Raw genomic sequence first — 72,089 nt, 5'->3', positions numbered from 1 at the left:
GCTGCTCAGAGTAACTGGCCATGACCCACCCACCCAGCTGGGTTTTCTGCACCTGTAAGCATTTTTAAAGAATAGGGGATTTTTAGGAGTTGTCCTCACCAGATCTTGATCCTAACTTAAATCATGCCCTAGATTTGCTTGGGTTAGTCACTGTCACCTTTTACAGTTTGTTGAAACTGGAGTAAATATGTTTGTTTCTCTCAAGACTGTTTTGTCTGTCCCTATAGTGAAAAGGATTTGACTACATCTGACGAGGCTGAAAATATGGTATCCAAACCAAAGAAGCCATGGTTTCTATCCACCCTAAAGGAGAGGATACTGAGTGACAGGATCCAGTGGGTGAGCTGCAGTAATGAGGCTCAGTAAGAAGTCACAAAGCCTTCCCAGCCAAGAGTCATGAATAGACTGTTTCAACAGACAGTAGTCTAGTGTCATCATGAAAGAGCGTCTCCCCTCATACATATTAAGTCACGGAGAAAAAGAAAATGGGGAGAGACACAAGATTCACCCAGGAGCACCATTGTACTCACTCACTTGACCTGATTTGACAGCTTTCTTCCTTCCTATTTTTTTTTTTTTTTTTTTTTTTTTTTTTTTTAGTTTTGGTAATTTCTGCATCTCTTGCTCAGTAAGCTGTATGTATTTTGTTCTATGTATTCTACACACAAAAAGCAATAAAAAGATGGATGTATTTTTCTGGTTGAATCTTGCACTGACTGCTAAGATGCCCTGCAGCATAGCTGCCCTGTAAGGAAACACTCCCCAAGACTGAGCTACTTTTCTCCACACTCACGTGAGTGGAAAGTCATTGTGTTTTATTCCCCCGTTTGTCTTTACAATGGCTGCTCCACACTTAACCTTTCCAAATGTTTCTGTGTTTCTGCTCACTCTGGCTGTCCATCTTCATGGCTTTCTAGATTCCATTTAATACTCCCAGATATTTTTAAGAAACTCAGAACTCTCATTTGTCAGGTCCTTAAATCTCTTACATACAGTTTCAAATAAGTTTAAAGATGATGTCACAAAACTCAAAGGATGCAGTCCTCCCTACTTGCAAGTAAATGGTAAGAGTGGGACAAATGAAAGGTGAGTGTTGGGAAAGTAGAAAGAAACCAGAGCTGATTAAAAAGAGAAAGTCAGGGTTGGAATACAACTTGGTGGCAGGATACTTGCCTATGAGGTGTGAGGCCCTGGTTTTCATCCAGCACCACAGTGAATGGATGAGTGACAGGAAAAGCATATTGTGACTTGGAGATGAGCAACCTATTGGTATCTGTGCTGTTGTCTTTCAAGGAATTCAAGGACAGTGCCATTTACTGTAGCAGGAATCTTAGAAGGTCTTATTAATAAAAACAAACCCGAGGCCAGTTATTGGGGTGAGTGCTGGAAGATCAGAGAAGCAGAACAAGCCACAGCTACTTCACCTTGCCAATTCCTCAGCTGATCCTGTTTCCTCAGACTGGATGTTTCTGAGTCCTCATCCAGAATAGATTTCAGCTGAACTGCTGCTCAAAGCCTAAAAGCTTAACCAGCCAAATGTTTCTAGTTCCTGGTCTTCACGCCTTATATATCTTTCTGCTATCTGTCATCACTCCCTGGGATTAAAGGCTCACTTCTTGGGATTAAAGGCATGTGTCACCATGCCTGTCTGTTTCCAATATGGCCTTGAACTCACAGAGATCCAGAGGGATTTCTACCTCTGGAATGCTAGGATTAAAGGTGTGAGTGTCACCATTTTCTAGCCTGTGTATCTAGTGGCTGTTCTGTTCTTTGACCTCAGATAAATTTATTGGGGTACACAATATTTTGGGGAACACAACATCATCACAATTTACTACTCTATTTGTGACTGGCTTCACTTTCATGAGCTGGTGAGCTCTGTTCTGTGTCCTTTCCAGTAAAACCCAGTGGGATCATCAGCCTAGAAAGTTTCTAGAAAGAAAATGCTTATGGAAACTCATTGTGCTCTGAGAGTTATAAAAATAATTGTTAAAAACCCAAACAATCAGTTTATTTACATTACTTAAAATTTGAGGAGGTACCAGGAGGAGATGGTAAATGTGAAGTCCCTGCTTGGAACTGTTTTAGACAATAACACTTCAATGCTTTTTTTGTGGTTAAAGTTGGGAAGCCACTGCTGTAAGTTCAAGATGTCATGATATGGAGGGCCACCATAGATAGGGATAATATTGTTTCAATCTAGCTTGGTGGGATCACTATCATACCAGCTATGACCTCCTGCCCTACACAAGGTCCTTTAACTATTTTCAGTAGGAATCAAAGTTATACTTGTATCATTTAAAATTGTTTGTGACCCTCTACTGTTTCAGAGCATATTGATCTGCTGGTGTCTCATTTTGCTAATTCTTCCCAGCTTCTCTTCACCTTTTAAAATAAACTTTATTATCATGTGAGTTTTGTTTAATTTATTTATATTGTTTCTTAAGATTAGGTCTCTCTGTGTATTCTTGGCTGTTCTTGAACTCACTATGTAGATCAGGCTGTATTTGAACTCACAGAGATCTGCTTTCTTCTGCCTCCTGAGTGCCAATATTAAAGGCATGTGCCACAATACCAGCTCATGTGAGCCTTTTTTTTTTTTTTGAGACAGGGTTTCACTGTTTAGCTCTGGCTGTCCTGGAACTCACTTTGTAGACCAGGCTGGCCTCAGACTTACAAAGGTCTGCCTGCCTCTGCTTCCCGAGTGCTGGTATAAAAGGTGTGTGCCCACGCCACCCGGCTCATGTGAGCTTTAACTCAAGTGACCTTTGAAAATGTTTGGAGGTTTTGTCATCTATTGTCACAATAACAAGTCACTCAGTTATAGCCATGGAAAGCAAGAATCATTTATTGCTAGAAGATGATGTGTATTTAGAAATTTAGATAGGATACCAAGGTTGGGTGGGTTTTCTGTGGTTCATGTTCACTATAGCTAGGAGGACTTGAATTACTAGGATCATGTGGGTGATTTTTCATTCACATGCCTGGGGCTTGGGCTGAGACAGCACAAAGCTGGGCTCAGCTGGGACTGTAGACTGGAGTATTCCCATGGATACTTCTTGCTTGTGACTTCCCTGCTTCCTTGAGAGCAGGTGTTCCAGAGAGCCCAGCATAGTACACCTGATGCCATATTGTTTCACTGAAGAAGTCCTCTTCCTCATATTTGCTACAGTTTGGATCTTGAGTATCCCCTCAAGGCCAATGTGCTCAGTGACCAGCACTATGGGAGGGGTGATGAAACCTTTGACAGGTGGGGCCTAATAGTAAATTTTTAGGCCATTGGAAGTAAGTCTTTGAAGGGGATGGTAGGATTCTCTCTCTCTCCTCACTCTTCCTTGTTCCTGGCTCATGACGTAACTGGGTCTGCTTGCCATGTTCTTCCAGTGGGATGTACTCTCCTGCCACAGACCCAATGCAATAGATAGATCATAGATAGGAACCTCTCCAACTGGAGCTAAAATAACCTTCTTCTCTCTACCCATCCCAGTTCTTCATTATAGTGATAGGAAACAGACCAACAAATCCTTCTAACTTCTAGATTCAGGAAAGGAGACATAGACCTAGTCTCTTAATGGAATGAATGTCAAGGACTTTGTGGGCAACTCTTTGAACCACTACAGTGACATAATTACTTTCCTGAGATACAGTAACTTTGGTTTGTGCAAACAGTGTTGCTCATAGGGTAGTTACAAGGATTAGAAGTAATCTTTGTCTGGAAGCATTTGCAGCTTGTGGGCCACTTAATTCCAAGGGAAATCCTTATGTATGTGACAGAGGCTATGGACATCACACAAATGAATGTCTTTGGCTGTGTTCCAATTGCTTTGTTTATGAACACTAATATTTTGAACCTCATGTAATTTTCAGATGCCCTGAAATATTATTCTCCTCTTGATCTTCTAAAATGTTTTTAAAAAAATCTGTAGCACCTGGGCTGTACAAAAACAGGTACCAGATTTGCCCCTTGGGCCATAGCTTGCTGATCTAAGTCGGTGACTTCTCAGAGGACATGGGGCATGTTAGGGGATGAATAATTACACATACGGTCATTATACTCAGTCATTCTCAGGGGCACATTAGAGAGGCAGCTCGCTTCCTTGATGGATTTATATTTCTCAAGGGCACAACTCTCACATAATTCAATGAAACAAAATAGTAGCAGACATTTTAGAGACAATAGAAGTGTTTTTGCGTGTCATAGCTTAGTGAAAGATGTGCAGGAACTATCAATGGAAGCTGAGCTTGCTGTCTACCTGGGCTTTATGATTTATTGACCTTCACTGGCAGCAAAGGTCTGATCCAAACACACTTCAGGGATGTCTCAGTGTAAACTGTTTGGTGTCTACATCCTTCTATAATTGTGACTGACATGACCATCTTATTTCCCTGTGATAACTCTGTAGTTTTTCCCCTTGAAACTTTCTCTGCTACATCTTAACTTGTGTTCTTAGGACAGAGTTGGGCATGTTTTAGATTCTCATGCTTTGTCTGTTAAGCAAATACAAAAGCTACTAGTGACATGGTTCAGATCTGACTTTTGTAGTCTGAAGTCCTTGGGGTCTATACAGGGGCTCGCCATTTGTCAGCTGTATGACTTTTGGCATTTAGCTTTTGGAACTTTAAAGTTGTCATCTATAAAATCAGGATAAAAATCCTTAGCCTAGGGCTGGAGAGATGGCTCAGAGGTTAAGAGCACCAACTGCTCTTTCAGAGGTCCTGAGTTCAATTCCCAGCACCCACATGGTGGCTCACAGCCATCTGTAATGAGATCTGGCACCCTCTTCTGTATACCTAATAAATAAATAAATCTTAAAGAAAAAAAGAAAGTTACTATTTAAAAAAAAAAAATCCTTAGCCTATAGAGTTATGCTAATGTTCAATAAGATTATGCATGCTAAATTCCTAGTATATAGTAAATGTTTAATAACATTTTCTGCAGCCACAAATATTATAGTGACCCATCTTGAAATTTCCAGGGCTATATATTTGCTGTGAAACTTGAGGGGTATCACTTGCTAACTGTGAGTCTAACTAATTTGTTCAGCAGCAAAATGTGATATTTTGTCTTTAAAATTTTATTTACTATTATATGGAATAACAGGATATCAACCATCTATTTTGCTACTATGAAAATAAAGTAAGCAATTGAAATTATGTATTTATTATGCACTAGCCACTATTTAGTTACCAAAGGCCTTTTCAAGAGGGATTCTAAAAGACAGCAATTGGTAGGCTCAGTAGTCTAGATTTTCTGATGAAGTTCTTGAGCATTATTATTATTATTTGCAGTGCTATGGATCCAAGCCAGGGATGTGCACATGCTAGAGAATGACTCAAACCCGAGTTATATCCCCAGTCCTTTAGAATTTGCATTTCTGATGGGTCCTCAAGTGATGCTGTTGATGGCCTGGATTCACTTGAGAATTATTATTCCTCTAATAGTCTTTCTATTCCGAGCATTAGTACACTTTCACTTTTGTGCATTTCACCTCTCAATTATTATGCCAGTCTGTGCAGTCCTGGCCATTCTACAGCAGTGAACAATATAGACAAGACTTCCTGTTTTCTTGGGCCTCTCGTCCTAGGACTTACAATAGCCAATACATATGAAGGAAGTTGTATGTAGCGGGAATCTCCCAAAGCACTTTATAAACGTTAGCCTATGGCCTGTGAGGGAGATGTTATAATTATCCTCTTTTCAAACAGGGAGGCAGAAGCATGCAGACTCAGCAATGTGCCCTTGGTACTACTATGTGTGGCAGACCTGAGAGTTTAACTCGGGTCGTTTTGTTTTAGAGACATGCATATACACCAACATTCTACATAAGTGATTGTCACATCCCAAGTGTCTTAGTCCATTCTGGCTGTTTAATGATATTCTGTGGCTTCAGAACAAAAGAAATTTAGTTCACCCAGTGATGCACACTGGAAGACCCCGTCAGATTGCCGGCAGACTGAGTGCCTGTGAGAAGCCGGCCTCCTGGCTCACCATCTCCTCCTCACACCGTGGGAAGACAGGGCAGACCCAAGTACTTCTTATGGGAACCAAACCTATCTTATTCAGGAGACTCCGACCTGTATTTCATTCTTTGCTAAAGGGGGTTAGGATTTCAGTGTATGGATTTTTGGGGAGCACAAACATTCAGTGAGATTTGCTGAAGAGACAAGTAAGGGGAAGGGAAGAGTGGGAAGAGTGTTTTTTAACTTAACCCACATAAATCATCATCATTTTGATACAAAGGAGTAAACTAGAATAAAAGATCCATAGGAAGAAAATAAATAAAGAAAACCCTTGGAAGCAACACAGTTGGAGAGTTTTTTTTTTTTTTTTTAAGTTAAAAGCTGTAAACTTCTAGGTCTTTTGTCAACACCCCTAAGAAATAGTTAAAATAAAATTCCATCAACTTTACTTTTAAAAGGGTGGAAAGCCTCTCCAGAAAGCTTGGAGTAGTCCGTGAGAGTGGAGGAACGTTACTGTAACTCCTCCAATGACAACTTGCGTCTGGGAGAGCCTTCTGGAGGAAGCTGCCTTTTCAAGGCTCATTCCATTGAGTTTACAACTTCTGTGTTGCTTTGGGGAAAATTCCCAAGATACATTGTATTTATCCTATATGAGGTCTCCATTCTCTAGCTAGCTGGCTTTACAAACCCTATAAATTACAAAATTCCATCATAAATGAGTGTCTTCCTTCCTTCCTTCCTTCCTTCCTTCCTTCCTTCCTTCCTTCCTTCCTTCCTTCCTTCCTTCCTCCCTCCCTCTCCCCTTTCTTTTTTCCATTTGTCAATTTTTCCAGTTTTTTCTTTTTCTTCATTCTTCTCTCTTAAAATAATCCCGACAGAAGTCTCTCCTCCTTCCTCTCCTTCCCTTCCTTTCAGCCCTCTCACCTCCCATCTCCTCCAGATCTACTGCTCCTCCATTTCTCTTCAGAGAAGAGCAGGCCTCTCAGTGATATCAACTGAATTTGGCGTAACAAGATGCAATAAGACTAGGCATAAACCCTCATTTCAAGACAGGATGAGGCAAACCCTTAGAAGGCAGAAGAGTCAGAGACATCCCCACTCCCATTTTTAGGAGTCCAACAAAAACCCCAAGTTAACCACAGCATGTATGCAGAAAGCCCATTGCAGACCCCGCAGAGTCTATGGTTGCTGTTTCAGTCTGTGTGAGCCCCTAAGAACCCTGCTTAGTTGATTCTGTGGGCTGTGTTCTTCTGGTATCCTTGACCGCTTTGGCTCCTATAATCCTTCCTCCCCGCTTTTGTGGGGTTCCATGAGCTCTGCCTAATGTTTGACTGAGGGTGTGTGTATTTGTTCCCATCAGCTGCTGGAGGAAGCTTCTCCGATGATAACTGGGCTACGCACTGGTCTGTGAATATAGTAGCCCATAAATGAATCATTTTATTGACCTTTTTTTTTCGGGGGGGGGGGTCAGTCTTGTTTAGTTCTACCCTTCGTCTCTGAGCCATCCAGCTTCCGGATTCTGACCATCCAGGCAGTGTGTCAGACATGGGCTCCCTCTCATGGCTTGGGCCTCAAGTTAGACCGGTCACTGGTTGGTCACTTTTATAAGCTCTGAGCCACCATTACTCCGGTTCATCTTGTAAGCAGGACAGGTTGTGGATCAAAGGTTTTATGTCTGAATTGATGTCCCAATCACTCCATCCTGGTTACAGAAGACTGCTGATTCAGGCTCCATCCACATCCTCCATTACTAGGAGTCCTCACTAGGGTCACCCTCATAGGATCCAGGAAATTTACACTGCACTAAGTTTCCACATTGCCCCTAAATGCCCACCTATTTCACTCATCTCTCCCTCCGCCCCTCCCTTCTACACCTGATCCCTCCTGTTCTCATTCCCATAGCCTCGAGCCCACTCACAAAATCTATTCTATGTCAACTTGACACAGTTAGCCTCATCAGAGAGAAGGGAGCTTCAGTGGTGAAAATGCCTTCATAATATTGGGCTACAGGTAAGCTTGTAGGGCATTTTTAAAATTAGAGATTGATGTGGGAGGGGCTAGCCAATCGTGGGTGTCACTCCTGATAGTCCTGGGTTCTATAAGAAAAACATAATAATAATATTAATAAATATGATACTAGACCTGTTAGAAAAAAGGAAAGGGCATACATAGAAAACGTTATCTTGATGTGAAAATTATCTCACGCCATTGTCTCAAACAAAAAAAAAAAAGGAAAACAAAAATTCAGAAACTTAAAAAAAGGAAAGAAAGAAAGCAGGCTGAGCAAGCTATGAGGAGCAAGCCAACAAGCAGCTTCCCTCCAGCTCTGCTTGAGTTCCTGTCCTGACTTCCTTCAATGATGGACTATAGTGTGGAAGTATAAGCCAAATAAACCCTTTCCTCCCCAAGTTGCTTTTTGTCATGGTGTTTCATCACAGCATTATGAACACTGACTAAGACAATAAATATACGGCAAAATGCTGGGACAGAGGTTGTGCCTGACATAAGCATATCTTTTATTTTTAAAACTTAAGCAAAAATCACATTTTCTGAAAGATAATGCAATGGGACTGTGAGGTGTTCGTATCTTTAACTCCTCCTCCACTATGGAATGCTGTATTTTCTTCTTTTCCTAATAATTCCATTTATTTTTGTATTTTTATGCTCAAGCTTTGCTTAGTCAAGGAAAGCCTTTCTAACAAGTATAGGCACAAGCTTTCTCTCTGTATTGATATTTTTCTTTAAATATTTGTTTTTATTTTATGTTTGTGAATGCTTGCCTTCACAAGTGATATGGACCACATGCATGTTTGATGCCTACAGAAGCCAGAAGAGGGCACCAGAATTCCATTGGAACTGTAGTTATGAATGGTTATGAGTCATGGTGATGTGGGTGATGGGAACTGAACCCAGGTCCTCTGCAAGAACAGCAGATGCTCTTAACTGCTGAGCCATCTCTCTAGACCTTTTTTGTAGTATTGTTGATTTGGTTTCTTAACAAACAGATATGTTACTGATAGTTTTTCCTTTTTGGGGAAGGGGGTTAGTTATTGATTCTTACTTTTCTTTATTTCAAGAGTTATCTTGAACCCAGACTTCAATTCTTATTGAGCATCTTTGTTGAGACCATGTTTACCACACAATGAGTGAAAAGTCTGATTCTAAATTGAGAGGCTCTCCAAAAAACATGGCTGTGTTATGTGATGAACAAATCACCTTACCTATCCCACAAATGAAGAAAATTAATTTGACTGCTTTGATATTAAAATAATGTCTGCTTTGGGTTTTGGAATGTTGGATTGGTTATCTTACACTCAGATTGTTTATTCCTTGTTTTTGCAATGCCAGATCTTTTGTAGCAATGTACATGTAAATTAATAACTGTGCCATCATTTCATGTGTTTCACGTATGCTTGCCTTACCCTTAAAGAAGCTGCCAAAGCTCTCGAGGTAGGAATTCAATGCCAATCCATTGCTCAGCTCAGGATTTGTTTTGTACACTATGGGTACTCAGTATGTATTGTGAGGGTTGTTGATAAGGACAAATTCAATTGTAGTGCTTTACTCTCATAAAAAATGCTTGCTCCTGCTCAGTTTCTATACCCGTCACCTGTCTTCTCCATTCTGTTGTCTGCATAGAGGCTAAGATTTAAACAGCCATCTATTCTTCACTCATGTGCCATGTTTGATTTCTTTGTTGTAACAGGATGAGTTAGGAGTGTGGAATAAGGACGAAATTCTTCTTTTGATGCTTTTTTTTTATGTCCTTATTTATCACTAAGGAGCTGAGATGGATCTTGGTGTCCTGATGACTTCATTCATGTTTTTAGTTTAGCTTAATGGTTACTCAGTATTATGCATTAGCATCCACTGTAGTTTGGTTGTGTCTCCCAAAAGTTCATATTTGAAACTTGGGTCCAAATATAGCAATATCTTAAAAACTAGAAGGACCTTTTACAGGTAGGATTTAATGGAAGGGGGTTAGAGTATTGGAGGCACAATACTCAGAAGGGATTAATTAGCTCTTTCAATGCCCTGGTTGGTTCTCAGTGAGTAGATAATTATATATATATGAAACAGCAAGCATGGCTCCTGAATCCCCCTGGGTTCCTGGCTCAGCATGTGCTCTATCCATTTAGCATGTGGCCCGTTCCATTTTTGTTTCTCTGCCTTGCAGTAGTTAAGTCAAGAGCCCTTGCCTAGATGATGGTGTCACTTGGATTAGTTAGAATCATAACTAATCCAAGTTATCATATTTGGATTAGTTAGAATCATAAATGAAGACACATCTTACCTTATAAAGGATGTTGCCTTAGCTGTCTTATTATAGCAGCAGAATTGACACCTGCCTTATAATCTCATTTTCACTTTACTGTAGTCTTGATAGGATCAACCAATCTATCCAACTGCTAAAGGAAAGGTGACTTAAAAACTGTGTGCTTTCTCTACCAAAATTTCACATCTTAAACAATGGGAAAGATGAGACACACCCCCTAGGACTATAATTGGACAAGTGTTAAAGGACCATGCACTAAAGGCTTGGCCTATAGCCTTGGAAATGCTGCAATCACTAAGAGGTAAGTCCTAGTGGGAAGGCCTTAGGTCACTGGGGACATGGTTTCAAAGAAGACAGTGGAATGCTGCCCCTGTCCTGTCTCTCCTTTGCTCTGTGACTATGAGGTCAGTGGTTTTGTCCCACCATTTCTTCCTTACCATTTTGTGCCACCTTACTACAGACCCAAAGAAATAGTGCCATTTGATCATGGTCAGTCTGAAGCCTCCAAAACTCTGAGCCCAAGGAGACTCTTTCTAATTATAAGTTGATTGCCTTAGTTGTTTGTCATAGCAATGGAAAGGGGCTAATACATCCATGTTAGGCACGTAAGTCCAACACCTTGCTTGATTATTTGCTAGCTGCATGTCTAAATTATTATGGCCTCAACTTTTCATGTCTTAAAACAACTGTTTTATTTTTCTCTTGCTCTCATAGTGTTAATTTTTTTATTTTATTAGTTTTAATTGAGAATTTGATGTTAAATTTTTTAAAGGCTAAGCTGGGAAGTCTTTGCTGGGGGGATATCAGGTGGCTGCAGTCAGATGTCACCCAGAATGGGAACCATTTAAAGGGCCAACTGGTCTGGATGTCCAAGACACTACCCCCACATAAATGGCAGCTTATATTGGCTATCAGCTGGAAGTTCAGTGAGAGTTTCTGACTGAAGCACTTGTGTGTGATCTCTGAGTAATTGGGCTTCTCACACGGTACCAGCTCCTACTAGACTGAGTATAACAAAGAAGGAACTGTTGGGTCTTTTTGTGACCCAGCCTGTGGAGTCAGAGTATAACTTTGGCCTCATTATGTTCATTAAAGTAGTCACAAGACTACCTGAAATTAAGGGAGAAGGAGTTAGCATCACCACTTTGGGGAGCTTTTAGGGTTGCATGTGTGGTGGCTACCTTTAGAAAATCATCATGTGAGTTTTAGCCAGTTACTGATATCATTTGACTTCAACCTCTATCCTTAAGATAGTGATAGCACAATAAATCTGAAGAGAATTTCAGGACCGTGACATAGATGAGACGTATCTGCTGAACTTTTTTTTTCTATTTAAAGCTTATTTTCTTAGAGAATTATTTGAAATCAATAACCCCAGCTTATTTGCAGCACTCTGGATCTCCAGACAAGTCCATGAATTCATGTCTCTGAAAGGATAATTCCGAGATTGTGTCCATATTTCCTGTAGGTTGAAATGCTTCAGTTCTCAAATAAAAAATTCTCTAACAGACTGTCATATCTAGTGTAACTGACCAGCCAAATTTAATTATTATTCATGCCACAAAGCCTAATACTCATTTTCTTGCAGAGAACTTGGCTTTGGTACCTACTGGTAGATGCCAGGCAATAGGTTATTATTGAAATAGGAAAGGAGTTGTGACTCCCATCCTGGCTTCAGGCTCCAGGATGGAACATTTAGAGTACAGGATCATGATTGCTGGATTCATTTTCAGTGTTGGGGTCCACACTGAGCTGTGCTTACAAAATGAGCTCCCCATGTTCATCTCTATCCCAACAAATAATACACAGGGCCAACTCTCTCCAGTTATAATTGAAGGAAAGCAAACAGAACAAAATTGCAATTACCTTTTGTGTCACATTTATTTTCTTGTGAATTATTAAATGATTGATCACCCAAATGTAGTTAGCATATCTGTTAATTTGAGGGTGGAGAGGATGGAAATTCTCATATTCATTTACTTAATAGGCATCACTAATAGAAAATAAAAGGCTCTTTCTGCAGAACACTGGCTTTCCAATCAGTTGTTTGGTGGAAAGTTTTAAAATTAACATCAAGTGAAAGGCACATTAGATAAAAGACTAACTGTAATCCTGTGTGTGTGTGTGTGTGTGTGTGTGTGTGTGTGTGTGTGTATGTATGCATGTGCGTATATGGTGTGTATGTATATTTGTGTATGTGTGTGTATGTGTATATGTGTATATGTGCATGTGTATGTGTGGTGTGTGAGAGAGACAGAGACAGAGAGACAAAGAGACAGTGAGAGAGAATGAGGAGAGAGAATGAGAGGGAGGGAGGAAGGGAGAGAGAGGGAGGGATGGAGGGAGGGAGGGAGGGAGGGAGGGAGAGAGAGAGAGAGAGAGAGAGAGAGAGAGAGAGAGAGAGAGAGAGAGAGAGATATTGACTGACTCATACTCGGTGATTGTGGTTAAAACGTTACCATCATCTGGACTTCAAATAAGGTATATTGGGCTTCCTTTCTTTGTTGTATTTCATGACCCTTGGAAACACTCCAAACGGAAAACTTAGGAACATTTTCTAGACAAAACATTGCTTTTTGTTGCCCCTACCATATTTACAAGCGGGCCTATGTGTGGTGGAATGCATCTCATCCAGACAGTCTGAGTCCAGGGGAGGAAACAAGCCTTAAGGTCAGCTTGCTTTAGTCCCCCTGGAATCAAACATCTTTATTTAAATCAGCTAGAATGAGTGCTTGGGAATATATCATTACTGTTTAGTTTCAAGACAGAAAGCAAATTCAGTTTATGGGAAAAAAGGAAGAAGGTGTTTAAAATTCTGCTTCACTATGAATAGGCTCTCTGTGCTTTGCATGCATAAGGAAATGTTACATCTTCAACACCCCTGGTGTATAACGTTAGGCTAAAACAGTATATGTCGATCCGAATTGTCTTGTGTCATGTTACAAAAAGAAAAGTAGCACAAATTCATGTTCTCCTTTTGCTGAGAAGTTGCCCTGCTTCCTTCAGGTCTTTGTGTGCCAGCTGTACTAAGTGATTTAATTACACTATCTCATTTAGTATTTTGAAGAGTATAATAGTGTGATGGTTAGCTTTAACCATCAGCTTGACACAAATTAGAATCAGCTGGTAAAGGAGTCTAAATATAGAAGTATCTAGATCAAATTGGTTCTTGGGCATATCTTTGAGGGATTGTCTTGATTGCTTTAGCTGTTATGGGAAGACAGCCTGACAGAGGAAGCACCATTCCAGGCCCTTGGACTGTGTAATGGTAGAGAAAGCAGCCAAGCACTGAGCACGTATGCATTTATTCTCTCTCTGCTCTTGACCGTGGACATGACTAGTCGCTTCAGGTTCCTGCCTTGGCATCTCTTTGCATGGATGGATTGTAACCTGGACTTATGAGCTGAAACGAGCCACTTCACCCCTAAATTGTTTTGTCAGGATCTTTTATTATAGCAACAGAAATGAAGCCAAACAAAGCTATTGTTGTGGCTTGAAATTTAGTAGAATGAATTATAAAACATAATCCCCAAACTATAATATTATAAAATTTGCTTTTATTCCAAACTTGAGATGTATTACATTCTATTACATTGTTAGGCATATGAAATCATTATTTTTTCCTGCAAAAGCCACTTCACTAATGGAAATAGGCACCTCTAATTCCACCTCAGGAGCTGCCCATTCAAAGTTTTATTTGTTGACTAGATTCAGATTGTGAGCATATGAAAGCCTAGGCTAAAAATTGGTCCTGTGTGAATTGAGAGGAGCACAAGAGCAAAGCCTTCCAAAGAAGAATAATCAATTTCAGAGGCAATTAATAAACCGGACTTGAAATTAGCCTGGGAAGGCTGAGCAATACCTAAACAAAAATTATAACTTTAATCATTCACAATATGCCAGCAGCATTAATTATTTTCTTTCTAATTTTCAAAAAACCCCTGAAAATTGGGAATTATTATTTCCATTATACAGATGAAAAAAATTGGCTCAGAGGGATCAAGAAGTTTTTTTCAAGGTCACACGACCAGTAGTATATTTAATTAGCAGTGTGTTCTTCAAGGATCTTTTATTATCTCTTTGCTCCTTCCCTTTTCCTTGCTTATTAATGGAAGTCTTCGCTTCGAGCATCTAGCATTCTAGGCTTAATATTTGACAGAATACATTTCAAAATGCTGAGATGGACTGGGAATGAGAAAATCAATCCAATTGATCAGAACTCTGTTGATTGTGAAAATGGTAACAAGAAAATACTCTGATGCTACAACGGGCTCCATTAAGGGAGGTTTGAGATTTGAGAGATTAGGGAGGTGATTGGGCAGCTCAGTCATCAACACAGCTAACATCTAGTCCCTGTGTAACTTTACGCCTTATTTTATTTGACTTGCTATCTATTTTGATTAAATTATACCAAACAATCACCAAATCTCTTCTTCAGTCTGTGTTGTGTAGACAGCTCAAGGGATATGACCAGCCTGGAATAGTACTGGAGATAAACGATATTGGATTGGTAGTTTTCCTGTCTCGGAAGCAGTCTGATTAACTGTGTAGAACATTCTTGCTTTTGTGCAAACTGCTTTAGTCCCAGAGCAGCTGCTGCTGATAGAAACACCTACGGAAGGTCTACAGCTAACAGACACACACACGGAAAAACATTGCAATGCAAAGGTGTTAAGCTGCAGGCACAGGGATGAAGTGGCGTAGCTCTGTGGAGGCCTTGCTTTATAAAACAGAACAGCATAGGCACCGAGAACATCCTGAGAAGTGCTAACCCCCAAAGACATCTTACTGTGTATTTCCCTAGAGTCAGAGCTTTGACGAGAAGTCTGTTTCTTCAGATTCTTTATTATCTCTTTACCTATCCCCTGCTCTTTTACCACTTATTAATGGGTATTTTATTATTATTATTTAACAGATTGTAATGTTTGACAGAATACATCTAGTAGTATGCTTGGAAGGTGATTCTAGGAGGCACCAGAAGGGAGTGTAAAAAAAAAAAGAAGGAAGAAAAGGCAGAACACATTTAAGCAGACAATCTGTGTTGTGATCCCCAGGATCAGTCCCCATAGGGAACTCTAGAGGACATCATAGTGGAGTACTCAGAGCTATTCCACCCAAGGTCTGAGGATGCTGAGTCTTCTCCATTAAGTCCAGATCCTATCATTTGAAGACTGTATTTAGCGATAGTAAGTGGTCACATGTGCTTGGGTGATTAGAAAAATTGTTTAGCAGAGAGTTGCCTGAGTTTGCCATTGAATACCACTGGGAAGTACAGGGCTCAAAAATGAAAACCAAGGGCTCCAGAATAAGGTATCAACTATATTTGTCACACAAAGATAACCCTTTTACTTGTTTCATAATTTTTGGTGTTTGAGACAATGTTTCATGTAGATCAAGATGACCTTGAACTCACCATTAGCAGAGACCAGGTTTCAATTTTTGATCTCCCCGCCTCCACCTCCCAAGTGCTGTGATTGCAGGGGTATGCCAGTGTGCATAGCTTTGTTTAATCTTAAAATTTGCTCAATGCCTACTTAATATCTTCTGCCTGCAGGACTGAGTTAGATGCTGAGAGATTCAGAAAAGATAAAGATGTGCTACCTGTCTATGAAGATGTAGCATCTTTAATCCAAATTTCACCAGCAGCCTACCCCATGGACTGACTCAGGCCGAATAAAGAATTGAGAATGTCGAGTTTTAGGCACTGTCTATGCAGCAAGTAAGTAATGAGTCTTTCTTGAGGAGAGGAACTTGGTCTTTCTATATAACCCAGACTGGCCTCCATACGAAGAACCTCCTATATCAGCCCCTGGAGTACCAAGATTATGGTACTCCAGCCCAAGGTGTTCCCATGAAGAGGTATTCCACTCATGGTGCTTATGCCCATTGTTCACACTAAACACTTTATTAAATTTTATCTTCTTTTTTTGAAAAGTGAATAAAATATTTTATTTTACATATATGAGTATTTTTCTTGCATGTATATATGTGCTCCATGTTTGTGCCTGTTGTCTGTGTAGGTCAGAAGAGGGTGTCCGATCCTTTGCGGCTGAAATTCTGTGGGTGCAGGGACTCAAACCCGGGTTCTCTGTAAGAACAAGTGCTCTTAACGACTGAGCCATCTCTCTAACCTGATTCTTTCTTTTTTTTTAAAACTGCATTCAGGAAATATTTTTTTTTCTTGTCTCTAAACTGCTATACAATTATTGCCCCCTTGTTGACATTTCCTAGTTTCATCCACATGCCCCAAAGAGTAATTATGAAAATATAATGTGGAAAAAAAGAGAAACATCATCATTTTAATTGGTAAGGATTAATCAAGTCATAAAACTACTACGTATTAACCCCGGTGAACTGCCTCAGACTCTCACCTCCAAAGTTGATATAAAGGCAATCTAAGCTGTCCTGTGAGGGCTATTCATATCCATTAATTGTTACAATACAAGATACACTGGGTCTCAGCTGGCTGCCATTTCTTCTGTATTTGAAATGTGCTTCTCAGCAGAGATGGGAGGACACCACGGGGACTCATCTGAGTCTGACTTTCACATTAATTTTGCTGTGCTGTGAAGAGCAAAGACAAAATCAATGTCCATCAGTGATTATTCAAGGTAAAATATCTAGTGATATTGAATACCAATGGTAGCCCCAGGCATAAAATTTACTTAAGGCTTGTTGAGTTGACAGCCATTTATTCTAGTCCTGCTTCATTTTCCATGTTGCACTTATTATTTTTTAAGGAAAAATAAAACAAGTATATGGAAAAAAATAAATTCTACTTACCGACTCAATTTTCCAGAATCCAGACCTTTTTCCAAATGGTAGAAAAAAATGTAGTTGTAGAGTTTTTGTGAACTTAACTAAGAATAATGCTTCCAGTTGGTAGAAGCAGAATATTTCACAGTGCACAGTGACAGAAAATCATGTGGCTCAATTAAAGGTTCATAATGAAGGCTTTTGGCAATTCATGACTGGACTTGAAATGAGGAAAGCCTGTGTTTTCAGTTCTGGACAGGCTCGTGGCAGAAGGCTCTGAATACATCTGGTTTTGAAAGTTTGTTTTGCTTCAGTTGTTATCACGATGAGCCTCAAAGATGCTCTCAGTGGTGTGTTACGTACTGGATAGTTTACACAAAGAACAGATAGCCATACCCAGAAATTGTTAAAAACCTCTCTTTCTTATTCCTTAGGTTCCAGTATAGGCTACTTGCCCAACACCTACCTTTGCTGCTCGACTGAGGGCAGAAGGGGTGATGTGGACTTGGAAGAGGGTCTCTAAGCAGTCCATCAGCGCTTCAGAGGCATTTTTGTCCCATCATATCAAGTGAGTGGTGGTGCTAGGGTGCACGTCTATTTCTGTTGTTTGCAGCCAAACTTCGGTCTCCAATGCACCAGAAAAGGGAGACAACAGTTCCCGGGAAATATGGAGTGCTTTCTCTCCAACCAGCTTGCACTACCAGTTTCTACAGTGACGACTTTGTTGTAGTGTAATCACTTCTCTGCATCTCATATGAGATTTATTTTCTGAGGAGAATCCCTTCCAGTTTGCTGTATTTTGTAATTTCACAGAGGACTTCAGAATTTAGCTTTTGGTGTTATTTTTTTGCTGTTTACTCAGGTGATGGTTGCTTCTAGGAGGCCAAGGGCAATGCATTTAATCAGATAAAATTTCATCCTTTCCACATGACTTCCCTCTTTAAAAGGCCTAAGACTTGATCTGGTTTCTAGATTGGATGATGTAGGGCTGATGGTATGCTAGATTAGGTGATTCCCAAGGCCACAAAAGAACATTTAAAGTTTGGACACTCTGGTCTAACTCAAGATCAACATCTTCTGTATCATATATTAGATCTGAGACTCCACTGGGGCCATTATTCTTCCAGAGCAGAAGCTGCACAGGGCCACAGAACTTTATATTAGCTGCTCCAGAGGCACAGGCGTAAGAAACACAGTAGTGTGTGATGGAAATCTCCAAGACTGCCAAACAGGGCATACTGCTCAAATAAAAGGCACAAGGACAACATAGGTGCCACCTAAGGGTTGTGGGTATCACACAAGATGAAGGAGGTAATGGCCTGTCCTCAGGAGTTGACAATATTGTAAAGAAACAAATAGAGGCTAAAAAAAACCCCTATAGCTTAGAGCAAGTGCTTCAACAGAAGAAAATATTTTCAGATTCCCAAGGAAATGGAGCTGGGGAGCAGTGTGGAGATATGGAGATGTGACAGAACATGGCAGCTCCATCCACATGGCTGCATTTAAAGGCAGACCCTCGTGTCCTCCTTAGACAGATGAGTGCAGGTGTGGAGCTTGTAACCAATAAAGTCCTCCTTCTGGATAGGCCAAGGGTAAGGGCTTAAAAGTGGGAACAACCTACAGCCAATTAAGATGTTTCATTCTGTGCATTATCCAATCAACGAGGTTGACTTACCCTTTCTGTGTTTGATAGTCATGTTTGTTGTCGGCTTATTTGATTTTTGTGCTTAGAAATAATAATAGGAGCCTCAACCACGTGTTGACTGAATGTCCATGATGCAGGACAAGGCAGCTTGTATGTGGGAGTTCACAATGGTTTCATTGGTAATTGTTCTTTTTTCTTCTAGATTTACTTCAGTGGCCTCTGTTTTCATCATGGTTTGAACAGCTTTGTCACAGTAAGGATCATTTTCATGATTTTGTTTTTGCATTAGTTTTGTCTGTTCTTAGAATTCAACATAAGAAAAGTCATACAGTACGTATCTCTTTGGTTTTTATTTCTAAAAATAAAGTTTTTGAGATCATCTGAGCTATTTGCTGTGTGTGTGTGTGTGTGTGTAATTCTATTGTATCAATACATAACATATCAAGCTGCATGAATAGGTAACTTCCCAAATATTACTTTCACTTCTGAGCTATTAGGAATACTGTTCTGAATATTCTTACACAAATATTTAAATGCCTGGTGACCTGCTTATGACGATCTTTTAAAAGCCAAAGCTCTCTGTTATGGGACATATTAGGCCCCTCTCCTTATTGCCACACATATTCAGACAGTGCCAATTTCCTTTTTAAAAATGTTTGTCCAGATAAAATTGGAATGTACAAACTCCCATCAATTAAACAGGTAGACACTGCTACTTTTCTCTCCAAAGGCATATTTTACAAGGGGAACACCGCAGGTGTTCAGTGGAGATAAGCTCTTTCCAGTGACAAGTTCCATCGAGTTCTCATCAGATGGTTGTGTTGTCTTGTCACTGCTGCCAGTTATTGATGACTTAGCATCCATCCTGCCTTCTGGGAAGACCCAAAAGTAGGCTCATTGGCTGGTGTCTGATGGTCACATGCAAACTGACATCAAAGCCTGTGATCCTATAAACTCTGAATGTCTTTGTTAAGGCCTTTCTATAGACCAGAAAAAAAATGTGTCACAGAAAATAGCCTCTGTGTCTGTATTCCTAAATCAGTCTAAACACAAAGTAAATTGCTCCTGCAATAGCTATGAAGAGAAAAGGGGGGTGGGAAACAGATTATCAACTAGAATTCAAATGGCTTGTAGGCTCCTGTGCAGCCTACTACCTGAGCTGTTAATTGGTATAAGAAGACAGATAATTGAGATTTGAGGTTAGGTGTTTGCAAGCCATAATAACCACTGCAGATTTTCCCATCTTTGTATTTTTCTCCCCTGAAGTAGTTCTCTACTATGGTCTGCTGTGAGAACCCATTTACAACTGGCTGCAAAAAACCTTATTGAGACAAAGAGTTGTGCTGGATATGCTGTTATTAGTGGTACACATATCCATCTATCCTTCCGTGCAAGCACCCTGTGGTCAGCATTTGCCAAGTCTGTGTTCTACCAAAGTGAAATAAGCATCTGAATGGGCAAGGTCTGTTGCAAGTCTCGAATTCCCTAGCAGAAAGTTTATTTTTGACCTTCATTGTCATTGTTTCCCTCTGTATTTATTGTGTTGTATAAAAGTAAAAGAAAACAACACAGGAAAATCCACATAATTGACTTTTGTTAGAAGGTCTTGATGGGTATGTGTCTTCCCACTAAAATACGGGCTCATGGGAGCAGAAGCCTGAATACGGCAGGCCCTGAGGACCTGTATGCCACGTACACGTATCTTTTTTACCCCTGCCCAACTTCTCTTGTCCACACACATTTCCAAGGTTATGGCATCAGGGCGGTTGCCATCTGTGCAAAGAATAAGTTCCAAGCAGAGCCTTGCAATGCCAAGACAAGCTTCCCGGGCTCCACTTAGAAAAACAGAAAATGACATTGTTAATTGAGGAACGGATATCTGGCGAGTTGTGCCAATATTCTCTTATCTAACTGGCCTTTCAAAATTGAATGCACTCGCTGGAACTGCCGGATCAGATACTGTCACTCTTCACATTCTGGGGAGATAATTTCAGGACTTTTTAGTCAGTTTCTGTTCAGCTCAGATTATATCAAATTTGAAAGAAGGTGAAACCAACCACGTCTGTTTCATTCCACTTCTTGGGGGAGATATGTGAACCCCATTATGACAATTGACTTGATTTTTCATTTAGAAATTTTCCTCCAACTGAGGGCAGAGTTAATCAGCTCATAGACAAAGCAGTTAGTTACCACACGTCTCTAAGATGAAACACGCTGTAAAAATGTATAATGGTAATAATTAGAATCATAATATTAATGATAGTGAAATTAACATTTTGACCTTCATCGTCTTCCACAGGTAAAAAAAAAAAAAAAAGCATCAAAATCTGAACATCATCCCTGAAGGTATAACTGAAAAAGGCTTTTCCACATCCTTTCCTTCTCAAAAGCAATTAATTTCCTCATAAGGAAGTGTTATTAGAATTCACAATTGTTTTAATTTGCAATAACATTATGGGCAATAATTCAGAATAACTCTTGAAACATCCTAATGACATCACCTCATTTATTATTCCATAGACAGAGGTGGCAAAACATTTTTGTTTTCTTGAGGAGTAAATGAACAGTGATACAAGTATCAAATACTACTAAGTGGTAAATCCCCCAAATATTTGCCCTTGGCAAAAACAAGAAAACAAAACAAAGCAAGACGAAAAACAAACTAAACCAAACCAAACAGCAACAAAACCACAAAACTACTTTCACCTTGGAACCAAGAGAAGGAAATTGGCTGGCATTCACTCCTTCCCATGCCTCTGCCTCCACCCCTCAGAATGCAGTTACAAGTGAGCAATTCAGATAAAGGGGATGATACCTCTCCTGCCCCCAATGCTGTCTTGGCTCAGAAGCCCTAGCGTCCCACAATGGTCCACACTTCATGAGCTCTGTGTTTGCACTGGGTCTGTCCACATCTCTGACAGGACTTAACAAGCTGTTCTCTACTCTAAGCTAGTCAGGCTTTCCTATGGCTCCTTAAAGTAACGAATACAAAGCACACTGCAATTTACACATTCTGAAAATTTTTTCCCTTTATTAAGACATTTTTTTAATTCATTTTACATACCAACCACAAATCCCCCTCTCATCTTGCCTCCTGCTACCCTCCTAGCCAAGGTTCCCATGAGGAGTCAGCAAAACCTGGAACATTCAGCTGAGGCAGGTCCAAGCCCTCCTTCTACATCAAGGTGGTGCAAGGTGTCCTACCATAGGTAACAGGCTCCAAAGAGCCAGCTCATGCACCAGGGATAGATCCTGATCCTACTGCCAGTGGACCCTTAAACAGACCAAGCTACACAATTGTCTTGCTTATACAGAGGGCCTAGTCCAGTCCCATGCAGGCTCCACAGCTGTTGGTCTTAAGTTCATGAGTTCCCACTAGCTTGGTTTGGTTGTCTATATAGGTTCCCCATCATGATCTTGATGTCCCTTCCTCATAGAATCCCTCTTCTCTCTCTTCTACTGGACTCCTAGAGCTCGGCCTGGTGTTTGGCTGTGGATCTTTGCATCTGCTTCCATCAGTTATTGGATGAAGGCTCTAATGATGACAGTTAGGGTATTCACCAATCTGATTACTAGGGTAGGCAAGCTCAGGCACCCTCTCCACTATTGCTAGTAGTCTAATCTGGAATCATCCTTGTAGATTCCTGGGAACTTCTTTGGCACCAGGTTTTTCCCTATCCCCATGATATCTCCTTCTATTATGGTATCTCTTTCATTGCTCTCCCACTCCATCCCTGTTCCAGCTCGACCATCCTGTTCCTTTATGTTCTCATCCACCATCCCCTCCCTTCTATTGCCCACCCTCACCATCAGCTTGCTCAGGAGATCTCATCTTTTTCCCCTACCCAGGGCTATGCATGCATCCCTCTTAGGGTCCTCCTTGTTACCTAGCTTCTCTGGAGCTGTGGGTTGTAGTCTGGTTATCCTTTGCTTTACATCTAGTATCCACTTATGAGTAAGTACATACCTTGCTTGTCCTTCTGAGTCTGGGTTACCTCACTCAGGATGATATTTTCTAGTTCCATTCATTTGCCTGCAAATTTCATGATGCCATTGTTTTTTACTGCTGAGTAAAAATACTCCATAGTGTATAAGTACCACATTTTCTTTATCCATTCTTCAGTTGACGGGCATCTGGGTTGTTTCCAGGTTCTGGCTATTACAAATATTGCTGCTATGAACAAAATTGAGCAAGAGTCCTTGTAGTATGATTGAGTATCCTTTGGGGATATGTCCAAGAGTGGTATTCTTGGGTCTTGAGGAAGATTGATTCCCAGTTTTTCTGAGAAACGGCCATATTGATTTCCAAAGTGACTGTATAAGTTTGCACTCTCATCAACAATGGAGGAGTGCTCCCCTTCCTCCACAGCTTCTCCAACACAAGCTGTCATCAGTGTTTTTTTATTTTAGCCATTCTGACAGTTATAAAATAGTATCTCAGAGACATTTTGTTTTGCATTTCCCTGATGACTAAGGATGTTGAGCAATTCTTTAAATGTCTTTCTGTCATTTGAGATTATTCTGTTGAGCATTCCATCTAGTGCTGTAGCCCATTTTAAAATTGGATCATTTGGTATTTTGATGTCTAGTTTCTTGAGTTCTTTATATATTTTGGAGATCAGCCCTCTGTCAAGATGTGGGGTTGGTGAAGATCTTTTCCCATTCTGTAGGCTGTTGTTTTGTCTTATTGACCGTGTCCTTTGCCTTACAGAAGCTTCTCAGTTTCAGGAGGTCACATTTATTAATTGTTGCTCTCAGTGCCTGTGTTACTGGTATATTTTAGAGGTGGTCTCCTGTGCTAATTCATTCAAGACTACTTCCTACTTTCTCTTCTATCAGATTCAGTGTAACTGGATTTATATTAACATCTTTAATCCACTTGGACTTCAGTTTTGTGCATGGTGATAGATATGGATCTATTTGCAATCTTCTACATGTTGACATCCAGGTTTTTTCTTTTAGTTTGTTTATATGGTGTATTACAACAGATTTTCATATGTTGAGTCATCCATGCATCTCTGGGATGAAGCCTATTTGATCATGGTGGATGATTGTAGCTAGAGTTTTCCTTTCTTGCCCACAGGACAAATCTTTGTCACCCGCCAGCCCCACAGCCACTCAGACCCAACCAAGTAAACACAGAGACTTATATTGCTTACAAACTGTATGGCCGTGGCAGGCTTCTTGCTAACTGTTCTTATAGCTTAAATTAATCCATTTCCATAAATCTATACCTTGCCACGTGGCTGGTGGCTTACCGGCGTCTTCACATACTGCTGGTCATGGTGGCAGCTGGCAGTGTCTCTGCCTCAGCCTTCTGCTTCCCAGTATTCTCCTCTCTCCTTGTCCCACCTACTTCCTGCCTGGCCACTGGCCAATCAGTGTTTTATTTATTGACCAATCAGAGCAACAGATTTGACATACAGACCATCCCACAGCACTTCCCCTTTTCTTTTTTTAAAAAGGAAGGTTTTAACTTTTATACATCTCCAAAGCCAGCTTGGTATATTTGGGAATTTGGGCGTAGCTTCTCTTACTACTTCCTGCTGGAGGGGGGCACTGTATCTTATGGGGACACAAAGAAAATTTTAGGATCATGGAGTAGTCCGTGAGACTGTATCGTCTGAGCCAGTTGCCTTGAAACGATTCTGGATGTTGGATCATCTGGGTCATGGTGTCATCGGAGACCTTTCAGGTGGTCTTGGCTGGTCAAACCTGATGTATCTTAATCTGGAACAAATCCATAGCCTTTGGCTTTCTGTAGAAACAAAAACAGAGCCTCTTTTCCAAAGCAACATATCCTTATAGCCAAATTTTGAAGTCAAGGTACCTTTAAAATATGCATTTTGACATAACTCAACAGCTTTTGCAATCAAATGTTTTTCTTCAGTTACGAATATCAAAGAGAACATAATCCAGATTCTCTGTGTGGTAGCCATCTTTATGTGGCTTATGTTTTATATTACCTTGAGCCTATTGCTTTAAACTGCAGCCTTCTTAGCACTGTGGCTGCTGGCTCCGCCCACTTCAGCTTCCCAACATGGCGGTGGTATGCTTTCCGCCAGCTCTGGGAGCCATCAACTCTCAGAAATAGTGGGTCTATGCTTCTTATCAAAGCAGCGTGTAGCCCAGAAACCTCTTTTTTTGTTTTGTGCTAGCAAAGGCTAAATCTACCACGCAGCTTAATGTGCCACTTGCAGAGGCCTCATTCCTGCCATACTGCAGGTCGAGCGCACACGCCAGGAACCCGCCAGGAACTCAAACCCGCAGCTGCTGCTCATTTGAGAGAGACAATTAGGAAGCTGTTTTTAGCTCCGTTTTAGAATCTTTTCTCAGGTTTTAGGTGGAAACTCTTGCCCTCTCATTGGGCGCCATTTGTAGCTAGAGTTTTCCTTTCTTGCCCACAGGACAAATCTTTGTCACCCGCCAGCCCCACAGCCACTCAGACCCAACCAAGTAAACACAGAGACTTATATTGCTTACAAACTGTATGGCCGTGGCAGGCTTCTTGCTAACTGTTCTTATAGCTTAAATTAATCCATTTCCATAAATCTATACCTTGCCACGTGGCTGGTGGCTTACCGGCGTCTTCACATACTGCTGGTCATGGTGGCAGCTGGCAGTGTCTCTGCCTCAGCCTTCTGCTTCCCAGTATTCTCCTCTCTCCTTGTCCCACCTACTTCCTGCCTGGCCACTGGCCAATCAGTGTTTTATTTATTGACCAATCAGAGCAACAGATTTGACATACAGACCATCCCACAGCAGATGATTTTTTTAATGTGTTTTTAGATTTGGTTTGCCAGTATTTTATTGAGTATTTTTGCATCAATGTTCATGAGAGGGATTGGTCTGCAGTTCTCTTTCTTTGTTGCATCTTTGTATGGTTTGGGTATCAGCGTAATTGTGGTGCTTTCTGTAGGGTTGGATTTGTGCATAGGTATTGTTTAAATCTGGTTTTGTCTTGGAATATCTTGTGTACTCTGTCTATGGTGACTGAAAATTTTGCTGTGTATAGTAGTCTGGGCTGGCATCTGTGGTCTCTTTGTGTCTACATAACATCTGTTCAGGATCTTCTTGTTTTCAGAGTCTCCATTAAGAAGCTGGGTATTATTCTGATGGGACTGCCTTTATAAGTCACTTGGCCTTTTTCCTTTGCTGCTTTTAATATTCTTTCTTTATTCTGTATGTTTAGTGGTTTGATTATAATGTGGTGAGGGAAGTTTTTTTTTGGGTCTAGTCTATTTGATGTTCTGTAAGCTTCTTGTATCTTCATAGCCATTTCCTTCTTTAGGTTGGGAAAGTTTTCTTCTATGATTTTGTTGGATCTATTTTCTGTTCCTTTGAGTTGGTATTCTTTTCCTTTTTCTATCCCTATTATTCTTAGGTTTGGCCTTTATATGGTGTCCCAGATTTCCTGGACATTTTGTGTTATGGCTTTTTTGGCTTTAGCATTTTCTTTGGCTGACACATCTATTTCCTTTATCATATCCTCCATGCCAGAGATTCTCTCTTCCATCTCTTGCTGGTTATGCTTGCATCTGTAGTTCCTATTTGTTTACTCATATTTTCTACTTCCAGCATTCCCTCAGTTTGTGACTTCTTTATTGCTTCTATTTCAATTTCCAGGTCTTGAACTGTTTTCTTCACATGTTTGATTGCTTTTTCTTGGTTTTCTTAGCTTTCTTTAAGGGATTTATTGATTTCTTCCAGCTTTTTTTGTCTTTTCCTCAATTTCTTTAAGGGAATTTTTCATTTCCTCTTTAAAGGCATCTATTATCTTTATAAAGTTCTTTTTAAGGTTGCTTTCTTCTGCTTCTTCTACAGGTTGATGTTCAGGTCTTGCTGTTGAAGAACCACTAGGTTCTGGTGGTGCCATATTGTTCTTTGTGTTGTTGTGTGTATTTTTGCACTGGTATCTACCCATCTCTTCTTCCAATGGGTGTAAGAGCTGTCTGTGTCTGAGGGAGCTGCTCTTGGTCCAATCTGTGCTGGTTGTGTCTGTGTTTCAGGAAGCCACTCTTGGTCTAATCAGTAGTACTCTTGGTCCAATCAGATCTCTTGATTCAATCAGAGCTAGTGGATTCTGTGTCTCAGAAACCTGCTGAGGATGTAGGGGGATGGGTTTGTTTGTGGGAGGGAGTGGGCTTTGTAGATTGCAAGGTCCTATGGTGGTTGATGGTGGGGAGGCCTGCCTGCAGGACTCTTCCCTGCTGGCCTGCAACTGGGGCAGTGATGGGTGAGCTTGGGGGAGCATGGGTTGTGCCTGGGGCCTAGATGCTAGAGACAGGACTCTTGGACTGGGAGAAGAGACACTCACCTCTTGGTCCAATTAGAGCTGGCAGATTCTGTGTCTCAGGGAGCCTCTCCTGAAATGTTTTCAATATATAAAAACACATGGGAAATTGATTTCCAAGTAATTAAAAATATTATGTATTTCTTTGGATGGCTTGATTCAGAAAAATAAAAGTAAATAAAGCAAAAGAGAATAATGATAATAATTGTGATGTTATTTAGTGTATAATTTTGTTTTAGTTGACCAATTTTCAACTAAATGTTCAGCAGTTGTTCTAGCTAACCGGTTTCCAGGTGTTAGTTTAGCTCTTTGATTGTTAGGACCAGAAACTGATTTAATCCAAATTTTGGAAACTAATCAACAAAAGCAGCCATCTGATGGAGGGGATTGTTACTGATGACAACTATGGACTGGGCTGGGGGCTGAGAGCTGTAGTTCTGCTTAACTTCTCTCTCACTTTTGACTTTTGTAGTCTTGCTTCCTATCTCTGTGAATCTTCTCCCTTCCATTCATCAAGTGGTCCATCCAGAAAAAGTTCCAGAAGAAAGCCAGTCTGGTGCTGCAATTATTCATTATTGTCCTTGATGAATGAGAGAGAGACCCCTACCTCATTCATGCTTCCACTGGACTCATCTCCATTTCTGCTCAGTCATCCATTGTGGCTCCACTAAGTAGCAATTTTTGACTAAGGTACTTCCTTCTAAAAGAGCAAACTGAAGGAACATATGCAGCATATGCCATCAATCATATTTTTTACACATTCAATATAAACATTTTTTTCACTCACCAGACATTCACTGAGCTTCTACTCTATGCCAATACTATTTCAGGTTCAGAGTGTTCAGCAATAAACAACAAGTTCCCATTCCTTGAGGTCCTGATACTTTGCTAGACAGAGTCAAACAGTAAATAGAACAAATAAATTGCTTGTTGTGTGCAGTGGAATGATGCTAAAGAGACGGGCGTGGTGGGGTGGGGTGGGGTGGGGCGAGACATTCTGGAGAAGGAAACAAGAAGGGAGGTAGAGTACCTATTGCAGGAGATAGGGAGTATGTGGGGAAAGTTGTTTGCCATTTTAAATTGTCTAGAGAGAGCTACAGATGAAATTGGAGTTTAGACTTAAATAAGTCACATAATTTAAATTATGATTTTGTAGAATATCATCAATTGGTTCTGTGAAGTGATAATTGTGGTAATTATTAAACTCTCTAAGTGTTTGCATGTGAGGGTCTGTGGTAAACATTCTGCATCTATTTTCCAAGTGTGAGACCAGTAGTGTGCATCAGCTGCTGTGGATTCCTCCCACTTCTCAGCAGAAGAATCAAAGGGCCAGAAGCATTGGCAACTTACTCACGATGTTTTACATTAATAACTGAAAGGGCCTGGATTTAATAGTTAGACTCTGAAACCTGGTTCTCAAATACCAAGGCTACTCTTTGAATGGCATGCTAGTAAAAAAAAATGTCAAAAGTACAATGCTGCAAAGCAGAGAGATAACTATTACATTGACTTCCCACTCCAGCCATAAATAACTTTGGCTTCTGAGTGCATCTTGTGCAGGCAGTCTCCATGTCTTTTTATGCACATCAATGACTCTGTATGCCACACCTAAGTCAACACAACTATACATGCTGTGCTGTAAATTGTCTACTTAAAATATGTCATGGCTGTTTCTCATGTCAAAAAAAATAGAAGTCTATGTATGGTTTTTTATATTGAATTTCTGATATTTCACTTGTGGACATTGGTATTTAGTCAGGCTGCTTTTCAGTTTTTGGGTTTTTAAAGTCTTTCCCAGTATTCAAGTTGTGGAGCTCAGTATGTGTTCATGTCTCCCCTTTCTCTCTCTAGCTGTTCTTCATAGCCCATGTGGATTGCTAGAGGTTCATTGCAGATGCTGGCAGTTAGCATCATGTGAAAAGATGGCCAAAATAAAAAGAAGTAAACCTTTCAGGCTCTATAGGAACAAGCCCTACTTAGGACTTCCATGATCAGTGACTCTGGTATTTATTCACTCAGGACATAGAAATAAACTTTTCCTTGATTTTCTATTCACAGAACATTGATTCTGGTTTTGGTGTATGTGCAGGTCAGTGTATGGTAAGATATGGAAATGGGGTGCAGTATCACTGACTGCAGAAACCACTCCAGGGTGTCTGAAGGGAAAGGTGCCCATCTCGGCTCACCAGTGGCTTGATAGCCTTATCATATTCTCACACAGGCCATGGTGTATTCCAGCTATTGCTTCACTTAATATTCTCCAGTGTTCTCCAACTAGATAATACGAACATTTAAAGAAAATCCTGAGGTTCTGAGTCTCCAGAAGAAGAAAAGATGACCTCAAGGTGATGTGAAGAACTGCTTAGTAGGATGCTGTGGCTGAAGTTGAAGGATGAAGTAAAGAACAAATATCAGAGAGGAGAAAATATGGAAGACAGTCTTGTGGACTGCAAGAATATATCATAGAGATTCAGCTGTGTATTAAAGATGAATTTTGACCGGCCAAGGGTCTGTCAAAAGGCAAAGCCTTTTATTATGAATATTTGGTGTTACCCAGCCTTTAATATTCCAGCTGTCTTCTGCTATGAAATCCTTGTGTGCCCAGACCTATTGGTAAACAGTTCAGCTCCCCAGACCTGCTGAACCTACAAAGTTACTAATTGCCCTGCTGAGTTTAGGAGACAAGCTGGCAGGAGATGCATAGCTTTGTTTCCTGTGCTAATGAAGCTCAGGCCATCCCCTGGCCTTGAGGAGGCCTAGTGGTTCTCCAGAGCATTTGACTGAGAACAACAGAGGTTTTTACATATCGAGATGAGAGGTAAAACAACATTCCTGAAGAGGCAGGGAACCACATGCCCAGGGAAAAAAAGGACAGGCATTGTCTGTAGACAGGGACAGAACAGGATGGCAAGAGAGAAGAGAGGATGACAGAGGTTCCGTAGAGGGTAAGCAGGTCTCCAGTAGAGTTTTCTGAGTGCCAAGAGCAGAGAGTAGCAGAGATGGAGAAAGAGGATGCAGAGGATGAAGATGAGGCTGACAGCATAAGAGTTAGTTGTTAGTAGGACCATGAGCTGGGAAGCTGGACGGAGCTGCAGTTATGGAGACGGGATTTCATCCCAGAGAAATAAAGTAGATGGATATAGAGCTTGTTATGTCTAGAGTTATTCCTGCCTTGAATGCATGGTGGAATTATAGCTGAATTTATAGAACTTTGTCTTAGAGGAATAAAGTTAACCGACATAAGAACATAGTGTACGTAGATTTTTTTTCCCTGATACCCCACACTGGACATAGCAAAGCCCCCTTGGTCCCCGGGGAATCAGTAAGACAGAGGTGTGCTAAAAGTATTATCACTATTTCTAATGGTACTGTTTCTGTTATGTGCTTTAATATAACTTGAGAAGGATAAAATCTTTACATCAAGATAAATCTTGTAACTTTGGGATTCATTAAATATGTAGGTCTACAAATTTGAAGGGTTTCTCTGTAGTTGAGATCAGTTTAAAAAGAGGCAAGCTGGACCTTGGAAACGTTTTCGGAAGCCATCCATTCTCAAAAGGAGATTATAGTCCGACTAGTCTGGCTTTCCTATAGGACTCTTTACAAAGGGAGCAGGGACTGGGGGGTCTGTGTGGAGGTCAGAGGATAACCTGCGGGAATCAGTTCTCTCATTCCACCACGGGAGTTCTAGGGATCCAGTTCAGGCCATCACTTTGGTCTGCTGACTCATCTTGTCTCCCACTTGTTTTAAAGTAGCCCCTTAGCTGTTTCTAATAGATCAAACCTCAATGTGAGAGTTCTTTTGAATTCAGGAATTCTTATGTGAGACCAAAATGAGCCATCTTAGAAATAAGACCAAAATGCTTTCACCTAAAAACTAAGGCCTAAGATTTCTCCTTTTAGGAATAGGCCATTAGTTACTGAAACTAGTCAGTTCAGATTCCAGAAACCAGGAAGTGTAAATGTACAGAGTCACAAGGTAATGCCTGCCAGACTATGGAATGTCCTCTCCCTGGTTTCCAGGGTAACTGGCCACAGAAATGCCCCCACCTGAGGGCAGCCAATGAGAAATGGTGACGGGCAACCACTCCCTTAGAAGTAATTTCTAGAAGTCCCTAGAAGCAAGCCAATCAGAATTGTACCCATACTAGCACCCCTAAATGATGTAATCTTGTGATTTTTCCCTTTAAAAGCTGAGCTTGTAGATAGTTGGGCACTTCCTCCAGCCTCCACTGCGTTGGATGTATTGGACAAAGTCCCTGCCTAGGCTTGTATTGCTTTTGGATATCCAGAATTAAACCTTGCTTTTGCATTCAGGCATGCTCGTCTTTGGTGGTCTCTCTGGGGGTCACGATCTGGGCACAACACTTACAGTTGAGCCGAAGTCCTGCAGTCTGTTATATAGACCAAATGCCATATTCACTGTTCTATGACGTATTCACCAGCCTTCTTTCCCCCTGAGCCCCACAGCTCATACATATTTCCATGTCTATAATCAGCCATAGCAGTATTGAATGTTTTTGTACTCTCTCTACCCATCTTTCTTCTGTGACCTGACTCTGGTCACATCCTGTTTTAGTGATGTGCTTTTTCAACCGTGGGATCCAAGATTGAAGTTCTCATCATGTTGACGTGGAAGAGATACATATATTCACCCAGAAGCCATAGGAGTTAAGAAGGAAAAATAAACACTACTACATCTGCATGTTAAATACAAATCTGAGGAGAGAGAACCTTTCAGAGGCAATCTTCTGTGCAATATTAGCATTTCTTCAGTTCTGACCTTTGAGCTTCAGGCAGTGAGAGGCAGCTTTTGTTTCTTTCCCCTAATGCTGATTTTCCAGGCATGAAGGTGCCAGCAGGGACTGGTAAATAGACCAGACAAGCTTTCTGCCATTGCCTTTTCATTCTTGACATGTCACAAGGTGCTCTTGTGTTTGATCAATTCTTTTTCACCTAGTATGGACGAAGCCCATGGAGCCTGTCCCAGCAAGAAATTCCCGTTTACGAATGAATGCTGAATAGTTTTCTACAAACTTATGTGTCTGATGCAATGTAACGTGAGTTGAAATGACCTGACCTGAGATGTTTCATCATAACAGGAAGGGAAGGGTCTTAGCAAGCACCTGGGGAGGCTTTCTATTCAAGCCACAGTTTTGAATTATACATATTATATATACAATTTAAAAGGTTTTTTTCTATTTTACTTACCAAGCACAGTTCTCCCTCTCTCCCCTCCTCCTGCTCACCCCTCTTTCCCCCCTCATCTACTCCTCAGTGAGGGTAAGGCCTCCCATGGGGAGTCAACAAAATCTGGCATATCAAATTAAGTAACAAAATCTGGCATATCAAGTCAAGGCAAGACTAAGACCCTCCTTGCTGTACTGAGGCTGAGCAAGTATCCCACCATAGGGAATGGGCTTCAAAAAGCCAGTTCATGCACTAGGGATAAATTCTGGTCTCACTGCCGGTGGCCCACATACTGCCCAAGCCACACAATGGTCATTCACATTCAGAGGGCCCAGTTCGGTTCCATGCAGGTTCTCCAGCTGTAAGTCCAGAGTCAGTGAGCTCCAACTAGCTGGGGTCAGCTGTCTTTGTGAGTTTCCCCATCATGATCTTGACCCCTTTGCTCATATAACCAAGCAAGTGAAAGACTTAAATTATATTTTGATAGGACAAATGCCAAAACTTTTGAATTGCATCTTAGAAAGTGTTCTTGGCACTTTTCACTAGTTTTAGTGTTTTTATGTTTTATTTATTTAAGTATGTGTGCAAGTGTGCATGTGCCATGGTGTGCAGTGCTGAGGTCTTGCAGGAGTCACGTCTCTCCTTCCACCCTGTGAACTCTGGGCATTGAGTTCAGGCCATTAGTCCTGTGCACCAAGCCCTTTGGTCTGCTTAGCCATCCTGTCAGCCCTCACTGGTTTTAAAGTAATTCTGTTTTTATTTTTTAGATTCGTGTTCATTCACTAAATATGTTAATTATTTTAGCAAACACTATGTGCCAGAACTCATGCTAAGGATTTGGAATACCAAAGTAGTCAGGAAGGAGGTTCTTCCTTTACAAACTCGATATTGTTGTGGTTATATACAAGCGCATGTGAGCGTGCATGCACACACACACACACACACACACACACACACACACACATACACTGAGAAGAAGAGATCAAATGTGAGAGATTGAGTAGGTATTAATTGTGTTTAGAATATGGAAGGAAACACAATGATTCAGATATAAGAATAATCCAAGGTCTAGTACAATTTCTACCTACAGTCTAAAACTTACTCTTATACCACAGATGAATGTAGATACCAGTCTTCACCAAACAAGTGTAGCATGAATCTTAAAAGATCTTATTAATAAAAAACTTGAGAGCCATATATCGGGGTGAATGCTGAAAGATCAGAGAAACAGAACAAATCACAGCTAACCTCACCTCACCAACTTCTCAACTGATCCTGTTTCCATGAATCTTCAGACTAAAAGCTTCTGAGTCCTCATCTGAATTGATCTCAGCTGAACTGCTGCTAAAAGCTTAAAAAGGCTCTAGTTCCTGGTCCCCATGCCTTATATACCTTTCTGCTTCCTGCCATCACTTCCTGGGATTAAAGGCGTGTGTCACCATGCCTGGCTATTTCCAGTGTGGCTTTGAACTCACGGAGATCCAGATGGATCTCTGCCTCCGGAATGCTAGGATTAAAGGCGTGTGCTACCACTGCTAAACCTATGTTTAATATAGTGGTTGTTCTGTCTCTGACCCCCAGATAAGTTTATTGGGGTGCACAATATATCAACCACAAAGAAGCTTCTTTTTACAGCAAATATAGATCATCACAGAAAATTATGACTTGGGGACCCAGTGCATGGATCTATAGATTATGGGAAGCCCAGCCCCAATGAGTACATCTACATCACAGCTCCTGTATCTATGGAGAATGTAGCAGAAGAGGGAGTAGAAAGATGTAGGAGCCAGAGTACCAGGAAGTCAGCTGAGGATCAGTCGCTCTTAGAAATGGCTGCATAGATAAGACGAGAGCAATGACAATATCAATAGACATGCTCATCTGGAAGGGGTAATCTCACAGAATCCCACCCATAGATGGCAACTAATAACTACTAAGAAAGAGAAAATTAGTCTCTCCCAGGGTGATGGGATTATCCAATGTAAAATCATCAGCTCTAAAACCCACATACATACAAACAACAAAAATGGACTCAGCAGATTTATGTGTACATTTGTGAATACTTGCACACACACACATACACACATATGTAATAATAATAAAGAGGCTATTTATATGAAGGTGGGGGACACAGAAGGAGTTTGAGGGAGGAACAAGAAGGAGAAAAGAGAAAGAGGAAAGTGGTGTAATTACAATTAAAAAGACAAAGAAAAAGTAAAATAAATGTAGGCAACAATTTTGCCTCTTGATAAAAAGAATATTCAAAGGTAATTTATATAGGAAGGTCAGAGAATGAGACACTAAGGCAAAGATAAAATGAGAATAGGGCTCAGTTTGCGAGACTGTCCTGAAAAAGCACCACAGACTGAGTGTCTTTAGACAATCACTTATTCCTGTAGAGGTCAGAAATCTGAGGGCAAAGGGTCAGGTGGAATACATTCTCTTTGAGGGCACCTGGGAAACGTTTCTGACTGCTGCACTCCTGACTCCCAATAGCCTCACAAAACCCTCAAATGGTCTGTGACTATCTTGTCTCCACATCTCTTCACATCCTCCCTCCTGCTTCCTCCGTGTTTGTGTTTCTGTGCCCATTTCCTTTACACACATATAGCATGTACATGTACACAAACACACACACACACACATATACACATTTGCACATACACATATATGCATAACGTGAATCATAGTAGATTAAGACTATTATTATTATTTTTTTAAATTGAGAATAGATTCTTCTCTCATACAATACATCTTGACCACAGTTTCCCCTCCACTCTTCCCAGCACCCCCACTTCCCCTACTCACCAGATCCATTTCCCCTTTGTTTCCCATCAGAAAAGAGTAGGCCTTCAAGAGACAACAACCAAACACAACAAAACAAGAGACAATGAGACAAGGCAAAAGTCTAAGTTGGAATGGAGCATGGGGACTTGATAACTCAGATGCCAGCTCCTTGAACAAATTAAGTAGTGGGGAGGAAAAGCAGTGTGAATAAGAAAATGGGGCCTCTTAAGCCTAGAGAGATGGCTCAGTGGTTAAGAGCACTAGTTCTTCTAGAGGACCTGGGTTCAATTCCCAGCAAACCCTTGGTGGTTCACAGCCACTTATAATTCCAGGGCATCTGGCACTCTTTTCTGACCTTTGTGGGCACTGAACATGCATGGTGCACCTATGTACTCTCACACATAAAATAAATAAAGCTAATAAACCGTGGGATCTCTGGCAGCTGTGAAAACACCCATATGCACTTATTTTTGCTACTAGAAACAGCAGCAATATCTCTGCAGTGATATAGAGAGATTACTGATAGTTTTATTTTCTTTCTATCCTCAGTTCAGGGAGTGCAGGTGGAGATGGGAGGCCCCCAAGTGGTCATGGTATTTGCCAGCTTAGATAGAAAAATTAAATTTTCTTGCAAGTCAAATTGTCACTTTTGTCTCCCCTGGCTGGATCAGGAGCCCCAAGAGTCATCCTGTGGATCATCTTCAAATGAAACTGTGAAATACAGTGGACGTGGGCTTTACACCACATCAGAATCAGATGCTAAACTGCTTCTTCTGGGGAATCACACCACCCTGCCTGTGCTGGGTTTGCATCTGGAAGGTTGGGCGTTTGGTACAGTGGGACTGGACTCACAAGAGGTGCAAATAGATATTGCGGCATTTTGATCTCATGTCAACTCAACTGCTTTAGGCTGAGTCTATTTAAGAAATTGAACTTTAGGCCATCGTGTCTTTGACTTCACAGTCATTATCCCCAGAGACTTTCAGACAAAGAAAATCCATTTGCATGGATCTGTGTTTATCTTTTTTATGATCTTATTCCTATTCTCTTCACCCTGTCTTAATCTACTGTCAAGCTTGGAGATTTATATTTCTTATTTTATCTCACACTTAAGCCTTGGCCCAGACTATTCTCACTAAAATGATTAAATGATACTTAGATTTTATTTTAAAACTTCATGTATATATTGTACCTTAATCTTTAAAAACCCTTTCAAGGCAGGTATCTTAATTGTATTTTAAAGACAAGGAAGCGAGATGTGGAGAATTTAAGGGGTACTAAGTGGATGCCTACTATTAGCTGTCTAAACTAGGAGCCATATCCTAGCCATGTGATTTTCTGACTACATGACCACAAACTGTTTATTTAAGTTTTAATCTCAGTTTCTTTATCCCTAGAATAATAAATAAGGCAATATTCACATTAATTTAATAATTTATCACATTTGTGATAGAAATATTGAGTTACTGTGGTGATTTTTTTATATCAACTTAACACAAACTAAAAATGCCTCCATAAGATTGGCCTGTAGGCAAGTCTGTTGAGCATTTTCTTGATTAATGATGGATGTGGGAGGATCCAGCCCACTGTGGGTGGTGCCAATCCTAATCAGGTGGCCCTGTATGGTATAAGAAAGCAAATAGCAAGATATCAGGAGCAAGCCAGCAAGAATCATTCTTCCATGGCTTCTGCTTCAGTGCCTGCCTTGAATTCCTGCCCTTAATTCCCTTGTTGATGGATTTTGATGTGGAAATGTAAGATGAAATAAACTCTTTCCTCCCCAAGTTAATTTTGGTCATGGTATTTTATCACAGCAATTGAAACCTAAGACAGTACCTATGTACAAAGGATTTAGTCTTGTGTCTCACACATGACATGTACTAATTTTATTAAAAACAGTGTGACTGTCAATTATAAACTTGCTAGATGTGTTAGGCAAGTTCTCTAAGGTCAATAAATTCTCTCCTTTAGCATTCTCTCCACAAGCCAACCTCTCAAAACATTATTGTGATGGCTGAAGGAAATATTTGTTGTTTGGTATTTGACATTCTATCTCACCAAAATGTCAGATGAAACCAAAGAGGGAAACAAAATGTGTGGTTTTTGTAAATCAAATGAAAGAGTTTGGGTTTAATTTCAAGGGAATAGAAAAGCATTAGACAGCTTTGATTAAAGAAGTGATGTGACATTCTTGAAATTTTAGAAAGATCACTTGACTTCTGTGATAGACTGGAAAGGTTGGAATCAAGAGGTGAAATGCAACAGCCATGGGGCTGGTTCAGTCATGGTATGCAGTAAGTGTGGTACTCATGAAAATGGAAGAGGTGGAGGCCAAGAAGGGTCTGGTGAAGAGTTTGTGCTCTGAAAATTGGAGGAAGAATGGAAGATAATGGAAAGAATGCTAAGTTGCGGTCAGTACTTCTTGCCCATGCCACCAATCTGAGGGCATATATTGAAGGTTTGACTTCAATCCCTTAGCACGTAACCTTATTTGAAGACAAGATACTGATTTCTTGTTGCTGTGACCAAACACTCAACAGGAAGGAACTCAAAGGCAGAAAGAGTTCATTTTGGTTTCTGGTTTAAGGATACAGTCTCTCATGGTGGTGAAGACGACAGCAGAAAAATGACCCATTTGGTTATATTACATCCACAGTCAGGAAACAGAGAGAGATTAATGTCAGTGTTCAGCTGGATCCCTCTGTTTTCCTTTTTTGTACAGCCCAGGACCCTGGCCTGTGGGATGCTGCTGCCCACAGTCAGGGTTGGTTTTCCATCCTCAGTTAAATGTCACTGGAAACAGCCTCACAGACATGCATGTCTCCCAGGTCGTTCCAATTCTAGTCAAGACAATAATGAAGATTAACCACCACAGCAATCAAGCTAAAATGAAGTTATTAGGGTGAACCCTACTTTACTGTGACTGGTGTTTTCATCAAAAGGGGAAGACCATTGGAAGGAATACAAGGATAAGAGAGGCCTGGGATAGATATTGTTTTTTTACAGTCCTCAGAAAGAACCAATCCTGTCAATTCCTTGTATTTGACTACAGCCAACAATGAGAAAATAAACCGTCTAGTCTGAGGAACTCTGTTGGTGAGTAAAGTAATATAGCCACGCCATGGAACTCAGGTATCAATTGTATTTACAGCTCAGTGTCTGAACATCATTAATCTTGATCTTTAGCTATGTCATGTAGACATGTAGTCTAGCACGATACTTCCCACACCCGTAAGAATGAACAAGAGAATTTAATGAACCACAAAACCCTGGGTCACTGCAATGCAAGTTTGAGAATTGTGTAGGTATTAGGTTGACCAAGACATATCAGGTGGGGTAGAAGCTACTTTTTGAAGAACATACCAGTCTAGCCTAGTGCCTCTGACATGGTAGATGTTCAATAAAAACCAAATGAGCTAATGTCAGGAATTCTGGCACAGCTATGAATCAAACAGACAAGTAACTATTCATCTTATTCTCTGCTTCTTAATGGGGAATATGTATGGAGAGTTGTGGTGGCTAATTTTGGTCGTCAATTTCACATAACGGCGAAGAAAGAACCTCAATTGAGGAAATGCCTCCATTGGATTGGACTGTGGGCTTATCTATGGGGACATTTTCTTGACTGTGAATTGATTTAGGATGTGTCAGCATGCTGTGGGAGGTACATTCCTTAGGCAAGTGGGCTTAGGCTATGTAAGAAAGGTTTTATTGTGAGCCCGGGATCAAGCCAATAAGCAGTGTTCCTCTATGGACTCTGCTTCAGTTCCTACCTCCAGACTCCTTCTCTGAATTCTTCTGATGATAGGCTATAACCTATCAGTGTTCCTTCTCAAGTGGTTTTTGGTCAGAGCATCTTTATCGTTACAACAGAAAAGAAACTAGATGTAAGGACTTCATATTTTTGGATATCATGTTAGGATATGTGTATCTGATACAGCCTTTGCATCAGAAAGCTGCTCCGAGCAAGGCGGCATTCGAAGCAGAGCACTTTAACAAAGTTACTCCAATGGTGTTGAGCAGGAAAGGTTTTGAAGGATAGGAGTAATTGCCACAGCCAGATGTCTACCGCTGCATGTGATTGAAAATGGTGGTTGGGTCAAAGGATTCTAATCATCCATGAAGTGGGCTTGCCACGACTCTGACACAATGTCCCCTGGTGCACTCTGCAGTGGGTGCATCTTTGCTGAATAAATACAAAGTGAACTTGACGGGAAAGGAGACCTCAGCAGTCCTACAAAGACAATTTTGCAAGCTGTCTGCCTGTGGAGCTGGTGGAATGTTTGCTCTGGAAGAAACAGCTGACGTCAACTTTGCTCTCTTTGTATCTCAAGGGCAGAGTTAGCCATGCCTCTGGCCTGTGTGACACCCACAGAGAAAAGAATGGCGTCCGGAGGGGAAGGTTAAAGAATGGGTCAGCTGGGTGCCTGTGCTCCCTGCCCCTCCCTCCCTCTGTTTGTCATCTTTCTGGCAAGGTGAGTTCAGTGCACAGTAATTCCTTCTGACTTTCTGAGAGCTGTGGAATACACAAGTGTGAGGAGAGTCATTGCAGCACTAACAGCATTAGCTTGGCTTTGTAACCTGATCACTTTGGCCAGAGAGAATAAAGAGTAAGGCCGTGAGGAGGGGGCAAGTGGTAAAAGATAAATGGGGAATTTTCACTGCTACGCTCAGAAATAAGTGTGGATGTATGTGTACTTTAAGACACAGAAGCTGGCTTCTTTTCCATTGAAGGCCCATCAGATATGAACTGGGGATGCAGTTTTTTCTGTAACACTGAGAAGCAATCTTAAGGTTTTGTATATATGTATTTGTAAACATTGCAGGGATTAAAGATATCCCTGTGATCTTATTATCACATGCAAAGACATGGATTGTATTATTACTGCAAGGACTAGACACAATACTAGACATACGGAACTTCACATTCTCTTATTGGTTATAATAAGGATAATTCAATCAAGAGAAGCATGTTGGTCCAACAGGATGAGGACTGGTGTTGGTAATAGACCCCAGGTTTCATTTAGAATGATTTGCTGGATAGTCCCTAGGGAGCCTCACTTAGATTTGGGTAAAACAAAGAATAGACTAATTGTTATCTCTGATAATGCTATACCTACATAAAAACTTACATCACAAGTCATTGAGTGTGATAGTGAGCTCACTTTTGATTGTGCATGCTGTGTCAGCCAATAAATTACAATTTTAAGATATATGAATATCTCCATGATCATTCAGATCACACAGAGAAAATATTAATGGCTAATTCACGAATCCTGGATTTTTAGCTGGAACTGGGTGTTAGATATACCACACTAGGCAACTTCTCAAAGTTCTCGGGTCTTCCATTTTCTTGTGTAAATATTTGAAGAGACTGATGAGTTACTGAAATTTAGGCATCACTCTTTTCCCATGGGAAATGATGGGAGAGCTAAGCTCCTTTAGAGAAGGTCTGTGCTAGGTCCATGTGCTTTGTCAGTTAACAGACACAAACAGGTTTATATGATTTGCTATGAGGATAAGAGTCATTGCATTCATGAAGCTTACGCTTTCCTCAAGGCAGGTAAACATCGTAGTTATTTCCTTTGGGGAGCAAGGGACATCTTTCAGGACCTTCCCTTGACTACACTCCATTATCACCATATGTAAAGGTAGGGAAGGCACTGCCTGTCTCCCAGACCAGACTCACAGCATGGTCACATCACACAGCTGTTTTCTTTCCCCTTCACTGCTTTTCCTTCCTTGGGTTCACAGACCTTGTCGCCCAATCTCACTGAAGAAGCTAAGTAAAGACAGGCTGAAGCTGCTGAGCCAAAATACAGGTGGTTGTGTGTCTGGGAAAGGAAAAACAGCAATCACCGCTTTTAACCACAAAAAGCACAAAACGTCAGGAGGAATGGGCCCCCCAAGGATGGCAAAATCTAGCTTTCCTAAAGGTGTGCATGGCACCTGTGCATATGACAGGAAAAAGGCGGAATTGTTTTGGTACTGTTGAATCCTTCCAGTTTATTTAATAGTAAAAGATATGAAAAATAGCATGGTTTTAAGCATGGGGAGAAATTATGATTTACACGTTAAATTAAAGAGTGTCCAGTGAATGGTTGGTAAAAGTGATTGACACTGGCTTCTTGATGATTTCTTATTTGAATCTCATGAAGCACTTTTGCTCATTTCTTCATCAAAGTTTTATCTGTTGTGTAAAAAGGAACCAAAGAAAAGGTTAGAGCCAAATTGGTGGTGCACGCCTTTAATCCCAGCACTCGGGAGGCGGAGGCACGCAGATCTCACCCAGCTAAATTTCCAACTTGTGAAAAGGGATTTAAGAGAAGCTTAGAGCCAGATGTGGTGGTGAACACATTTAATCCCAGCACTCAGAAGGCAGAGGCTGACCGATCTCTGAGTTTGAGGCCAGCCTGGTCTACAGAATTCAAAAGTAGCCAAACGTAGGCAGTGAAAATGGAAAATAGAAAGCTGGTGAAGATGTAATTGAACATGGGGGGCCATGTTCCAGCCCCAGCAAGCAGCAGAACTTGGTAGCTTTGCCCATGTGGTTCAGGCTTTAGAGTTAAGGACAGAAGAAATGGGTTATGGAGATATCCTCCATGCCTCAGGATGCCACTGAGGCCAGGTATATGTCAGGAGTGTTCCTGAATGGAGGCCCAGTGGAAAGGCCATGTGAAACTATGAAACTGAAGCCTGGATTTCCTTGGAGAACCCAAGATGCTAGAGATGCCAGAGTCATGGGATACACATGCCAAGGAGGACTGCTAACTGGAAATAGAACCAGGCCAAGAGAAAGAAGTATGTTGCAGTCAACATAGCTGAACAGAGTTGGGGATGGTACTTCTTTGCATAGTTTGGAGTTTGCCCACCTGGTTTTTGGTCTTGCTTTAGTCCTGTATTTCCTCACTATGCTTCTTTCCCTACATTTTGGAATGGCAATGTATATTCTGTGCCTTTATATGTTGGAATGATGTGATCTGCTTTTGATTTTGATTTTACAGGGCATTATAGTTAAGAGATTCTGTGAATCTCAAAAGAGATTTTGAACTTTGGACTTTCAAACATTGATGAAACTGTGATAGACTATGGGAACTTCTGAAGTTGAACTAAACACATTTTACATTAGGATATTGTTGAAATGTTTATGGGGGCCAGGGAGTAGAATGTGGTTGTTTAAATGTATTTGCTCCCTCCCCCCACCCCATAATTTCATAGGAAGTGTCACTATTAGGAGATATAGCTTTGTTGGAATGTGTATAGCCTTGTTGGAGGAAGTTGGTCTTTGTGGGAGTGGGCTTTAAGGTTTCCTATGCTCAGGATACTGCTGAGTGTCTGAGTCAACTTCCTGTTGCCTTCAAGATGTAGGATTCTCAGTTCCAGCACCATGTCTACCTGCATACTGCCATGCTCCCCATTATGACAATAACGAACTTTAGTCTGAAACTGTAAGTGAGCCACCCCCATTAAATATTTTCTATATAAGAAAAAATGTTTCATCTGTTGTCCTTCCTATGTTAGGTACTAATCTGAGTCACAGAAAACAAAAACAAAAACAAACAAAAAGAAATATATCAAAGTGAATTTAGGAAATCATGAAAAAGGACATGGTGGTGTGCAATCAGCATCAGCACTTAGTGATTTAGTTATTAGTAAGTAACTAGTACCTAGGTTACTGCAGTGGAGGCATGCATAGTCACTAAGGGAGGTAGGTATTATGAATGCATGGAGGGAGTAAAGAATACATTTCTCAAAAGATGAAGACACAGGTCTGGGGGTAGCTTGTTATTTATCTTTGTCTCCTTAAGAGATAAGATAATGCTTGGTGTGTACAATCGCTTAAGGAATCACAGATAGAGAGGGACAGAGATGTAGAATAAAAATCCATGGTCAATCATGAATCACTATCTATCTATCTATCTATCTATCTATCTATCTATCTATCTATCTATCTATCTATCTATCTATCTATCTATCTATCTATCTATCTATCTATGTATCTTCGACCTATCATTTCCTTCCTTCATTTCTTTATTTCTTCTTCCCTTCCCCCTCCCTTCCTCCCTCCCCTCCAGTTTTCCTTTACTCTCCCATCCTTCTTTATTTTTTTTCTTTCTCTGATACAGAAGAGACCTTTTCCAGGAATGCTTTTGCAGAATTCAGATCAAATACATTTCATTGAAATACCATCTTTAGGTTAATCTCTTTCAATCTATTTCCCCTGGGACAAGAGCAGGATAATGCATAGCTTTTAGAGCAAACTACGAATGAATCATAGGTTCTGACTTCTGCCAGATTTGTTTTATTATGGACATTTTGTAGCTATTAAAAATGACAAAAGAGAAAACATTGTACTGTCGGAAGGTATAATGAAAGAAAATATAATTTAAGCAAAGCCTGAACTAAAATATTGTAGCCTTATATCTAAGTTTTTCATTACTACGAATGAAATGTAAACTCTTTTTAATTTTTCTTTGGAATAGAAGTTACCAGATGTTCATCTGTTACCATGAAAGTCTGTTTTAATTGGCAGTTGTAGTCTCAGAGTAATTTTAAATTGCTACCAGGCTGTCACTTTTGCTTTTGCTGACTTGCAAGGAGGTTTAATGCCTCCCCCACTGGGCTAGACTTTATCCTTCTATTCGGGACTGTTGGATCACTTCAATTTACGGCAAAGTTAGAGGAGATTTAAATAGTCAACAGAAATGCAGCACACATGCTTTGGAGTGGAGTGTAATGTTTTAAAAGTGCTCTGAGACCCAGAGCTAAAACTCTGTGTGAGAAAATGCACCAAATAGAGAGTGCCAGGTTTAAGAAAAATAGGCCTTCTTCTTAGATTAAATTATTGAATCATTCCCCTAACAACTGTTTGCTAATAAGCAGTCAGTCATTTCCACATAAAAATCTATTGGATTTGATATCTACAGCAGCTCATCACATTAGGACAGCAGTTTTTTGTTTTTATTTTTATTTTTGTCATTGCTTAGACTGTCCTTGTCAAATGCATGGCATTGTGTGATACTCATGGATGACTAGGTTTAATCTGGATGCTGGGAGGAACAAGGTTGGAAGACTGTTCAAGACAAGGCAATAAGTGGGAAGTAGAGGGCCTGAAACATTTCTTAGCTCTTCTATTAGTTGATGCTGTTCTTAGAGGTGCAGCCACAAGTGTCCAGAGGTTTTCTTCAATTAAGAGAACTTAAAAGCTGTATTCTTTTTTCCCCTCTTATCCATTGCAAATAGTGTGGGCTTTACCTTTTCCTAAGCTTGGATTTTAGTTTGTCTTTTTTTCTTCACATACACAGCTCCAAAGTCTCCTGTATTCTTTAAGAAATATCTTGCGCACAGTCCAAGCACTTTGAAGAAAAACAGACTTCAGCATGAATTCTGGACCTAGAATAAACTATTTTAACCTCTCTCTACTCCCTTATAGTCTTTAAGATGGATTCATGAGCCTCAGGGTACTGCAAAGATGGATCAAAGTAATCATTAAAAAATGCTTAACAAATGTCTCTTTGACCACCGTTTTAAGTACTTTCCTTTTTTTCTCCTATTGGGGTGTATCTCTTACTGGTCTATGAAAAACAATCCGTATTTTATTCTCTGTGAGGTATGTATGTGTTGAGTATAAGGCTGTTGCCAGTTGTGTGTTATGTGAGTTTCCCAGGGTTGTTTCTAACAATTTTCTGCAAACTTGGCGGTTTAAAAGACAGAAAGTCAGTCCTTGTCATCGTGCAGGGCAGAAGTCAGGGCCTGCAAACTCTTGAGGCTCCATGGGCAGCTTGGAGGCCAGGGGCTTGAAGCTGCACATGAGCCTTCTCTTTCCACATGTTTCTTTGTCTGAAGCTTTCCTCTACTCTCTTAAGTCCTTGAATATAAGTGAGGTTCCCTGAAGTCCAGGATGCCCTCATCTAAAGAGCTTCTAAATCCATTACAACTTCAGACATTCACATTCTGAATCAAGTCATATTTCCTGGCACCAGGGGATAGAGCTTACCTTTTCCGGATGGCTCCAGTTAAGCCATTTCACTGTATTACGAACATTTTCTTTAGTTTTCAGCTTGTCTTTTCACATGCTTCATGATAAATTGCAGTTCTTAATTTCCATGTTGTAAAATTTATGACTGTTTTCCTTCTTGGTTGGGAGATCTGAGTTTCGTCTATCCTAAAGTAGTAAATTATTTTTTACATGCCTTTGACTCTTATATGCTTTTGACTCAAAGTTTATATATACATGTATACATATGTATATATATATATGTATATATACATATGTGTGTGTGCGCATGCACATACATTGTACACTGAAGTAAAAAATCCTTCTGTAATAAGTTCTCATGCATGACTTGAGGTTCAGGTTAAAGTCAATGATTCTCCTCTTGGGGATATCTAAATGAGCCAGTTCCTTTCTCTACTGTACTACAAAAGCACGCTTGCTCAGGAAGCAAGTGACTCTAACTTGGTGGCCCATACTCTGTTCTGTTGTCAGTTTTTCTGACTTTAGACTAATACCAAACTGTTTTAATTTCTATAAAATTATCTTGCACATCTGTTCTTCCCAAGAAGGTGATGACAGTTTTGATCTTTTACACTTTTTTTTTCCTGTAAATTGTAACTAGTCAGTTTATGTGCACACACAGACACCTTTGCAGGACTTTTGATTGAGATTTGGTGCAATTTATGGCTCTTTTGGGGGGTACAAATGACATCTGGTCATCATTTTCTCACTGCAAACTGCTCACCTGTAAATCTTCTTGTTTCTATTTTAAAAGCCATTTTCAAAGATTAACTTTATTTTTAATTATGTGCATGTGTGTGCACACATGAGTTCCCACAGAGGCTAGAGGTGTCAGATCAGCTAGAGCTGGAGCGCACGTGAGTGTGTGTAGCTGAACTCAGGTTCTCTGCAAGAGTAGCATGTGCTGTTCACTGCTGAATCATCCCTCCAGCCCTCTTCACTGGTTAACATTCCATCATTTTCAGTGTGGTAGATGTGTACATCTTTCACTAAATCTATCTTAAGGTATTGAGTTTTTATGCATCTGGGAATAGCATTGTTATAGAGATTCACCTTTGCATTTTATTGCTGTATAGTTTTTCTGTACCGATTTTGTATCCAGCTGCTTAATTATACTCATGTGTTTGAAGAGTTTGCCTGTTGAGTGTAGTCCTGTCAAGTGTGAAAAGTGGCAGTTTTGCTGCCCCCCCATTCCCAGTCCTTTGCCTTTTGTTTTCTCTTGCCTTATTTAATCTGTGAGATCTCAGACTAAATTTAAATGTTGATGACCCAATTACTAAATTACTAAATTACTAAATTCAGATTTTTCATTTCATTGCACAATGTCCTTCTAGGACTTCTACTCCAAGTGAATTTATTTGCTTTTATTCTGTTTATTTCTGTTTTTTTTTTTTTTTTTTTTTTTTTTTTTTTTTTGTGTGTGTGTGTGTGTATGTGTGTGTATGTATGTGTGTGTGTCTAAGAGAGACTGAGAGAAAGAGACTGTGTGTTTGTATGTGTATGTATTTTGTATGTATGTATGTATGTTTGTATGTATGCATATGTGTACCATTTTTGTATGCATACATGTGTATGTGTGCATGTGAAAATGTATGTGTGTATGATAGTGAGTGCATTTGTGTGTATGGATATGGCATGGGAGAGAGTGAATGTGTATATGTGTGTCTGTGTGCATATACATGTGTATGAATGTGTGAGTGTATATGTGTATATAAGGGTATTTGGGTATATGTGAGTGTATATGTGCATGGAATGGGGCAGCTGTGCCACCTCCTTACATTGGCTTTGACTCAAAGCTTCAAAACTCACTGAAATTTTCTTCTGTGTCTTGACCCTTCAGACCGGTTGATGGATTCTGTTATGTTCCTGTTTCCATCCCACCACTGCCTTGGGCACATGGCTTCTCTTGTCTTTCAATAATTTCCTAAAACAACCCCTGTTCTTTAGTATTTCTGTTTTTGTATGATTTAAATATTATAGTTCTCTTCAAAGTAATTTCTGATGAATTTTTCTTAATTTAGTTTTATTGACCTTCCAAGATCTGGAGAGAATCACAGAACCTGGTGATTAAAACTTGGGTTCAGGAATCCATTATTATGGTTTAGATTGTGATTGTGTGCTTACCGCTTGGATAATCTTGGGCATGTTACTTTACTTATATCCACCTTGCTTTTCTTTTCTGGCATAGTAAGAAAGATCCCATAGCATCTACTTCATGGGATTGTATGTAGATTAGAGGAGTAAATACATATGAAGCCTTCTGTGTGGTCACTTTATTAAGTGACTTTGTAACAGTTAATTTTGTTAATGTGTTACTAAAAACCCTTATTTTCATTAATAGTAATATTGATAGCAAGTTATCACTTAATCACTTATTAAGCACTATGTCCCAAGACCTTTGTAAAATACTTTGCATGTGATGTCTAATTGAATCGTTGATTTCTTTGTGTTTTAAGCAGTATTGTGATGGAGGAGAAATCCACAGCCACTGACATGGTTGTGGACACTTCCCACATGTGCCCTCCTCAGACATGCTTTCTACTCTTCCATTTCCCCAGCCGTGTTCAGTTTTCCCTAACTTCTCTAATACCATTGTGCTTTATTTCCCTGGAGAATCCGACCCTCCCTTCTGTACTCTGTGCAAAGTTTTCCCATTTGAATAAGAAATAAAATGGAATAGACAAAATATTAGATCCAGTATGACTAAGCACAGTTGCTTTAAAATAAAAGCATTAATTCGTTTCCCCTACAGGATCAAACGACAGCTGTACACTGGTGAGTTGGACTTTCCTGGCCCCTTCATTAACCAGGTTGATACGTTACAAAGTGACTACATTGACCCTATGGCACCTTTTGCAGTTTCAAGACAACCTCCACTTGGTTCTTCCAAGTGCCTCATCAGACTGAGCTAAGTCAGTGCAGAGCTTCAAGCCAAGTAAGGCATCTCAGCACGAGGTGTCAAACATAAGACAGCTAATGCTGGGAGCCAGAGGAAGAAGACTCTTCTTGACCTTGCTCTGAGACTAGTGCATTCACAGCGAAGTGGCTGGCAGGCTCCTTTTGATGCAGTGAACAATGAACAGCAGGGATTAAGTTCTACCATATCGACATTAGCCGGTGTGTGTGTGTGTGTGTGTGTGTGTGTGTGTGTGTGTGTGTGTGTGTGTGTGTATGCATATGTGTGTATGCACATGCACACTTCATTCTCAGGAAAATGCAGTGGAAGTCTATATATTACTAAGAAAAGAAAGTCCACCCAGGATCTCAGCTGAAGAGGTGAGTCCATGGGCTGATCAACAACATTAGGGAGGGTTATCCTGAAAGCTCCCCATGGGGAGATTGAGGGCAAATGAGGGTTAATAAGTTGCCCATGTGTTTATATTTGATATGTTTTCTTAGCCTTTCCTAATGTTAGTATTTGCAAGCTACAAAGTTCACTCCTTACAGGTGCATTTCAAGCTTTCATAGACTCTTTTAGAATGCAGTGATGACACTTTTTCCAAGTTGTTTAATGAAATAATACCGTGTATTCAAAACTAGATGGCCAATAAGGACACAAGCTTTCCCTTTGTGGTTTATATATCTTAATGTTAAGATGCCGTCTGCTTGGTTCTTCCATGTACCTCATCAGACTGAACCAAGCCAGTATAGAACAGATAGAAATCACAGATTTCCTCATTTTAGTGATGGGAGATTAAAAAACTCTCTTCAGTTTGTTTTATTTTGTAATTTTCAACTCAATACCTCACTATATAGCTCAGGCTAACCCCAAGCTTGTAATCCTCTTGGGTGTCGGGCTTTGCTAGTATGATCTTAATGAGTCTAAGTTCCCTTAGGGCAGACACATTTAAGTTGTCACAGAATAGCACCAACTCTGTAGTCTCACACCTAATTTATTTCATTTATTTATTTTAAAAAATTTATTGGTCCTTTGGCCCTGGAGAATGCTATATTCGTGATCTCTGCTCTAGACACATTACTACTTACCTTAAATTTAGAATCATTGAGTTTGAAGAAGCTTTAGACTCAGAAACTTACAGCCTTGTGGCTATCAAATTTGACCTTCCAAGTTTATCATTAGAGATTGGAATATTTTCTGTAGAGATGGTCTTAAGCAGGACCACATGCACAACCGACACAAAGAGCTCTCATGTGTGTAGTGGTGTTATAGGGTGGATGAGGATGAGTAGGCTGGGGACACACATCACTGATTTTCTTCTGGTAACTGGGATGTCTCCATGGAAAGGGAAGCATTCAGGCACCAATTTAAAAAACCGCTGAGAGAGCCTGCTTCTTCATTTTGCACGTCAGAAGATGGAGGCCTCGAAGTTGTTTGGATACAGTCTCCAGGGGTGATTTTCCTTCTTGGTCACTGCATCTAAAATTTTGCTCAGTCTAACATTTGAAGGGCACTTTGTTGCTCTCACAAAACCACAGATTTTAAATAATACGATTAATTGGAAACATTCAACACATTTGTGAGGCATGACGGAGCAGCTTGATTCTTTACACAGTAGCTGCAGGGAACTTGATGTCTGTAAGGCCAAAGAAGGAGGATTTCTGTGAGTTCGAGGCCAGCTTGGGCTACAGAATCTTGAAAACTTCTGCCATTCATCATGTATAAATATATAATATATTTGAAAAATAGAACTATTAATTTAAATTGCTCATTTTATTTAAATATTTTTACATTTAGCTCATTAAATCTGGTATCTTGGTTTTGTTCGCTTTTTCTCTGGTGGAACATAATGCATGATGTTTACCCTGGAGGTTGTGGACCTGTGTTGGTCCCGGTGTCCCTTCTGGTAGCTCTCAAGTTGGAACAATTTGGTTATTGTACCAAGAGTAGGAGAATTGTGAGCAAGAACCAGTGTGTTAATTTCTGTCTGTGTGACCTTCAGGAAGTTATTTAATCTTACCAATTCCAATTTATCTCTTTAATAGAATTTTTAATCGACAAGTAACAATTGTGTATATTTATGGAACACAATCTAATGTCTTATTCTGTGTATATGCTGCAAAAAGATTCACTCAAACTAATTAACATACCCATCACCTTGCCAACACATCATATTGGAGGTAAGAACATTAAAAATCTGTTCTTTTGAATGCCAAGTTTATGAATGATGTTCTGATTATTAACTTCTGTAAAGTGAGAGATAGGCAATTAAAGTAATTTTCAGCACACATGTGGCCCAACTGGAAGGGGCAGTTTGCTTCTGCAGCTTGTGACACACCCCTGTCACATATGTGAGGTACTCAGCAATTGTTTGCGAATGATGAGTGCGTGTTACGGAAACAAGCAGAGTGTGGTTTTTCTTCAGACTCAAGCAGTTCCCAAAACTAACAGTTTTCCTCAGCTTGAAATAACAGGTAGTAGTGGGGACAGGGTCTGTGAATTCCTGTCTGCCATACAATAGGCATATTGGAAAAGGTGTCTGTCTCCAAGGAGGGAAACCTTCCTGCTCAGAAAGGAAAAAAAAAAAAAAAGATGAAAGACTTTTCTTCCAACAAAGAACTGTGTGTACTTAACTTGTCAGGACGGTGTTTTGAGAAGCAGCGTTCCCATGCATGCCTTTGTAAAATCCTCAAAAAGAAGCGATGTGAACGTGATACCAACTTGCTTTTTAGTAGTTCTCACTGGTAACGGTGTGGAGAGCCTTATTTTAGTAAATGCAGCACACGACTGTGAACGTGAAGAACAAACACTTTCAGGCAGCTGTTGGTTCATTGGGTAGCTGAAGGCTCTGGGGTGGTCTGGCCGATTAGAGATTCAGGCTATGTTGGTCTGGGACCCAAGTGAGAGTAGAGGATGCAGAGGATTCACCCCAAACATGTGTTGTCTGAAAAAGGAGTTGACTCTCACTTACATAGGAAGCAATCATAAAGCACACAGATGAAACTCTTTTTTAAACATGTGCCACTCCAATGAGGAAGAAGCACATCTGATCAGAATTCTGACATTCCCAAAGATAGTCTGGAAAGATTCTCAAGAACCTCAAAATCAGCAAAAGATGTTTATGTGCTCTAAAAATTGATGGTTATTCTGCAAATGGTCATTAAACAATCGGGTGACAAATAATGCTCGATTTGTAGAGTGAGTGCTTCTATGTAGGTTATACTCCAGCGAGGGCAATTTTAAATTCATTTCTCCGGTTTGGGGAAAAGTGCAGAATTCAATCACGGAAGAGCTTCATTGTAATCTTAGTGCTCGCTCCATGCCAGGTGCTTGCTTGGCATTGGTTGACATTGTTAGCTCTGCCACTCCCTGCCTCTGTGACCTTATAAAAATCAATTAACTTCAAGTTACTTACCATCAGGAAGTATAAAAAGTGGGTTAGCCTATTAGGAAATGCTCCCTTTTAAATCCTGTAACAAAGGAGTTAGGATGGCCTTGTTTTCTAGAATTTGAAACTTTGTTCTGGAGAAATATTCATGAAGCTGGTCACATACGACAGAGCTGTAAGTTCTACGGGAAATGCACAAAGAAGAAGACATAATGTCCATTCACAGGAAGAATTTGTGATCAGTTGAAGATTAACCTTCTGTGGCTATCAGAATCAGTAGTGGGGGAGACTAGAAGTTGGTATAAAAATGGAAGATGCTCAAAAGTGCATCAAAATATGTCATTTCTGTCAAACTTTCTTCATTCATGATCTACATTATTGTTTATGTAAGTACTAATGTCAAGTGATAAATACCATATATTAATTATTATTCCATTACATATTAGAAATGCTTAATCAAAGGGTTTATTTTTAAGAGAGACTGAATTTTATTTCAATTTCCTAAGATTTTTTTTTTTGTCTATTTAGCTGTTTATTTTTTTGGAGCGTCAACTTCTAATCTTCAAATGAGGGATACCTTTGTTTGTCTGAGAGAATCTTCTCTCTGGATTCAGGGGGATTATAGAAACTGATGCCCAGCAAATGATCCATCGTCCTTACTCTGTAATGTTAAGACCTCTTCTCTACCATTAAAATACTTACACAAAAACTTAAATTAATCTATCCTTGTCCTAGCATGATCAGCAAAGAAATAAAATTGCATTTGTTGTACATCTTAAAAGAACTTTCTGTTGAACTTGGTGGTACATTGCTATCATCCCCAAGACTCATGAGAATGAGGCAGGAGGATTGTGAGTTCAAGGCTAACCTGAGCTAGAAAGCGAGACTTTGAGTTTTTTAAGCTTATTTTTAAACTTCTATTGTTTGAGTGCCATTACTAACTACCCCGTTTTTATTTAATTTAACACTTTTTGATTACAATATGCAGCTAGTTTCAGGGATGATCTGAATGGCTGTTGGTCAGTAATAGACATTAGAGCAATCACTGGGAAGTGTTGCCTCTGCGAGAGCCTACTACAATGCAGGATGCATGCTTTTCCTTTACAGATACATTCTTTCATTTAGGCACACATGTTTCTACTCCAGAAAAATAGGGGTAGTCATTAGGACTTTTGACTGGAGTTTGTTTAAACTCCACACAGCATCTATTTCACCACGGTTGCCTCCTAAGACCTCTACTCAAGTGTGGTGGCCTTTTGCAATACCTGGTACATGGTAAGAGTAAAACTCCTCAATAAAGAGTTATGGTGTGTCTCTCACCCAGCCACATTGCTGTCACATTGGTAATAAAATAGGTAGGTTGAGTTAGTTGTCATTTGAAGCTGTATTTCCATTTTATTGAAAAAGGTGAATTTGCCAAATCTTTGATACACACATTTTCACCTGACTTCATCATCACCATTTGTAATAAAAACACAATTTATAAAAAGTGGAACAGTCTTAGCTAATTGCCCTGCTTATATTTGTATGCCATATTAGGATTTGAAATATACTTGCTAATGGGGTCTCATATTTGAGAAACAATGATTTTTAGAGTTTCCTGTAACTGCTGTGCTAGCCACAAGTGACTTATGTGAAGTACATTAAGACAAAAGCTTAATTGGGCTACTTTTAATTTGCTTCCTTTTTGCAGTATAATAATAAATGCAGATGTCTTTCCAGCATTAATTTCTATCTACATGGCAGAATTTCATTAAGCTCAGCCAGTGCCACTTTAATTAAGCACCCTTACTTGGGTGGTGACTGTCTGAGCCTTTGGCCCCTCAGAACAAGCACTTAGTCAATTAACTATTTTATTAACCAATTGATTTTTGCTGTAGGTCCCTACCTTCATGGCGAGCTAGACATGGCCATGAAGGGCAAATAAATTGCTTCCTTTCATCTCTAAAAAGCAACGATAAACAATGAAACTTGTCAAATGAGGTTTCTATGAAAAACCTAAAGAGAAGCACAAAATGCCTGCCATTTATTCTGAAATGGAAAAATTGCTCACAGTGGCATTGTATCTGAATAAATCACATTGTCGCGTTGACCTTTATTGATGTTCTGCTTCCAGACATAAAAGCATCAACCCAGCTTTGTAGGAGACCTTCTATTGTACAATACCTGCCGATCCATCAGTTTATGGAGTAATGAAGTTCCATCCACAGATTACCCAAATCAGTAATTTAACAAGGTCCTCCTCAGTAGCTTTCTTTCAATTCCCACCCTCTCCATTGCCTAGGTTGGCAGTTTCGGTGTACAACTTATTGATATAATTAGGGGACCAAAACATGTCACTTAACTGAAGGAAATACAACTTTATGGCACATGGAGTCTCAAGATACATTCTTGTAGCAATAACATTATATATATATATATATATGAAAAAATAAAAAGAGTATAATTTGACATAATGTTTTAGACAAATTTCCAATGGATGATTTAAAAGTTTTAATTACAATGCTGACCCCAGGTTTGTTTTGTCATAAAGATTTAGATGGATAAACGGATTGCATTTTAAGGAGCTAAGATTTTTCCTAGCATTTCTTTTAGCCGCTGTGCTAGCCAGAAATGACATATGTAGTGCATTAAAAAAAAAAGCCTAATTTGGACATCTTTAATTTGCTTCAATTCTGCATTGTGATAATACATGTAGATGTCTTTCTAGGTTTATTGTGATACAGAGATTTCTGATATATGGGCATTGGACCTACTTTGGAATATGGAGTATGCCTTTTTATTCTCAGGAACAAGACTCTCGTTTTACAAATGAAAGGTGAAAAGTTCTTACTCTTCTGTGTCAGATATTCTTGTCAGTAGAAAAGGGAGTTTACGACATGGGTTATTGAGAACTCAGGATTAGGACCTGGAAGCCTGCTACTTTATTAACAAACTATGTTTTCATCTATCGCTTCCTTCTAAAGCCCAGTGTCTGAGCCAGGGTTACTACTGCTGTGATGAAACAACATGACCAAAAGCAAACTGAGGAGGAATGGACTTATTTGGCTTGTGAGTCCATATCACTGAAGGAAGTGAGGACAGGAATTCAAGCAGGGCAGGAGCCTGAAGGCAGGAGCTGATGCAGAGGTCATGGAGGAGTGTTGTGTGGTGATATTGTGTTCCCCAAAATATTGTGCACCCTAATAAACTTATCTGGGGGGTCAGAGAACAGAGCAGCTACTAGATACAGAGGCCAGAAAATGGTGGCACACACACCTTTAATCCTAGCATTCCAAAGGCAGAGATCCATCCAGATCTCTCTGAGTTCAAAGCCACACTGGAAACAGCCAGGCATGGTGACTCACACCTTTAATCCCAGGAAGTGATGGCAGAAACCAGAAAGGTATATAAGGCATGAAAACCAGGAAGTAGAGATGTAGCTGGAGAGTTTTCTGTGTGGGTCCCACCAAGCCCCGGTAGTCCAACAGCCCACTTATAAAATAAACACACAGACTCATATTATTTAAACTGTTTGGCCTAATGGCTCAGGCTTCTAGCTATCTAGTTCTTACATCTTAAATTAATCCATTTCTATAAATCTATACCTTGCCACGTGGCAAATGGCTTACCAGCATCTTCACATGCTGCCTGTCATGGCGGCGGCTGGCAGTGTCTCCCTTTGCTTTCCTGTTCTCTCAATTCTCCTCTCTGTTAGTCCCGCCTATACTTCCTGCCTGGCTACTGGCCAATCAGTGTTTTATTTATTGACCAATCAGAGCGACACATTTGACATACAGACCATCCCACAGCATAGAGATGGTTAAACTTTTAGGTTTTTGAGCAACAGTTCAGCTGAGATTTATTCTGGATGAGAACTCAGAGGCTTCCAATCTGAGGAAACAGGATCAGCTGAGGAACTGGCAAGGTGACATGGCTGTGGCTTGTTCTGCTTCTCTGATCTTCCAGCATTCACCCCAATACCTGGCTCCAGGTTTGTTTTTATGGATAAGACCTTCTCACAATTCGAGCTACAGTGCTGCTTACTGTTCTTCATGGCTTTCTCAGCCTGCTTTCTTATAGACTTCAGGACTTCTAGCTCAGGAATGGCATTACCCACAATGGACTGGGCCCTCCCCAACTAACCACTAATTAAGAAAATGCCCAACAGCCTTGCCTACAGCCAGATCTTATGAGGCCATTTTCTCAGTTGAGGTTTCCTCTTTTAAGATGACTCTAGCTGAGGTCAAGTTGACATAAAAACAAAACAAAACAAAAAATAACACCAGACAGAACACTCAGTTTCCTTATTGTTATTTCCAAGTACTTTTATAAAAGAGATTTTGATGATACTAGCAACTTTAAGACCTGCATTCCAAGTACTTTAAAGGACATTATTTTAGCTTTCACTGCAGCTCATAAAGATCCCTGTCATTATCCCTATTTTCCACAGAGGCACACATAGGAACACTGGGTAGTTTACTGAGGGTTACTTCAGCTTATATGACAGACATGAATGGGAAATCAAAGCTGCTCACATACCATCTCATGCTTCTTCTGTTCCACCATGTTGTGTTGTATGGTATGATGTGCAGGAGAAAGCCCAGGCTCTAGACAGGTGCACAGTGCCATAATAACCATCATAGTGTTTAATACTCACCATGAGATATAAAACCCAACACCCAGAGGTAATGCCCTTTGCTTGAATGGGAGTTCCACTAGCTATCAGACAGACAGTTATAGTGAAAGTCTCAAAGGGAGAACTTGCTACTGTCTTCAGGTATGTATGGCCTTGGAAGCTCTTTAACAGAATAAAAAAACAACATCTTTGGTTGACTTATCTTTGCTGTTTAAGTGGTTGCCCTTCCCAACTGTGCCTTGGCTGCCACTCAGAAATGCTGTCTCTGCCTTCACGCAGGCTAAGCAATGTGGTTCCTTAGCCAGCTCCAGCCGTCTATGCTGCATGCACGGAAAAAGATTACTACCTTTTCTAAAAGCTTTTTCAGTGGTTCAGTGAGAAGGTCTATCTTTTCTTTCTTTATATTCCGGTGGTCTATGCTGGTGTTGAGCCTGTACTGGACAGATACATGGTGTTCACCTTGATGGCTTCACGTTGTCGCGTCTCTTCTTTGCATACCAGGATCCTCTGCTGGGCACATTTATCTTTTGCAGTGCTGTGGGCAGGTCCCCCCACCTCCACTATCCCATTGGGAGTATGGGCATCAGCCATGATACTGAAATCTGTACAGGCAGTGAACCAACTTAGTACTTTCCAAATCTCTCAGGTATCGATCACCCAGCTGGAGGTATGCACACAACTCTGGATTTCAAGTATTCTTCTGGATTTTGAGTTCTGGGACTGTACAGCACTGAATGGCAGACAGATGGCTCCAGAGGGTCATTCACTTGGTCACCTCAGGCACAGGGCTCTCCAATGCCAGGGCTGTCCTTAGTGGATTCTGTCTGTTCCTGGCCACTGAGGGCGGGACATTTTGGTGGCTGAGCTAAGCCTTTTGCCTCCTGCCCTTGTCAGTGTCCAGCCCCCTTGCTCTCCATAGCCGCTCCCCAGGCTGTCTGTCATCTTGAGGCCATGGCAAGCTCAGTTCAGTATCGCCGCCTGTGACTGTTTCCTTCGCTCTGTTCCCAGTGCACCAAGGAGTTCAGTCTAAATAATAACTTCTCTCTCAAGATGGCACCTGCACATTGCTTGAGTCATTTTAAGTGACAAATGGGGTTCCCGTCCTCTGTTGACCTATCTGATGGAGAAATCAGTCTCACCAATGCTGAGTTTGCAGCTTGTGAAGGCTGTGGACTTGTCATGAGGGTAGGATTGCCAGTCTGTTCCTGGGGATGCCTGGCTTAGCTTTGGCATGAGTGTTTTGTCCCCCCTCCCCGTCCCCCTTTATTTAACCTCCTGGGGCTGTGTAGCTGGAGGTGCATTCAGCTTGGTTTGTTTCTCTTCTGTGCACCACCTGCCTTTCACCTAAGCTGTTTAGCTGTTCATCACCATCTTTGTGGGGTTCCAAAGCCCTTCCTCTCTTCTATGTTTGGGACGAGACTAGTTTTTCTTTTCCCGATTCTCCTCCTTCACTGAGTCACAGGCAGGTTGCTCTTAGCTTGCCATCTTTCCCAGAAGTCTTTCCATGCTATTTATTAAGCTGTCTGAGAGGCTGCATCTGGCCACCACACTATACCCAGCTAAAGGCATATGTAACTTTTAGGCTATAGCAAGAAACACAATCATTTTAGAGGACAGGCAGGAAGACTCTTGTAATCCCCACCTGCTCCTCTCCAGCAAGAAAAGCAAAAGTGCTGGTGGTTTAATTTGAATTGAGTTTTTAAAGTTGTTTTTGTAGTAGAAAAACTACTTTATTATCTATATGCAAATATAACAAAATGGAAGAGAGAGAGAGAGAGAGAGAGAGAGAGAGACAGAGACAGAGACAGAGACAGAGGAGCATGCATGCTGAGGAGCAAGAAAAAGTAAGTTGTGTATTGTTTTTCCAACCCAGAAAATTCAAAATGGAAGTCTCTTAATTAGCTATAGAATTTGGTAAGTTCAGTCCTCTTGCTTAAGGGGATTTTTCTTATGATCCTGCAGGCCAATACTCAGAAGTTCAGATTTCTTAATAACCATTGGACCATCACTATGGCACCCTACTATGACCTACCTAAACTTCTGAGGACTCCATGGCCACAAATAATTCTCTCCTATTCTCAATAAAATTTACTACTTTTTGTGATTATCTGCTATTTATCAGAGATTTTTATTAAATTAATTCACACAAGTATGTAAATGATTACTACCCAGTCTATGTTCTAACTATAGTCTCAGTTTTAAAGGTGATTTTCTATACCACAGGGGCCATTCTGGAGACATCCAGTTAATGGTCTCTGAGAGAAAACCAAAGAACACATTACATGACTAGAGGACAATATCAGCTAAAGTCATTGCAGACTTAGACTGTGACAAAAACATGTTTCAACAAGTCTTTTACTGATTCAGCCAGAACTTCTTATATATGAGACAGTAAGTCAGAAATAGATTATGTGAAACAAATATCAATGATTTGTAGCTTCAATTTGAAGAATCTCACCTTCTACTAGGGGAAATAGATCATTACAGTAATGATGAATAAATGCAATTATAGAGATATAAGAAGACATTTGGCATTAATTGGAAACGATTTTCCTTTTAGATCACCTTCATAGAAGCTGAGGGTAAGATGCTCTCAAGTCCTAATATGAGACAGACATAGAAAGAGAAGTGGAGACAGGAGGGAATGTGTTTTGGTCAAGGAGATTGTCTAGGACAGGGTCTCAGCAGGTAGCACACTCAACAGGAGGGGCTGATGATACTTTAATGACTAGACTACTTGCAAACCTACGTGGAAGGTTAAGGAAGCATCCCCAGGTCCAGGAAAGCCCATAAGGCCATTACCACTCATGATTTTAAGCTTAGATTTTTTTTTTAAATAAATGGGATTTCAGGTTTTTAGTGCAGATCATCTCTATATAGTAAAATTGTTTTCACAGCCTGTGTCTAGGAATGTGAACTCCAAGAAGTTTGTAGGTCTCAATTAGAATACATTTAACAACCCATTACCATCATTATCACTAGTAGGCAGCCCACTGTAACACGGCTTGCTCTGACAGTAGGTTGCAGCTGAGACCTAACACTGAAGATCTCTGTTTTTAGATTGCTCACTATAATTCATACCTGTCTCTAACACTTATTTATTATAAAAGCCAACTTTAGTTTTACTGTTCACATCACCTCTCTGTCTCTGTCTGGTATTAGTGTATGTCCTAAGCTTTCTTCCAAATAGATTTTTTTTCTTACCAGAATGATGAAGACATTGTACTCTACCATACTTTGTCACTGAATTCATGAACAATGTCTAAGGCTTGTTGGGTCAAGGCCCTTGATTAAGGCCCAACTAAGAGTGTTGCAAAGTTATGATGTGTAGGCTCATGTATTACCTCAGCCACTTACTGTTAGGCAGCCCTAAAATTCTCTTCCTCTCAGTTTCACTACCTGTAGAGTTAGGTCAACATATGAAGTCATCATGGCCATTGGAGATAAAAGAGAAATGTATGTGGTGAACACATTACAATGTCTGAATGAAAGACTTGCTTTTGTGTTCATTATTCTTTCTTATAATGATAACATTTGATGATTCCAGTAGTTACACTATTACTGGATCAAGTGATAATTCAAATAATACATTTGCCCAAGTAAATGATGCAATTTCATTAACTAAATACCCTGTGTTATGACATGTGTATTAGTTAGGGTTCTCTAGAGGAACAGAATTGGTAGAATGAATATATGTATAATATTAAAGGGGAGTTTATTAGATTGGCTTACATGATGTGGTATGTCCAACAATGATGGTCTTCACATTCAAGAAAAGTTGCTCAGACCATAAGGCTGGGAAGCTTAGCAGTTCCAACTGACACTATGAGCCTTCAGGATTCTTGGAGAGCATCAAGTCCTCATACTCTGTTGGGAAGCTGGACACGCTGCATTCCAATGACACTAGCAAGTGACAAAGGAGAGCAGCCAAAAAGTGAAGCTTTCCCCTCTGAACCTTTTTTTTTTTTTTTTAATAGCTGAGATGCCACAGGAAGGTCCACCTACGTTCAGGGAGGGTCTTTTTCCCTACAGTTAATTCTTCCTGAACATATTCTTACAGACCTAGCCAGTCTTCTCTCTTTATTAAGTCCAGATCCAGTCAAGTTGACTACCAGGATTTACTACCACACTAGTATTTTCTACTCAAAGCAGATAATCCCTTTCAAACTGAGTGAGGAATCATCTAGTCATAGTTGAAAGATGATGAAAAATGAAACAAACAAACAAACAAACAAACCCCATATGTCTAGGTTGATAAAAATGAACTTATCATTATCAAAAGAATTTTTCCTATAAATGAGTCATTTTATCATTCTCTGTATCTTGCTTCAAGCAAAGGTTAGGAAACTTTGGACCTTGAATGAGTGACCCAAGGTCCATTGCCACATGTCTCCGTCTCTGAACGTATGACTCTTTGTCCACAGGGGATAAGTTTGCCTGGTCTTGTGTGGCTAATGATAAATGCATGGGCAGCTAAAGTGTTGCTGTCTGCTTAGCACCCTTTTCAGGTAGAAATGTGTGTGTTGGGCTCTAAATTCTATGTTCATGCCTTCTAAGGGTTTCCTTGTTCCCCTTGAGGAAGATGAAGTGCAAGACGAAATGGGTGTTAAACAAGTTGGCAGTGTTAAAACTTAATCTGTGTGTGTTCTTATTAGGCAAGATACATTTGATGGCTTAATGTTTCTGACCAGACATGGGCTTTGGCTGACACTGTGTGTCAGCATATCCTGTAGGTAGATATTTCTGCTTGGAGGAACCAAATGTGAAGTCTGATACTCATGCACCCTAGTTTTCTGACCAGGACAAACTGTGCTTTGGATCAGTTTTCATAGGTTCTACAGATAATGGCAGGTCAAAAGTGGCTCATGATTCTTTATTTAAAATATTTAGCACAATGGAGAAGAGGAGACAGTTGTCATTGGAAATAGCTGGACCAATAAGGGGCAGAGATGTCTAGAGATTTCTCTGTGAATTAAGCAAGTTATTTATAAAAGAAAATACAATTCAGTATTTCCCACAGTGTTCCTCAGTAGTATTTCTTTCAGGATACAGGCAAGGAGGATCCATGTGAAATAAGTGTGGGACACACAGTACAGCAAGCATGCCTCTAGAGCAGCCTTGCAGCCCCTTTGAATCTGTGGTGTTATCATTTTCAGTCGTCACACAAAGTTCTTATTTAAGTGTGTTTGTTTCTTTTCCTCTCATACAAGTGTGACTGTGTTCTGGAGAAAGTGAGTAAGAGGAGGAGAGGGAGTGCTAGGCAGGGGAAAACAAGAATGAAAAGCTCCACACATTTTCTCTCATATGCGGAAGCTAGACTTAAATGTAGCTTCAAGGCACATTGAAACCCTTTGGGTCAACCTACAGCCCTGCTGAGCATGTTCTGTCATTGGCTTATACTGAGAAAATCTGCAGTTTGTGATTGTGTTAGTAGGGAGCCTCCACCTCAGATCCACACCCATAAGGGCAGTGCTCTAAGGAACTTTCCAATGATAGTTTCCTCACTGTGATGTCATTTTATTCTTTAGTAAACATGGATACTTTACTGGCAAGAATTCAGAGAAGTTAAGAACAGAATGTTCTCTCTATATACCTTAAATTACTAAAATTTAGTTTAGAACTAACCAATGTACAGATTTGAAGTTGTTCTTACGGGCATAGATTTTATAAATTTATAAATTTTTATGAAAATGCATACTTTTACTGCATATATTTCATTTATACATTTTGCATTTTATAAAATGAATATGTTTTTATTTTACTTTTAAAATGCTTTTGTTATAGCTTTACTTTAACATTTTGAAATTCTCTTGGCAAGAAGAATAAAGGCTGGACTTGTAGCAAAATTTATTGGTGATCATGCGACTATGTCTTGATAAGTGAGTTGCGACAGGCTTAGAGTCACCCAGATAGTGGGATGCAGAGCAAGATGGCAGACCACTGAGTACTTTAGGTAGCAGAGATTAAAGGGCAGGTCTGGAATGAGATATCTTTTTTGGTTGTTTCTTATTTTCTCATTTGACAACTTTGATTTATATATTTATGTGTTTTAAGCTGGCGTGCAAAGTAATGTTTCTTTATGATAGTTTAATACATGGATATCACTGCACTTTGCTCAATATTCAGCATCACCTTTTTTTTTGCCATCATCCCCCTCCTGTGGGCCCTACTCTCCCAACTAGTAACCATTCTCTCTCCACACTGCAAATGTGTCTCTGCATATGACAGAACATAGGATGCTAATCACTTTGCTTTTCTCTTGTCTTGTGTTCCTTCTCCTGATAGTCACCTTCTCCACAAATAGCCATCTTCTTATGAGATAAAAGATGAAATATCTGGCTGAGCCTAACTTACTTTGCTAAGTGTGATGTTATATCAGATCTACCCACTTTCCTGTCAATAAAATGATTCCATTGACCTTTGTGGCCAATAAAACTGTAAGGTATATAGACACCATTTTTTTTCTCTGTCCATTCATCTGTTTGTAGCTCGAGTTTTCCTGCCTTGCCCACAGTCAGGACAAATCTCTGTCACCCGCCAGTCCCACAGCCGCTCAGACCCAACCAAGTAAACACAGAGACTTATATTGCTTACAAACTGTATGGCCGTGGCAGGCTTCTTGTCAACTGTTCTTATATCTTAAAGTAACGCATTTCTACAAATCTATACCTTGCCACGCGGCTCGTGGCTTACCAGCATCTTCACATGCTGCTTATCCTGGCAGTGGCTGGCAGTGTCTCCTTCTGCCTTCCTGTTCTTTTATTTCTCCTCTGTTAGTCCCGCCTATACTTCCTGCCTAGCCACGACCAATCAGGTTTTATTTATTGACCAATCAGAGCAACTTGACATACAGACCATCCCCCAGTACAGCCAAGTGCAGACCATCTCAGACACCTGCACTCAGGCCCATGGTCCTAATCATCCTCTATGCAAACCTGCTGGGTAACGCCACAAGGAACCCAAGAAGGGCTCCCACAGGACATACATTAATATCCCACAGCATCTGTTGATGGACTTCTAGGTGGCTCCACAACATGGCTATTGTAAATAGTTTTCAGCTGGTTTGAAAGGTGGTCCCATAGCTGTATTATTTCCTTATTCTGAATATAATTTTCTCCTTTTGTAGAGCATGGCTTATTGCTGCTTTAGAATGTTGACAGGAGTAGAATTAGAAAATATGTTAACTGCTTTGAACATTCAGTTGCCCATCAAATATATTTTTAATTTCCTTCCTTTTGTGGCAGCAAAAGTCAACTGGAGGTCATTCTTTACCCTCACTTCCATTTCCAAAAGATACTTAGTAATATCTGGACATAGTATTTGTTGTCACACTTGAAAGAAATCGTATCTGGTTGGTAGGGGTCAGGGGTACCACTCAACTTCCTATATGCAAAAGACATCCCACAACAGAATTACCCAGACCAGATGTCAACAGAGCCAATACAGAGAATGAAGCAGCTCACTTTCCCAATTTTAGTATTTAGTATTGAGCATATGTCACAGATCAGAGCAAGTTGGGACATGTCTCAAGAAGAAAAATTAATACAGTGGAGAAGAGAAAAATTAAAAATGATGAAAAGTTCAAATTCTAAATTATGTATTCACTTTAATCAAAGGAGTTAACAGTAATGAGTACATTGTGTTTACTTATAAGCTAAAGCAGCTTGTGACAGAAAACCCCAAGAAAAGAACAAAGAGACTAGGAAATACTCTGCTGATCCAGAAAGGAAAATCACTCAACTACCTCCCTCTATCTTGATTATTAAGTAGCTTTATCTCCCCACGGAACTGGGGAACCTAGTAGTTAGTTTCAAGAAAAAAGGTCTGTTGTATACTGAAGCTGTGCTTCTGTTCCCCTCAAAGGACTCAGGCTTAGAGTACACAGCAGTGATCTTGGGATGGTTTACTCTCCAACACAGATGTGTGTAGCACTAGACACCTTGAAATGTCACGCTTATTCCTAGAAAAAGGTCACCAGTGATGTGTGTACACATGTATTCCTAGGTGCATTTCCAAAGAGTGTATATTCCTACCATCAAAGATTCCCCTATCTTACTTCACTAATAATTTTGAAAACTCTGGGAAGGACAGGATTTATATTTTAAAAATATGGATGGCTGTGAGTGAAAGTAGTGAGTCTACTTGTAGGTACAGCATTGTTTCCCTGTAATACAATGCAAGTGAGATAACAAGGTCGGCTACGGATTTCTTCCTAGAATTTAGAATTCTTCTTGGAATTTAGAGCTTCACAAAGAGAGTTAAGTAGGACAGTGAAAGAATAGAGAATAACATGTTCTGTAAGTAAGCACTACTCTTGAGGAAATACTTCCTTTCAACATTGATAGAAACACTCAAAGTAACATATGCATGCCCCCTTTACCTATTAGGTACAATAGTCTCACTTGACACACATGACTCCATTCAATCTCCATCAGTGTAAATTATTATTATTACTAAGATGTGTAAGCAAAATACAGAAAATGCTGCTTCATGCCTAAAAGTTCAGAGAATTCGAGTATTGGGGACAGAGATTAAACCTACATCATCTCCCTGTATTACTCCTTATGATTTACTTAAGCAATATAAAACACAATATAAAATGATTAAGTAACTCATCCATTACTTTTAACTGTGGCCATAGACATCCAGCACAGCTCTTTCTGGCATCAATGACCTGCTTGTCAGGGAGAGCTTGCGTATTTGATGCAATGCATGGACCATCTGTTGAGGAGATAACAGAGTGAGCCTTTTCTCTACCTCCCAGGCAGAGTGAAAAGTCTGCAGAGAGTCTCCAAGCTTTTTCCTCTACTAGCTGGGCATCCTCAAAGACTTAGAAAAATGTCAGACCTGCCAGTCTTTATCAGCAATGGTTTTATTATTCTACCTTGTGGTACCGCTTATGCCCTCACTGCTGCAAGTGACCTGCAGACATAGCACACACATGGTGGGGCAGAATAATCACAGTAATACAGCAATGCATTCTTTGGACAGTTCCTTAGGCTCGTGCTGCAAGGTTTAACAGATGAAAGTACAGGATGCCCAGTTGAGTTTGAACTTAAGATAAACAGACATTGTATTTTTTTTTTTTTTGGTACAAGTTAATCCCATGCAATTTTTGTGACACTCCAATATAAAACAGGATTCACTGTTTATCAGGAATTCAGGTGGACCCGGGGCTCTTACACTTGGAAAGAATTCAAAGATACCTCAACAATTTGAGTCAAATTGGTGGACTGGCAGGAAATACCTGGGTATTTTGTATGCAGCTCTCCACATATAGAGTTTCTCTCCCAATGCACCTGAGCTATGGAGAGTGTGACCAGGGCTTGGTGGGTTGTTTACTTCCTCCACCCTGTCTTCATACTTGAATTGTGCTATAAGATCTCTTGGTTCCTAGTGAGGCCTTTGGACTTGAACTGAAAAGTGTAATTTTGGCTCATCTGTGCTGTAGGATGGTCTGTATGTCAAATTGTTCTGCTTGGTCAATAAATAAAACACTGATTGGCCAGTGGCTAGGCAGGAAGTATAGGTGGGACTAAGAGAGAGGAGAAAAGAAAGAACAGGAAGGCAGAAAGAGTCACTGCCAGCCACCGCCAGGACAAGCAGCATGTGAAGATGCCGGTAAGCCACGAGCCACATGGCAAGGTATAGATTTATGGAAATGGATTAATTTAAGATATAAGAACAGTTAGCAAGAAGCCTGCCACGGCCATACAGTTTGTAAGCAATATAAGTCTCTGTGTTTACTTGGTTGGGTCTGAGCAGCTGTGGGACTAGAGGGAGACAAAGATTTGCCTGACTGTGGGCAAGGCAGGAAAACTCTAGCTACAAATGGCGCCCAACGTGTTGGCAAGAGTTTCCACCTAAAACCTGAGGAAAAAGATTCTAAAATGGAACTAAAAACAGTTCCTAGTTGTTTCTCTCAAGTTAGTGGCAGCCTGCGTGTTTGAGCTACTATGGCAGGTTTCTGGCATGTGTGTTCGACCTGCAGTTTGGCGGGAATGAGGCCTCTGCAAGTGGCACATTAAGCTGCATCATGGATTTAGCCTTTGCTAATACAAAACAAAAAAAGAGGTTTCTGGGCTACACACTGCTTTGATAGAAGCATAGACCCACTATTTCTGAGAGTTGATGGCTCCCAGAGCTGGTGGAAAATGTACCACTGCCATGTTGGGAAGCTGAAGTGGGTGGAGCCAGCAGCCACAGTGCCATTTCAGTCTTGGAATGCTGCAGTTTAAAGCAATAGGCTCAAGGTAATATAAAAAACAAGCCACGTAAAGATGGCTACCACACAGAGAATCTGGATTATGTTCTCTTTGATATTTGTAACTGAAGAAAAACATTTGATTGCAAAAGCTGTTGAGTTATCCTAAAATGTATATTTTAAAGGTATATTTAAATTTTTTGACTTAAAAATTTGGATGTAAGGATATGTTGCTTTGGAAAGGAGGATCTGCTTTTGTTTTCACAGAAAGCCAGAGGCTATGGATTTGTTCCAGATTAAGATACATCAGGTTTGACCAGCCAAGACCTCCTGAAAGGTCTCTGATGACACCAAGGCCCAGATGATCCAACATCCAGAACCATTTCAAGGCAACTGGCTCATACGATACATCCTCACGGACTACTCCATAATCCTTAAATTTTCTTTGTGTCCCCATAAGATACAGTGCCCCCCTCCAGCAGGAAGTAGTAAGAGAAGCTATGCCCAAATTCCCAAATATACCAAGCTGGCTTTGGAGATGTGTAAAAGATGTGAAGATGCCGGTAAGCCACGAGCCACATGGCAAGGTATAGATTTATGGAAATGGATTAATTTAAGCTATAAGAACAGTTAGCAAGAAGCCTGCCACAGCCATACAGTTTGTAAGCAATATAAGTCTCTGTGTTTACTTGGTTGGGTCTGAGTGGCTGTGGGACTGGCGGGTGACAGAGATTTGTCCTGACTGTGGGCAAGGCAGGAAAACTCTAGCTACACATCTGCCTCTCAAGTTTGGCAAGTGCAGACTTTTGGAACTTGTCAACTTCCAGCATTTTAGGAGTCAATTCAGTATTCCTAATATTAATGTATGGATTATTTCAGTGTATAACTATTCTAGTGATCCAGTTTTTTTTTTGTAGAGTCCAAATGTGGCATTTTTACTTAGTACTCAGTCCTCATAAATCATACTCCAAATAGTGTATTTATCCCAAAGTTACAGAGAAGAAAAATGAGACTCATGAAAGAGAAGACACCTGTCTAAGGCCAGACAGTAACAATATGGACACAGGGGTCTCTGGATGAAGTTCTTAGTGAGTGCTGCAAAGTGGCCATTTGTATTTACTGGGAAAGACAGGTTGGGTAGAAGCCTGGGTAATCTGGTGGAACATCAAGACACTTCCATACAAGTAAGCCTCTTTCCCTTCCCCACTCCTCTGCCCTTCCTCTTCCTCTCTCTCCCCTCTCTGCTCCCCTTCCCACAGCCCTTCCTCTCTCTTCTCCTCTCCTCCTCCCTTCTGAGTATCTCTAGGGTATTTGTAGGGGACAAAAAGGCCCAGAAACACAATCTAGTAGGATTTCTAGAGTTCACCTGACTTGAAGTTTTGTATGGTTAGACACACCAGGATGACTGACTTCACAGAGACAATGATGTCTCCTTGTCTGCTCAGGAAAGGAGATGAATCTAGTTCCAAGTGACATCACTCAGACCCACAGATTATTTTTCTTAAACATTAATATTTATTTTGACCCCCAATTTGTGGTAGGTAGGTTTTAGAAACAAGTTTTACCTATCTTCTAACAAATACAATCAACACTTTTCTGTGATTAAAACATTCATTGGACACCTGCTGTTTTCAAAGCACTGCACACCTTGTATGATTTCCATCAAGGGAAATATTTTGAGAAAGAAGGATCCTATAATCCAGATCTTATCATGGTGCATTCAAACCCCTAGCTTTGACAAGCCTCTCGATTCCCTTTGGCCACCCAATTAAATAGGTCAGGTACTAAAGTTTGATCACACATTAAAAGACTCTGTCCTTTTTCAAGGCCTTATCAAAGATTTAGTACGTCATTCTGAATAACCAGGGAGCCGTTCTTTGAAGCATTTGCTCAGAGACAGAGTGTCAAGCTGTCCAAGGAAATGGTAACGTAAAGATTGTTTTAAAGGAGGGCCAAAGGAAATAAAGATGTGGTAACAGCAGAAACGTTTTGAGTGGTTCAGAGAGGTGCAGATGACATGTATATTTACCTCTGAGCTAAATAAGAATTGGTACAAGTTAGTAAAGAATTGCTACACCCAGAACCCTGCTTCATCTTACTCTAGAATTAGCTTAGTTTCACCTGCTTTCTGTTTAATGTTTGCTTAAATGAAACGCCCTTTTCAGTTTCCTCTAACTAATAGCTTCTGGAGAAAATGAAAAAGCTTGGATTATCTACATATTGATACCTCTGTTTGTCAAAATATATGCCATATATCAATTTAATGTTCAGTTCACTCACTCAGCTAAAATGGGAATCTGTTTACAGAGTCCTGGTTAGGAGTTAAAGAGAAAAGTCACAAAAAGATGCTTAGTGCACAAGAACTGTCCTAAAGAGATTCTCATCTGTGCTTGAAGCTGGTTCTGAAATAATGGTGCCAGTGGGGTTACAGTGCAAAAGGGGTGTGCGTGGGTGATGGAGGCATGGCATCAAGGAAGGTGGTACACATGGCATTCATTGTATATGCACGCTGCTTACTGCAGAAGTTCTGGGAAGTTCCGGTACTTGTGATTCCTCCTACATGTTCAAAGACGAGCACTAGCCACAACAGAGGATGTGCTAGTTGACACAGAGTCACCTTAGAAGAGGGAACCTAGTCAAGGAGTTCCCTCTGTCAGACTGGTCTATGAGCATGTATGTGGGTCATTTTCTTGATTGCTGACTGTTATGGGGGGGCCCAGTCCACTATGGGCCATGCCATGCCATACCTGGGCTGTAAAAGAAAGACAGCTGAGCAAGCCAGGGAAAATAAGCCAGAATGTAGTATTCCTCCATGACCCCTGCTTCAGTTTCTGCCTCCAGAATCCTACTAAGAGTCCCTGCTCTGGTTTTCTTCAACAATGGACTTTACCTATAAATCAAATAAACGCTTCCCACCCTAAATTGCTTTTTGTAATGGTGTTTTATCACTGCAACAGAAAAGCAACTGGAACAGAGGGCTATTTGAAGACAGTCATTCTCCAAGCTTCAGTAGAAATAGTAGCTGTATCTCTTATTTAGGTGCTAAGGGCAATATGTAAATCAAGAGGTGGTGCATGATGGCGCTAAAAAGAGAATACAGAATGCATTGTGAGTTGTTTCAAAGTCAAACCATTCAGATATCACCATGTTGCTTTTCAAAGAAAAAATAGTTGCATGATATGTACCTGATTTTTACATGGTGGCTCTGATATTTCAGTTGTCATCATAGAGCCTTTGTCCAGTGACTGATGGAGGCAGATACAAAGATCCATGGCCAGGCACTAGGCTGAGCTCCGGGAATCCAATTGATGAGAGAGAGGAGAGATACTGCAGGCCAGGGACGTCGAGATAATGATGGGAGGACATGTAGAGATGACCGGTCACACTAGTGGAAGCCCATGAACTGTGGACTGGTGGCTGTGGAGCCCCCATGGGACTGGACTAGGCCCTCTGGATATGGAAGACAGTTGTTTGGCTCGAACTGTTTGGGGGGCACCCAGGCAGGGGAATTGGCATCTGTCTCTGGTCTATGGGTTCTAGCCCTTCCAAGAGCGCCTGCACTCCATTTCCCAAGCCTGATGCTGATTCCATACCTCCAAATTTCTGTGGCAGCCATTGCTAACTGTAAATGTGTCTCCAAACCAGCAAAACAGACATGGTGATGATAACAATATCAAGCCAGCTTTTCATTGATGTCTCCAGATCTGTGCATTCAGAATCCTCAGGTAAATGAATCTTCTACAAGTTTGAGAAACTCTGGAGAAACAATTTAAATTAGTGGGGTGTTTTAATTATTATTGTTTGCCACTTGTTGGGCAATCAAAATAAAATATAAATACTCACCTCAGACACACAGGGAAGAATCAGACCAATTGAGAAAATAGTTCCTAAAAGCCTTGAAAAAGAGTTGGTTATGTAATCTAGATAGAGCAGGTAGCAGAACAGCGTGACCCTGTAATTATGAATCCCATTGAGATAGAACAGCTGTTATTTATTCATGTTTAATTTCCCTTTTCTTGTTGGCTACCCTTATTTATTTTCTGGTGTCCAACAACCAGCTGCAAGAACAGAAAATAAAAGAAAGAAACATTTTTCTTGGTAACAATGCTTTCTTTCTTCATCACGGGTCTTTGAGAGCCAAATTACCATGGTGACCCTGGAGCTGGCAGTCACATGTTATGACTTCTAAATGCAGAGCTGTCACACATAGAAGGTCTGCTTTCCTAAAAGCTTTATTACTGGGCAGAAGTGTTGTGTTTGGCACTACATGGATGGTGTGCCTGATGCTGTTCAGCTCTCTAATTTGAGCTGTTTCCCACCATGCAATAACTAATTGGTGTAATCCTTCAATTCATCTGAGGGTGCCATTTTTGATAAAAAAAAAACAAAACTTTTTAGCTGTAGGAAATGAGACAGCGTGGTAATGATGAAAAGATAAGAATTAGGGAAAGCAGAGAAACTGAGAATGTTTGGAGACTTCCTCATATGTAGTCAGCAGATTTTTAACTAAGAACATAATGCAATGAACACTATTGAAGCAGTCAGATAAGTAGATTTACTACATACATATATGGTACTTAGACACATAGATCTATATGGTTATATAGATCTGCATGTATATATACCAATTAGATCTTAGATATCAATTGGTCAGAGTAATCGCACAGAGATCAAATATGTGGAGTAGGAAGAATAATAGTTTCTGTATCCAAAAACAATGTATTGATGACCTGGAGGGAATATTCCTTCCCTCTTTCCCTTCAACTCTCCTGCCTCTGCCTTTAGAACGCTGCAAACGACAGGTGAGTGTGTGGCATGAAAAACCACTTTTAGTCCCCCCCTCTCCCCCCCGAGACTGGGTTTCTCTGTGTAGCTTTGCACCTTTCCTGGAACTCACTCTGTAGAGCGAGCTGGCCTCGAACTCACAGAGATCTGCCTGCCTCTGCCTCTCGAGTGCTGGGATTAAAAGTGTGCACCAACACCGCCTGGCTGAAAGGCCACTTTTGATAATGATTTTCTTTACTTGAGGGAAATGCTAAGAGATCTTTTAAAAATTAAGAGAATGTGGGCATCTGGTCCCAAATGTGTCTATCTTCTTGTTCTTATTTGAGAATTTTATTTTTTTCCTCACTGCTAGATCCAGTTGTGTGCATCTACTCTCTGCCTGTTTCACCTTTTATACATTTTTCTGTCTAGTGAGTCAATCTGATTCAATTTCCCCTTGTGATTATAAGGAACTCCAAGAGCACATCTCTCTTGCTTTAATGTTGCTACAACCATGCTACTTGGCTTATAAGGCAGGTACAATATTCTCATTGTACACATTTATGACATTGATGTTAACCTTTCAGTATAGAGAAACACTCTTGTTCAAAGTCCAGGTGGAATGTTAAAGTATGAAAATCAATGGCTATGTTGGAAATAGGTTGTAATTCATTTAGAGACCCCAGAGAATCAACTTTTGCCTACTTAAGTATAAAAAGGTAGATTGGATTGTCCTAAATTTGACCCAGCCCTATATATTGCCATGCGAGCTTCTTTCTGTAGGAAAAATGGATTCCTAGATCTGTGTTTAGGCTTTGGTGTGCATCTTGCTTTGCCCTAGAAAGATGAGCAGAAATGACACAGGCCAGTATTAGGAACTTCAGAGTCATTTAAAGCCAAGAAAATTTCTTGCTTTTTCATCCTCTGCCTCAGTGATTGTGTATCTCAAATAGTAGTTGTTTTTACCAGCCTAGGTCTTGAACATAGGCAGAAACAGAGTCACAGCTGATATCACATACAAATGAAAAAAAGCAAATCTTTTCCCTTGTAAACCTTTATGTTTAAGATCTTCATATGGCAGGATAAGCAAGCAGTATCTAACTAGCACAGCAGGTTTATAATGAACTCATTGTGACTCCTGGGTTGTCAATATGCCACACAGACTAGGTCAGTCAAGTGTTGCATCTTCCCAGACACAGTTTACTGAGTGGGGAATGGATTTTGGGGCCTATATCACTTCAGTGAGATTTAGTATAAAACTCCTTTGCAACCATTTAAAATAGGCACCTG

The sequence above is a fragment of the Peromyscus maniculatus genome, chromosome 5 (assembly GCF_049852395.1).
Source record: "Peromyscus maniculatus bairdii isolate BWxNUB_F1_BW_parent chromosome 5, HU_Pman_BW_mat_3.1, whole genome shotgun sequence".
In the NCBI taxonomy this organism is placed as follows: domain Eukaryota; kingdom Metazoa; phylum Chordata; class Mammalia; order Rodentia; family Cricetidae; genus Peromyscus; species Peromyscus maniculatus.
Note: the sequence above shows the minus strand (reverse complement) of the source record.